The sequence below is a fragment of the Oryza brachyantha genome, chromosome 8, assembly GCF_000231095.2.
Source record: "Oryza brachyantha chromosome 8, ObraRS2, whole genome shotgun sequence".
Taxonomy (NCBI): Eukaryota; Viridiplantae; Streptophyta; class Magnoliopsida; order Poales; family Poaceae; genus Oryza; species Oryza brachyantha.
The window spans coordinates 12,270,850-12,342,283 of record NC_023170.2 but is presented as its reverse complement, the minus strand read 5'-3'; the positions used below and the strand labels follow the sequence as shown (position 1 = coordinate 12,342,283).

The 71,434-nt window shown below is 40.6% G+C and overlaps 6 protein-coding genes, 1 long non-coding RNA gene and 1 pseudogene across 8 annotated transcripts in view; 2 read left to right on the top strand and 6 right to left on the bottom strand.

The window, feature by feature from the left end:
- The window catches only part of LOC102709481 (chaperonin-like RBCX protein 1, chloroplastic), a 2,869-nt gene extending 1,482 nt beyond the window's left edge, over nt 1–1,387 (bottom strand). The window contains exons 1-3 of the mRNA XM_006659349.3: nt 1,134–1,387; nt 550–644; nt 329–446 (exon numbers count right to left, since the gene is read on the bottom strand). Coding sequence (XP_006659412.1) covers nt 329–446; nt 550–644; nt 1,134–1,317 — 397 coding nt within the window. The 5' untranslated portion in view covers nt 1,318–1,387. The remainder of the gene's footprint in view (nt 1–328; nt 447–549; nt 645–1,133) is intronic.
- A 584-nt stretch (nt 1,388–1,971) lies between these two features.
- Nucleotides 1,972–16,179, bottom strand: LOC102709195 (dynamin-2A-like). Of its 2 annotated transcripts, XM_015840663.1 has the most exons (22): nt 15,939–16,179; nt 15,786–15,836; nt 15,473–15,593; nt 15,236–15,334; nt 13,626–13,687; nt 13,257–13,371; nt 12,688–13,027; nt 12,449–12,596; nt 11,866–11,967; nt 11,632–11,751; nt 11,038–11,121; nt 10,832–10,959; nt 5,717–5,792; nt 4,953–5,028; nt 4,709–4,785; nt 4,540–4,596; nt 3,978–4,122; nt 3,726–3,898; nt 3,485–3,598; nt 3,338–3,405; nt 2,962–3,134; nt 1,972–2,433 (listed from the first exon to the last, which is right to left on the bottom strand). In XM_015840663.1, the coding sequence occupies exons 1-22, from the start codon at nt 16,083–16,085 to the stop codon at nt 2,279–2,281; spliced, it is 2,631 nt and encodes an 876-aa protein (XP_015696149.1). In that variant the 5' UTR covers nt 16,086–16,179; the 3' UTR covers nt 1,972–2,278. The 2 variants fall into 2 exon arrangements, with proteins under 2 accessions (XP_015696149.1, XP_015696150.1); XM_015840664.1 differs by lacking the exon at nt 11,632–11,751.
- Nucleotides 16,180–29,903: 13,724 nt separating this feature from the next.
- LOC102699709 (disease resistance protein RPM1-like) lies at nt 29,904–32,636 on the bottom strand. Its single transcript, XM_006660078.1, has one exon. It carries the CDS (start codon nt 32,634–32,636, stop codon nt 29,904–29,906), a length of 2,733 nt encoding a protein of 910 aa, XP_006660141.1.
- Nucleotides 32,637–45,395: 12,759 nt separating this feature from the next.
- LOC102699427 (disease resistance protein RPM1-like) lies at nt 45,396–48,398 on the top strand. Its single transcript, XM_040527162.1, has one exon. The coding sequence runs from the start codon at nt 45,396–45,398 to the stop codon at nt 48,075–48,077; it is 2,682 nt and encodes an 893-aa protein (XP_040383096.1). The 3' UTR covers nt 48,078–48,398.
- Nucleotides 48,399–50,012: 1,614 nt separating this feature from the next.
- LOC102708916 lies at nt 50,013–53,246 on the bottom strand. Its single transcript, XM_006659347.3, has 7 exons — nt 52,881–53,246; nt 52,102–52,242; nt 51,634–51,999; nt 51,260–51,502; nt 51,084–51,176; nt 50,650–50,850; nt 50,013–50,489 (listed from the first exon to the last, which is right to left on the bottom strand). Exons 1-7 carry the CDS (start codon nt 53,244–53,246, stop codon nt 50,277–50,279), a joined length of 1,623 nt encoding a protein of 540 aa, XP_006659410.3. The 3' UTR covers nt 50,013–50,276.
- Nucleotides 53,247–54,234: 988 nt separating this feature from the next.
- Nucleotides 54,235–55,710, top strand: LOC121055196. Its single transcript, XR_005812371.1, has 3 exons — nt 54,235–54,529; nt 54,967–55,054; nt 55,177–55,710. It is a non-coding gene; the product is annotated as an uncharacterized LOC121055196 (long non-coding RNA).
- A 2,105-nt stretch (nt 55,711–57,815) lies between these two features.
- On the bottom strand, nt 57,816–62,537 carry LOC121055205 (annotated as a pseudogene).
- A 3,062-nt stretch (nt 62,538–65,599) lies between these two features.
- On the bottom strand, nt 65,600–69,085 carry LOC102708358 (disease resistance protein RPM1-like). Its single transcript, XM_006659345.3, has one exon. The coding sequence runs from the start codon at nt 68,799–68,801 to the stop codon at nt 66,078–66,080; it is 2,724 nt and encodes a 907-aa protein (XP_006659408.1). The 5' UTR covers nt 68,802–69,085; the 3' UTR covers nt 65,600–66,077.
- Between the last annotated feature and the right edge of the window lie 2,349 nt (nt 69,086–71,434).

Genomic DNA, 71,434 nt, shown 5'->3' with positions numbered 1-71,434 from the left:
AGTGCAAAATTCTGGTACCTTAAGGTATACTATATTTTTACACTGAAAATATGTTATTTGAAGGTACTTTTTTCAAGAGTTTTACTCTCACCTTTCTTTTGTATCCCTTTTGTATCTCGAGGTACCGGTACCTCGCGGTATGAAATCGTTTGTGATCGTTGGATCCAACAGTGCACGTCTTACTTAGCTAGATTCAATGGTGAGAAACAATTTGATACCTCGAGATACCGGTACCTCGAGGAAAAAAAAAGGAAGAATGAGAGTAAAACTTATTTTTGAATGATAATAAAAAAGTTGTAAGAACAAAAGTTTGTAAAATCATCATTACCTAACTGCTTGTGCCTTGGAGACTCGCGAATCAACTTTTTGCAGAAAGTATCAGCATCGTTGAGGGAGTTGCGGTTCACAAACTCCATCAGCTCACCATATGCTTCCCGGTTGTAACTCTGTTATGATTTTTTTTTATATAGAAGGACAAGACAAACAATGAGCTATCAGATCACCAACAAGAAGATGAAATTGATGGCACAAGAACAGAACTGAAGATACCTCAAGCTGTGTGAGCACAACCCTGACAGCAATGTAGTTGAAGAAGTGCTGCAGGTTCATTGCCGCCTTCTTCTCCGGCGAGCCCTCTCCGAAGCCTGGACAGCCAAAAACCCAAATTAACCCAAGGAGATTTTTTTTTTTTTTGAAAACTTCCACCCAAGGAGATTTGTTTCGGTCCAACAAAAAAATATCTTGTGGTACTAAATTATTTCTAATCGTTGAATCTAACAGTAGTGTACATCCTAGTAGAAAACGATTTGGTATCTTAAGGTATCAGTATTTCGAGATTTTTTTTGTTGGATCAGAGTAAATCTTTGATCCAAAGAGGCCCAGCATGTCAAACGCTCGCCCAGTTTCCGTCCTTGCTTTCTCGTTTCACAAATCATACGGAAGAAAGGTAAAAAAAAAAAAACTAGATGAACAATAATGCATCTTTTACTGAAAAGTTTCAGCGAAAACAAAATATATAATTTTTTACACAATCAACGCGAAGCAGTAAATTCTACGCTGGTTTATGCACTGCGGCTGGATTTACCAGGTTAATTACGGGATAATTTAGAGTAACGAGGCAGTCAAGTAATTACCGGGTACATACATCTTGTGGCACCGGGGCGGCGCGGCGGTCTCGAGGCCGCTCATGAGACGCCGGCGGCGCTGGTGCCGGTGCCGGCGCGTCTCCGTCCCCCACAGCGGCTGCTCGTGGTCGAGGAGGAGACCCCGGCGAGCTCCGGCGGGGTGGAGGAGGGCGGCGCAGCGAGGAGACGCCATGGCAGTCGGGGAACGAAGCTCCGGCGCAGGCGGAGGTGGAGGCGATACTGGTTGATATTTCGACCGCGGCAAAACCTGAGCCATAAGTTGCGGCCGTCGGAGGATATTTTTACGACCAATCCAGCAGTGGGGCACACTCGGCACTTTAGACGATAGATATTTCATTTTTGTTCTTTTCCAGTCGATTTTCATTTTCTAAAAAAAAATAGTACTCTCTGTTTATATTACAAGGTTTTATGAGTTTATCTATATTTATCCATGTATCAATGTATATATTTTATATAATTATCTAGATTCATTAACACAAAAATCAATCTAGATCGTAAAGTCTTATAATATGACACAGAAATAATATCTTTTTTTAATAGTAAGGTAGTATTTCATTGATAAAATGGGATAGTGTTATATTTTTTAGATATTAGGGGTGAGAAGAAGAGAGCTGTAAAAAAGAAAGGAAGAGAATATCTACTTGAGTTTATACAGAACTTACATTTCATATTACTAATTGTTATCCAAGTTTTCAGTAAATCAGTAAAGAAATTTAGGTTCTCGAGACGAAATGGCAATGATTAATATTCGAGTTCTTTAGTTTTGACTTATCTTTTATTTTTCTCGGCAGATAGAAATCAATGGAGTAAGTGAAAAGCAACAGAGTAATCAGGAAAAGACAACATTTTACAGGAGTTCCATATGAAAAGGGATAAAATCGTACTGTGATAGCGTGCCTAACCCCGCTATATTCCAAGCAGAACAGCAAGAGAAATCCCTACGGACATTCTATCTTCAACAATCTGTTATTCACAGCCCTATGGACGCTTCACCAGTTGACTCCGTTTCACTGTTTTCTAGTCCTTGAAATCCAAATCAGCCATTGGTCACGAGCATCTGGAGCAATGGAATGGAATGTACTCCCTGCAGATGATAAAACAGAAGCCCCAGGACCAGAGTGACTACAGATTGATCAACCACCCTGTGGCGGCGGCGGCGGCATTCGGCTTGGAACGCGGCGGCCACCTGAGGTTGATCCAGGAGAAGAATCAGAATCTTGTGCTGGCTCAAATGCAGATCTCCATTCGTCTCCAGACTGGCCACTGCTCCTAGGGCTAGGGCTACTATCTGAAAGAATGTAAGTTGGGAATTCAGTATCTTCTTGTGCACAGAATAAGTTTTCTAGCAATGAAGGGGGAAAAACAAACAACATTGTGCAAACGAAAAATATTTTTTGAATAAAACGTTTATATATATATATATATATATATATATATATATATATATGTTCTTCGCGATCTAAAACCAAGAAAAAAATAAACTACGATGAAAGGACCCAAAATCAACTCAAATTTAAAGCTAGAAATTTAAATTGTGGCATATAAGCACAAGCATAAATGAAAAGATGACCGTGGAAGTGGTAAGAAAGCCAATCATGTAGTTCTGATTTTATACGTGGGGAAGAAATAAAGATGGAAGATGATAGTATTTTCTGAGGCAATAATCACATATCATTACTGTGGTATATACTAACTCTAAGAATTTTATTGATTTTTTATGAAGAGATGATCAAGGTTATTCCTTGGAGCAGTTTCCATGCATCTTGTAAGGGATGGTTCCGTAGTGTACATCAATCAATATAAAAATAAGAATTACCTGATCCAGAAGAATCATTCGACCAAGTAGCGGTGGCTGAGCGATTATCATGGATACGGAGCAGACGAGTAACCTTGGAAAGAATTGATGATTGCATTTTGAACTTTTCACGCCTGTTCTTCACATTATGGTCCTCCTGGATTAGCTCTTCAATCCTATCTATGCTCCTCATGCTAACCACAAATTAGACATTAGTTAACATGTTTTGAAACAGAATAAGATAGGTGCATTTAGCTATCAGATGCATAAATGCCACGTAATGATTACAAGATTAATAGCAAGAGATATGCACTGTGCCACTAAAAAAACAGACTGCTGTCGAGAGCTCAAGTACATAGATGTATCGAGTTTAATATGTTTATCAATTAGCACCAACCTTATCGAAGTATATAGCTGATTGAGCATGTCTTCCTTTGCCTTCTCAACTTGGCAAAGAACCACAGCCTGCTCAAAACGATCAATGAGACAACGGAAGAAGCGAAAGAGAACAGAAAAGCTTCAGCGACACTCAAGATATGCTTAACTTGGGGACATTTGCCGCAAGACTACTGAGAACAGCTTCCACATATCCACGGACTTCTTGGGATATCCATTTAAGCTCTTCCTCAGGATCCACTGGTTTCCTGAGCATCGTGTCCTGTGTAAGTAGGAAAATGATTACAAAAACCATGTACTAATTAATCCATTCTGTTCTAGAAGATGATTTTCAAAATCATGGCATCATGAAACTTTTGAAGAATAAAAAGAAAGAGATTCCAACTTACTAGAGAACCATCCTTTTTAGAAGTGGACAATAGAGAACCATCTGAATGGCTTTGCCTCATTGGTAAACCACTCTTTGCAGAAGTTCCTTTTTGCTCAGTAATGCTCTTAATCTTAGTGACCCATTCAGTTTTGTCAGTCATACTTTCAGCCTTCAGTATAATAGCCTTGTGAGCTGCCACGGTAATTAATGAACAAGTGAAGACTAAGCAATCAAGAAATATTTATCAATTAGAGAGCCGATGTAAATGTACCTTTTAAAACATTTTTATAAGCAACCTTGTGAGTAATCTTGAAAACGAGACCCGGGGTTCCAAAATCTGGCACATTTGCCCTTTTAGAATCTTTAGAGCTTCGCAGAGAATCTTCCTCATCTAAAATTTCCTCGAGATTACACTCCTGTAGTTTAAAAATAGTAAAAAATTTAACAAGAAAAGGCAAATGCAAACCTAATGTATCAATAACTTATCGTGGATTCACGCCAAAGGAAAATTAATCTATTAACGATCAGTTTGCTGTTTTTGTGCCATGGAGTTCAGTTAATACTAATTATTTTTCCGTTGAGCAATTTTACAGTTCTTAAGAAGATATCAGGACACATCACTTTTTTTATGTAAAATTTGGTATCTACCAGGAGGTAACAAATTTATATTAAAATTTTTGGTACCTCTCGATACTTACTCAAGAATTAGAACTGTAAAATTGCTCTTTTCCGTTAGGTCATCTCCAACGCAGCGTTTACAGAGGAGCTTAAAATAAAAACCTAGCTACTCAGGTGAAGAATCACAAGCAAAGAGCACTGAAGATGTGTGCTACCTCCAAATTGATGACGCCGCGAAAATGCCTCTCCTCTTGTTTCTTGGTGTATCCAAGCTGGATAAAACTATTTTTAGTGCCATGATCAAAGTACTAAAAACCCAATGAAGATTTGAAATGACGTTACAGAGTCTAAGATGCTTAAATAAAAAGATACTCTAGAACCAACCTTTCCACTTTTCTCATTTAGAACAAACCAGCGCTTACTCCAATCATTTGCTTTTGCACGTTTTTTTAAAAGGAAACCTTTGAGATAGGAAAAAAATCATTAAATAAGAAAATAAGCTTGCTGGGAACTTTAAAGAACATAAAGATAAACTAGAGTAAGTCATGCTTATAGGCAGACAATTTCATCTACTTATATGTCCAATAAATAAGCTTTGAACATACTGCTGCAGGTCCTAAGACTATACCAGCAGTAATTTCTCCTGCAGGTCCTACGACTTGTAAATTTGATCCTTCTTTTGTTTGGGCTTGCGGACTTGTGGCCTGAAAACATAGAACGTACGCCACATGATAACCGACGAAATAGCATGACGTAGTTCGCTCCTCCCTCCGTTTTGTAATATAAGATGTTTGATCATTTGTCTTATTCAAAAAATTATAGAAATATCATTTATTTTGCTTGTGACTTACCTTATTATCAAAAGAATTTTAAACACGACTTGTCATTTTTTATATTTGTACCAAATTTTTAAATAAGACGAATGGTCAAACGTTACAACCAAAAAATCAAACATCTTACGTTATAAAAAACGGAGGTAGTATTACACAAACAAAAATAAGGAGTCAAGAAACATAGTCAAGGAAAAAATGTGCCAAAAAAGTTTAATATAAGAGCATTTTTTTACCGTCGTTTAAAAAGCACCTCGAAAAACCACAATTTTTTAATGTAAAAATTTAGTACCTTGAGTTATAATGTATCTTAAGATACTAGAATTTTGCACTAAAATATTTAGCATCTCAAGTTACTTCTCATGAATAGTAAAAAACCCTGGCTTCTACAAATTTACCACTGATATTTGTTTTATTGCAAGGACACCACTCGAATGATTGTTCTAGTGATAATTTTATAATTTTCTAATGGCAGTTTTACAATACAATTTAAAATCAATGACAAATTTGTAATTGCCCATAATATAATGGTAGGCACAATATAGAGCGCATAGAAGCATACTTTGCTAGGGTCTGCATCTGAAGACTTCTTTGTGGAGCGATTTTTCAGCTCATCTTCTTGACGTTGCCTTTCCATTCTGCATGTAACTCACACGTATATATCAATATAGAAACAAAGTTTTCTCAGAAAAAATAGGAAGCAAAACTAGACGATGCAGGACAGGATAGATATGAAGTTCCATGCAGCCCATGTACAACTATTCTCTCCGTTCCATGTTATAAGACATTATAGTCTTAACTAAATTCATATGTGTGCTAATAAATCTAAACACATATGCAAAACATATACATTGATACATGGATAAATGATAAACTCGGAACGGAGTGCATCATATACTATTATATATCTATTGTACAATCTATACAATGTGCACGTGTTATTGTCTTATCAAGCGACTCTTCTGTAAGCTATCTGGTCGACTGACGACGCCTGATATTCGACAGCACAGGATGTGGTGCTATCCGAGAGACTAAAGATTATGTACTAGTCTATCTTTTTTTATTTACGATGGATTGTACCTTTTAAACCTCCCACTGTTTTTAAGATCCATTTTGAACCATCATGCTATAATCAAAGTATATGACAAAACGAGCACAATATTGAATATATTCAAATGTTTAAAATAAATTTAGTAAATTTAAAAGTAATTTACTTAATTATGGACGTAACTTAGCTCTGCAATAGAAGCAACTCTCCATGGCATTAGAAATAATTACATTGTCGATGGGTTGAAAGAGGAAACTATGTGAACTAAATTTACAAGTAAAATAGAGAAGAATTTCAACTAATCATATATTTTCATTATGTGAAGTAATCGCCATATTATCTTTTTCCAAAAAAAAAGTAATTTTGGTCATATAGGAAGTACTCTTTTCGATCAAAAATATTTGTCATTTGGAACAGAATTTGGTTAAACTTCTAAAATTCCGACAAACAATTATTTCTTAAATGTTTAGTTTAAATACAAGACAAATGATATACACAAATTCTCATTGAAAAGTACTATCATAATATCATAACCATATTTATAAGTTTAGGTTTTATAAATATATTTTAACACAAAATTGTTTTATCAGAATTTTATAAGTTTGACCAAATCTTATTAAAAATCAAATATTTTTTAACCAGGGGAAGTTTTTTTTATGGCATTAGAAGTAAAAACTGCTAGAGGGATGTAACTTTGAATAAGATATTCCCTCTGTCTATAAATATTTGACGCCGTTGGCTCTTTTATACACATTTGACTATTTATCTTATTCAAAAATTTTACATATTTATTAATTATTTTTATATCATTTCATTTATTGTTAAATATACTTTTATACATATATATAGCTTTACATATTTTACAAGAAAAATAAATAAAACGAACGTTTAAGCATGTGTCAAAAAGTCAACAGTATCAAATATTTAAGGACGGAGGGAGTATAATTAACTCGTCATGATATGAGAAGCTAATATACTGCTAGAAAAAATAACTCAAAAAGTTAGAAGTAACTCTTCATGATGTTAGATATAACTAAAGTACTGCTAGATGCTAGCGAAAGTAACCATGAAAAAGGGGCATTCTTTTTTTTTCCACTGCTACATTATCACGTTTACATATTTACGACTTCATGTGTCTATGACATGTAGATCCAAGACTCATATGTCATAGACACATCGATTAAATGTCAAATTTAAGAGTGGCAAATAGTTAAATATCCCACAAAAGAAGATAAAAGTAACTCTTTATGATATTAGAAGTAACTATATCGCTAGAGAGATGTAACTTCGCTAGTAACAAGAATGAAGTTTAAATAAATAGATATAGTAAATTTAAAGGTGATAAAAAAAATTGGAAGTAAAGGATAAGGGACTCATCAGTTGACCTGCCAAGATTTTAAAACTTAATTTTTGAAAATATTTTTAGGTTTTTTCATCACATTTTTTTTCAGAATTGGCGTTTTAGTCACTTAAAATACAAGTATAGAAGTTTGAACAACATTTTTTCCCTGCTAATACGTTGTTTGGTGCGTTTTTCGCATTTGCCCAACCGATGGGGCCCTCAATGTAGATGTGATAATTATATTGTGAGTTTGTTTTATTTTGTTGTTGGTGTCTTTTTCATGATGTGGAGGATAATTTGCAACAGAAAACATGAGGGCATAATGTTGGAATAATGTGGGTATGTAAAAATTTGCTCATACGGTACTGTTTTATAGAGATCCACATGTGAGAAGGTGTCATACAGCCTTTTTTAGAAGGGTTTTTAGAAAGTAAGGTGGGTAGTTTAAACAAAACTAGTCGCATCCTTATTCTACTATGTAAACAACAGGCACTTCGCATGCACATATGTAAGGAACTTCCATGTCATACTATTAGATATGATTCGAATTATTATCTGTAATGTATTTGGATTATATTACTAGTTTCCTACTAGGTTTCTCCTACTAGGTTTCTCCTAACCGTTTCCTACTTGGAGTAGGAGTAGGATTAGTTTCCTAATAGGATTTTGTCAGTCTTTTCCTATGAGGACTCCTTGATTTCCCCTTATATATATCTCTTGTAAGCTGCATGGGAAGGGTGTGACGGCCCGGTGTATTCCCCTGCTATTGTAATCATCACTTCATAGTGGTTATTGCCGGTTTGGCGCCCGTGGTTTTTTCCCGCAAGGGTTTCCACGTTAAATCTGCTTTCTCGGTTATCTGGCCAATTTCCCTAACAAGTGGTATCAGAGCTATCGGTTGGAAGATCTGATCTACCCGGCGGGGGTGTGATCCAATCTACCCCGGTTGTGGCTTTCATCGTCGCGTCTTTCGCCAGCGGTATATCTGTCGTTTCGTCCGGCCGCGTCGTCGTCATGCGTTTCCTGCTGCGGCACAGCAGCAGCGATCGTCGCTTCTCCTCACGCATAGCGCAGCAACAACTACATGCCTCTCATCCTGCATTGGCCGCACATGAGCAGCAGCCCGTCCTCTGCACGTCATAGCAACAGTGCTGAAGTCTTCCTCTCCAACTCACGCATGTTTCCCAAGGTGGTGATGATCAATATTCCATTGATTTTTCTACGTGCACACGACGGCTACACCACGAAGATTTTTTTCTCCATGGAACCTATCATATTTTGATTTGCAATTTTTTTCGAACGTGTCTATCAAAAATAGACATTGAGAAGTTTGACGGCAAGATCAGTTTCAGCATATGGCAGGTTCTGATGAGAATTTTCTTCTACAAGCTGGTGTTTGGAGGGGAAAAAACAATTCACCGAGAAGATTTTGGTTCCTGTTTATCACTTTGATCAAATTTCCCGGAAGATTTCAATACTTCGTTTCGTTGTTCTGTTGGGTTCCCCCAATTTATACCAACAATTTTAGGATTTGATCCTACGGCGAGTTTTGAAGTATTACTCAATGCTCTTGTTTTGATCGCGTGATTTCAAAGGAACTGATATGAGCACATGACCAATTTTTCATGAGGTTTATTAGGAGATTCAAGTACTTCGTTTTGGTTCGCATCTCTGTTGGGTTCCACCAATTTATACCAACAGGTTTAGGGTTTTATTCCCATTGTGAGTTTGAAGTATGGATCACTGCTCCTGTTCAAAACAAGCAAGATCCTCGTTGTCCTCAAGTTTGGTTCGTGCTTGCTATAGTCCAAAAGACTATTTACCGCAAAGTGATTTTATCTACATGAGGTTTCTGGTGATTTACAATTTCTATGCTACAAGGGAATTCGTCTCAAGGTGGAGATTGTTAGAGATATGATCCGAATTATTATCTGTAATATATTTGGATTATATTACTAGTTTTCTACTAGGTTTCTCCTAACCGTTTCCTACTTGGAGTAGGAGTAGGATTAGTTTCCTAATATAATTTTGTCAGTCTTTTCCTATTAGGACTCCTTGATTTCCCCTTATATATATCTCTTGTAAGCTGCACGGGAAGGGTGCGACGGCCCAGTGTATTCCGCTGCTATTGTAATCATCACCTCATAATGGTTATTGCCGATTGGCACCTGTGGTTTTTTCCCACAAGGTTTCCACGTTAAATCTGCTTTCTCGGTTATCTAGCCAATTTCCCTAACACATACATATACTCAGACATGGCAATGCTGCATTATTAGACTGTCCACGAGTACTGATTAAAGATATTTGGCTTATGGTGGTTAGGGGGAAAATGCTAAGAGACGAAAAAAGAGAAACCGTCGAACATGTCGACAGCCTTCTCTTAATGTTTGTGCTAACTAAGCCTAATAGTACAGAACATGTTTGTGGTTGTGTTTGAAACCTCATTCTTCATAAAAACAGAGATCTGCATTCTCTTCTTGCCATTCTCATTTTTCAATAGACCAAGCTGTTGACATGACCAGCTATTTGTTTACAAGTCTAATTAAGGTACTGTCTCCTATATGTTGATCATCTGACTATTTGCCATTGTTGGCCATTCTCATTGTTTGTTAAAGAAGCGTAATTTAAGAAATTCAAATTATACAGGCCATGCAATTTATTGCAATATAAGACCAAGTTTGGAGTACTAATTCTGTGAACACGTAAAGATTGAAAAACAGAACAAATAAAATAGAGATGCAGCAAACTTAAGAGAGAAAGATAATGCCGGCACTGAATCTATAGCTGGTGAAAAAAGAGATATGGTGAGAGGCATGCTATACCATAAATGCTTGATGCTAGTTCCATCAGTGCTCGGCAAATGGGAGAAGGATTCTAATCCCTCGAGAGGATGTCCCCTTATTTTGGATGTCATCTAAATAGTTATAAAAAATTTGTACAAGATAGATTTATATGTGATAAATAACTTCATAAACATGCATATCCAAATATGATCTCTACAAGTTGTAACAAAAAAACAAATTAAACTCTGATTACTACATGCATGTTCTTTTCTCAAAATTGTAGCAGTCAAATTTGATCTTGCATGTTTTTTTAGTGATATTTCACACATTAATTTATCTTGTAAAATTTTCTTATTTTTTTCATAACCATTTAGATATGCAAGAAAAAGGGGATATCCCCTCAAGGGTTTAAAAGAGTTCGTAAATGTTTTGTCAAGTAACACCAGTGTTTCGTGAAGTCACATTGAAATTTGGCCAAGTTTATTAGGTTGCAATAGGACGAACCTTCTTTGTAATAAGCGGATAAAATGCTGGGGAGGCACAAATGCTCGTTCCATGTCCACTAGTGCAATTACCATCTTTTTAGCCTCATCTTTAAAACTGTCTAAAGCAGTAGATGCAATTGCAATTACCTTGCAGAAATGGATACAAAAGTGTTACTAATGGTGAACCATAAATGCTTCCCTCTTCATGATTCCTAAGAAGTATACCTCACGCTTGAATGGAGGGTATCTGCCAAGTCCCGGGGTGGCATTTGCCGTGGCTGATACTATATCTAGCAATACACGGTGAACCTGGCAATAATAAAGCAAACAGAAAGTACATGAGCAGTGATGATAGTTTAAAGTTGAGAGTTGGGGTCTTGGGGAGAATGTTGTGAGAGTACAGTATTGAGATAAAGTTGGCTATTACTGCATTTGAATTGGCATATCTATCATTAGTTATTTCAGCAATAGTATGATTAAAGTTGCAAACATGCCTGTACAAGAAGGCACAAAACATAAATGACTTGAGCAGGATACGAATTCTAGTTGCAGGTTGATGTAATGGCGTGAATTAAGTATGCATTATGGACGTTACATGGATATCAACAGAACATAAGGATATAAAGCATGCAGCTCAACGTTTTTAGGATCATAGTGCCAGATAAGAGTATTAACATAAGTAATTGGATTGTAAGTCAAGGGTCTTTTGAAATGCTTCGTGTAGAAGAGAGTTTGGAGAGTAATAAGAAAATACTACAATATATTTCATCTGAAATCTATCTAGATCAGACTAAGGAAACAGGTCCTCAACTCTACTACCTCATCCACAAGGAGAATTGATGGCTCCTTGGCTAATTCTAGAAGTCCTCTTATAAGATATCTTAAGCCTTTTTCAGGCGATATCAGGTATGGTTGGTAACCATCAGCCTCAAGAACAATCTAGCACAAAGAAAAAGGCAAAAAGGAATACCTATTAATTATAACCATGCAATGGATGAGTTCAAGTAAAATATGCTTCAAAAGATTCATGAATAACCAAAGTTACCAAATTACCCTTTTCACATTTTTCATATCAAAATGCTTGTCCAGAGGGAGTTGTCTGATCCTGGTTGGGAACTTTCCCTCAAAGCTTGCGACAACTTTCCAACCTGCACCCTGTATATTGATGATAGAAAAGAATATCATATATGATCTAACTTACACAATGTCTTAAAAAATTGATAGCTTTGAGAGGTCAGAAGGTGACAAAAAAAAGACTTTCAAGGTGTGTTATTAACTTAATATTGCAACTACGGGTTTCTAGTTTCTAGATGGACTCAATTTCATACAAACACGCTTAGTGAAAGGAACAATGGAGTTTATACCCTGATATATGAAAAAGAATTGATGGAATGCCAAACATTTGGTCCTGTATTGACAAGTGGAGAAACCAAGATAACAATAATCAGAACTAGCAGTCAAATTCTATGATGACAGATATACTGATGTTCAAAGTATTTTGTTCTTTTTTGAAGACTAGATAATCAAAGGTTTCAAAGTTCCTCGATGATGAGAAGCACAATAATTCAAGGTATATGAGATCATGAATTAATCAGAGGGCAGAAAGACAAAAAGGTTGTGCAGTACAATTACTGACCTCAACACCAGTAATATGTTGAAGAAATTTGTCCTCAAACTCCCGGCAAAGTCCTAAAGCAATGACCCGAGTTCCTTCTGAACTTTGGACCATCTGTTCTCCAAGCTTTGCTAATTCCTCCTGGATTATTTGGGACTTGCCTTGAAGACTGCAATTTTATGAAAATACAATAGCGCGTCGCTGTAGATTCTGGCACACAATTACCGAAGTCAATGGCATGAGGTAGGAGGAATGCATACCCATTCAGGATATTTGGGAGTCTAACTTTTATCCGTTCTCTTATCTGCTTAGCAAGTGAATCAACTAAAGCCTCCCTACCAAGTTTACTTTGCGGAGATCCAACAAGTATAGATATAAGGCTTTCAACTTCAGCTTGCCAAGAAGTTTCTGGTGAAGTTTCAGAACCTACTCCAGGTTGAACAGAGGCAACAGGAACAGAATTCCCTATCGTAGCTATCCACTGGATGTCAGCTGCAGTTCTTGGGCCTTGGTTTACAAGTAGGGCCTGAACAGCACCAAGAGCTTTCTGGTCTCCAGCTACTTGATCAACTTTGCTTAAGACACCAATAGTTCTACTACCTATAAACCATCAAATAGATCAGTAAATACCTTCATCCAACAATTTTTTAAAGAAAATCACCATCCAACATTCAGTAAATAATTGGAATTTAGTTTCTGGACTGAGGGACATGGACTGTAACCAATGCTACTTCTCTATTAAAGATTCAGGGCGATTATCTATAAAAGATCACATTAAATTGAATCTGAAAATTTGTTAGAGATTGAAACTTCACCCTATCAATCATACCTTCTGAATCTAATTCTCTGGCAATCCTTAGAGCTCGAGAAGATGCTACATCAGGTGCTTGTAGAGCTGGAACAATAACTAGCAAAATCGCATCATTGCGTGCATAATTCCCAACCTGGAGATGTGATGGATTGTTGAAGGCAGACCACATACATAGAGAATCACACAATATTTGTTGAACATAAAATTTTATCATTCTTGAGAAAATACCTCCAAATACTAAAATTTGCACTCAAAATTTTATCACACAAGGTACTAAACTTTTAATCATGTTTATGTAATTAGCAGACAAAAGGATTTTAATATGACTGCAACATGAATGTGGGTAACTGATAGATCAATCAGAAAAGGGACTTGAGTAATACTGACCGTTGACTCATCCATGCTCCGATGATCAATCCCCGGTAAATCGATTAGTTTTAATTGAGGAGCTGAAACAAAATTAAAGTATTAGACTAAGTGGATACACAATTGGATGCACACAGGATGGTTGTTCTTGAACCATGAGATTACTTTGTTTTGTGGGTACTAGTAAATTGTCCGTGTGTGTTGCAACAGGATTTTTTATATTTTAAATATATCATTAGTATATTATTACCAATATAAGCATATTAATTTCAAGCTTTTGGTGTATACACCATGCACATCAATTAAAAGAGGAGGCCCACTTTCAGGATTTTTAATTTTCTTCAGCAGGGGGGTCTAATTTAGACTTTTTCTGGTCCAACTTTCAGCCCATTCGGCCTTTTTCCCGCGAGCACGAACATCCTCACGCACCCAGGCCACAACTTGGGCTCGAGCCACAAAATCCTCTACCGCTGGACACCCACTTGGACCATATTTGGCCCAATTAATCCCGACCGTCCGATCTAGGGTCGAGCGATTGGATGGCTGGCCAGCGAGACAGGGGGACAAAACCCCCCGACCCAGCCGCCGCCTCAAACCCTAACCCTAGCCGGCACCATCCATCTCCCTCTCCTCCGGCGATCTTCGACCGTCGCGGCTTGGCTCGCCGGCGCACGTACTCCGGGCGGCCTCGCCTGCGCCCCCTTCCCTTCCTCCCTCTCGCCTCCTCGGCTTCCAGCAGCGCCGTCATGCGGCCCCTCGCCGTCACGCGCACTCGCCCGCAAGTGAGCGCGCCGTCTCGAGCGGCCTCGCGGCGGCACAGCGACGGCGGCCCGCGCGGCAGCTCAGCGAGCCGGCATCGCGTTGGCCAGCGTCCTCGCCGCCCCCCTCTCCAACGGCTCAGTAATCCCTCCTCCCTTTGCAACCTTTTTTAGGGCCCACACGTGATTGACTCTAGTGGTGGTGACAGATTCCACCACTAGAGTCTTTTTAGTATGGTATAGATTTATTATAAGCTACTTTATGTTGGCCTCATCCTCATATACATGTGGGTCTAGGCAGACATTGTCGGTGCAATAACAAGTTCGTAATTACACATATATCCAGTATCATATAATCATGTAAGGAATTATTTTTTTGATTTGCCAAAACATGCACTGCACCTAGGTATATATTTCATCATTTAATGTAGAAAACATCTACCATTTGATCAACAACAACTCACTCATTTAGTGCGGATGGGAATAATCGATAATGAGGCAACACAAAATGTTGTGGTGCAGGATGCAAAGAAGCTTATAAATCAACTGCATTCAAAGTGTAGTCTAGCAATACTCTATTGAGTCTATATGTGATATTGTGGTTCTGCTTAGCAGTAACAAGATATCCAAAATGCATGAAAGGTTGAATGTGATTATCCTTTTACTTTTAAACAGTTGGAGAGAACTTTTACAATGAAAATAAACTACCTGGAAAAATCAAAGCAAATTGAGAAGTTGTAGTTCGATCAGCCTATTCAGGACACACGGTACGTACATGTAATTCTACTTGCATCTCTAAGAAAATAAAGGCTATTCTGAACGAAAGATTATCGACACCACTCCGGAAGAACCAGGAGGGGGGGCCAAACCAACCATTGCTCGTGCATAATTTCATATTTATCTCATCTGATCGCCCCTTCCCAGAACTACCAGCCTTGCTCAACCGGTCCTGCAACGAGTGTCTGAGGGAACCTGCATTGTAACAGTTAACGAAGTAAGAGTCACATGCACATGCAGAGGTCGACATCCATCCCAAATTCTCTCAGAATCTCAGAATTAATGTACTATTTGTTTTATAAAAAAAAAAGCAATAGGTGGAAGAGAACTCACTCGCAGAAACCTGCTGCGACTTGCTGTCAATTTGCAGCATGATGGATTTGGTGCTGAGCGATGCGTCCCGCTGAAGATCTACGCATATTGGGGCCCTCGTCGCGCCATTCTCCCCAGTAGGCTACATTCGTATATAAATACAGACAGCATTTGCATCAATCACCAAGCCTTGCATCGACGATATTGCCTAAGAAAACCTCAAACGAAGAGGGAGGAACTAGCAGGAGAGATAAGTTGCGATTTATAAGGTTTGAGGACACCTAATCTGGGTATCAAACGAAGGAAAGAAAAATGAAAAGGAAAATGCACTGACGAGAACGGGATGGCCGATCAAGCCATTGAGCACCGCCGATTTCCCCGCCCCCTGCACAAACAGGGATCGCAATCCCCGTCAGATCAAAAAAGAAAAAAACCAGCACAATCGAGGGTCTCGGGGCCGATCGAGGAGGGGTTATACAACACGTACGGTGTTGCCGAGCGCGACGACGGTGAGGAACGAGGACCCCCCGCGCCGCTGCGCGCTTGGGTCGGACGGGTCGTCGTCGGCGAGCACCGCGGTGGCCTGCCGCGTGGCGTTGGCGAGCTCCGAGAGCTCCTCGATCGCCTCCATCATGGGATCGCGCCGGCCGCGATCGACACGGAACGGCCCCCGATCGATGGCGGCGGCGGGCGAAGCGGTTGTGTGTCGAGCGAGGCCGTTCGAAGTGGGGAAGGAATGGTTGGATGCGAGTGGGGAGAGCGGGAGCCGAGGGAGCTTTTGTGTGAGTGCGCGCGCGCGGTGGCTTCGCGTTTTTACATGCACGACCGCCCTAGATGGTCATCAGGCCCGCCCGGCCCGGCAGGCTCGTGCCTACTCAAGTCAGGCCGCCACGGCCCAATAGTCACACCGGGCTGTGCCGTGTTAGCCCACGTGCTACATTCACTGCCCAAGCACGGCCCAATAAGCCTCTGGTCGTGTCAGGCCGGCCCGAAAACAAGACGGACCGAAGTATAAATAAGTTTATATTGTGTCCCTTACCTCTTTGGGCTGTCTGAACAAGTTTATTTTTTGTCCATTTGCTTTGGGCTGTGACTTTTATGATTAAAATAAGTCTATTTTACATACTTCTTATTTTGGGCTAAGCTTTATATAACTAAATTAAGTCTATTTTAGGTCATTTATTTTCTTTTCAATCCACCGGGCCAGGCTGGCACGGGCCCGATCCCCGTCGTGCCAAGCCGTGCTCGAGTCGGGCCAAATGACCATGCTATGGGCCGGGCCATATGGCCATCTATACCCGGGGGAGTCGGAAGAGTGGGCGACATGGGCAGGCAGAGCGAAGAACACGTGTTGACGCTGAAAATGACAATCAACAGTCACACACGTAGGTCTGGGAATCAATCTTAGATCATTCCAGTGCAGGACCTAATTCTTAGAAATGCTGGGCGTGCTGATCCTGTAACTCACAAGATATAGCATGGACAACAGTTAACCCCAAAACCGCTATCGGTCGGATAGCCGATACTGTCCCAGGATCCTAGCCGATGAACTAGACGATCGGCTTACAGGAATTTTGTGATAGCAAATGTAAATATGTCCAATCGGCTAAGTAAGAAGCAGGATAAATATTAAACAAACCAACCAGCTAGTTAATCTTAAAAGATCGGACCTAACCGAGACAGTTTTAAGATTAATCAACCGATCAGACCACTTTAGAACTTATCACACGTAAACCGGGATGCCACACTAATTACTAACATAAAACAATAACAACCAATAGCATGCATTCTCATACCAGATCTAGAAGATCGAACCTAATCGAGACAGTACAGATCTAGGCATAACCACACATGAGATCAATCAATCATTATAACATGCGAATAATATGACAGCAAACCAGCGTAATCTACCAACTTATCTATTAAGCCCAGCCGATCAGACAGACTTCTATGAGCAGACTGTACCAGACATACATAGATCAGACCTAACCGAGACAGTATGCAATCTAGCGCGACATACGCGTAAAAATATGAAGATCGACGAACTTAATAAATAAACCAACAGATTACACAAGGTAATGCTGGCTAGAACTCCAGCTATAAACCCCCACGAGCCCCTGACCTAATCTGACAACACAAATCCAATCAACTAGATTGATCGGACCAAACCGAGACAGAACCAAGTTGATCGAAACCATGCTATCAGACCAAACAGAAGAACTCGCGAGGACTTGATCGAGAATTATCACTACTTTAAACTAGAATGGATCAAAGTAATAATAGAACTCAGCCCACCGATCAACTATGCAAGAGATCGGACTTAACCGAGACAGTCTTTCTCTAGTTGATCGATGGGTTTTGACGAGCAGGAACTTATATTGTGAAGCTGACAAACCCCGCACCGAAAGCTCAAACAAGTCGAAGATTTGAGGCGATGCGCCAAGTTGGATTGATCTGAAGATAATTTACTAAGACCCCGGGCACTTATATTTATAGCCCTGAGTATTAACTAACCTAACCGGATAATAATACGTTACTAACTAACTTGTAGGGTTCGAACTCTAATTAAATATAAAAATCTTAACCAAACTCTAAGATAAAGCCTAATTAATCTACACGTACTCACAACTAACACCGATCTATCTCTAAGCTTTAGGCCTAATCCGACTCCAATTCCTGTCCGATTCGGACTTTATCGGCTACAGCCACATCGCATCCAGTTTTCTGTCCCCAGTCGATTCGCCCTTTCTTGTTCGATTCGGTCAATAGCTGTGTTTCAATCCATAACGATGACTTGCCAAAATTTGACGATAACAACATGTGTGGTAACAAATAAAAGAGAACAACTGCCGTATGGTATACTGTCCGACGGGATAAGTAAAACATAATGGGAAAATCGACCGTGTCCACACACTTCCGCGTGTCCGCGCACGTTTGCCCGCTTCCGCATGTCCACCTACATCCAACCCCCTCGGCACGCCTCTCAATGCAGCATCTCCGCATGCCGCTCGCTGCCACGCTTCCTCACTCTGCTCTACCTCGCGCCGCCCTACCCCGTCTTGCGCCGCCGTGCACCAATACCTCACCGCGCGAAGCTGGTATGATACCAGTTGGTATAATCTGGTATACTAGATTATAACGATGAATACCAATTGGTATCATCTGGTACCAGACGATACCGACTGGTATTGTCTGGTATCATAGACACCACACGCACGAGGGTAGCACGGAGCCTCCTCACTCCACTACGCCTCGCGCCGCCCCATCCCGCCTTGCGCCGCCGTGCACCAATACCTCACCTCGCGAAGCTGGTATGATACCAATTGATATAATCTAGTATCAGATGATACCAATTGATGAAACCGACGAATATCAATTGCTATCATCTGGTACCAGAAGATATCGACTGGTGTTATATGCGCCACACGCACGAGGGTAGCACGGAGTTTGGCATCCAAACATGTGGGGTAGCATGGAGGAGCGGCGTCACGCGTGTGGGTAGCATGGATGAGTGGTGCCGGAGCGTGCAGGAGACGACACCAGCGAGAAGTGCAGAGGAGACGATGTCGGCAAGCGGGGCGTCATGGAGAAGTGGCGTGTGAGTACGGAGAAGCGGCGCCAGCACATGAGCACGGAGAAGACAGACCATCATTGAGGAGCAGTGCCAGAGCGGTGCTGAGAAGCGGTGTTGGTGCGCACACGCGGAGAAGACAATGACGGGTGAGCCAGAAGACGGATGCGCCATTAAGTGACTCCCGTTCTTACCAGAGTCCGTTAGCTAGACTTTCTGTAAATAAAAATGTGTTTATATGTACCATTCAGGGTTCACGTCTATGCCGAGGAACGGCTTCGGTATATCGTGTTAGGGCCACTGAAATTTAAAGAGAATTTAAAAAATTTGAGAAAATTTGGTAGAAAAAATATATGTGTTAGAGATTAATTTGTAGTGAAGTTTGGTGCAAGAAATAGATGAAAAGAATAAATTTATGAATGATTAAAAATTTATTAGTGAAAAAAGAGGGAAAAAGTAAATTTATAATAGTTTATTAAAAACTGGATATGAGGACGGTATGGATTTGTTTGTACGTTGTCTGGTTAGGTTATTTTGAAAAATTAAAATTGTAGCTATCACTCGTTAATTCATACTAGATAGCTTCCGATATCAATTAATTTATGTAACTGTTAACGTTAAAAGTGGACCCGATGACGTATCACACACGAAGGCCTGGGAGTCACTTCTTATAACGCTCCAGTGCAGGACCTAAATTCTTATAATGCACGGGTGTGCCAGTTAGTTTGATCCTGCAACTGACAAGATAAACAGTGAAACAAGTCGATTAGCTATCGAGCCGATGGGTAACCAAGAATCTAGCCGATGTAGCCCCACGTCAGGTGTCAAGTTCCGCCGGTGATAAACCTCAGTGAAGAGGGTGGCGATGCGTCGAGAGTAATTGATCTATGTATTGAGATGTGCATTGAGATGTAGATGATTTACAATGACCCCAGGTGTACATATTTATACCCATAGGTAAATATGAGTCCATGTCGAACACAACACACATTTTCTAATAGATGAAAGAAAATAACACAAGTCCTATTTGGACTCTATCTCTAATTTCTATTCAATACGACACTGTTTCCTAATAGATAAAAAGAAATAACAAGTCTCAATCAAACTCTGTCTCTCTTTGAGATAAAGGAAAAAAATCCTAAACTAACTCTAACTAATAGATAAAATTACGCCGCCATGCCTTGGTCTTCATGATTCCCTGTTGTATTCGAACTCTTCCAGATAAAATTTCCATTGGTGATTGTGTCTTTCCTTATCCGAATCCACTAAGGAATTTTACTAAATTTGGCGTTAACAGTAACATTTGTAGCTTTTATGGATATGTATGCAGGATAAATACACATGATTCTTGTACAAAATACATCATTTATTTGTTAGTTAAATGAATGTCGGTGTGTTATGGTAGATAGAATCTCTGATTTTGTGTGGGAACGTGGAGAACCTCTGATCATGTTTTTCCAAAAACATGTCCTAACTATCAAAATTGCGCAATTTTCCTATCCTTGAGGAGGTACCATGAGGTACCACTGTTTTCTATGTGAGAATTTCACATAGAAAACAGTGGTACCTCATGGTACCTCCTCAAGGATAGGAAAAACGCTCATCAAAATTATAGTTAACTACTAATTTTCTATTTTTCTTATAATTTTATAGTTTTTAGATTTCTTTATAATTTTTACCTTGGTTTATATTGTCCACGGTTTTTGCTCGAAACCATGCAGTTTTGACCGCTTACCGCACAGTTTTTACTGTCCAAATTATTTTGCATTTTATGTCTCGGATTGTACAAGCCGTGGTTACCGCGAGAAACCGCGCAATTACCATGGTTACCGCACGGATTTGAATTCAATTTTTTTGGATTCAAATTTATCGCGGTTTTGGTGGTGTCCGTGGTAACCGCATGAAAACCGCGCATCGGCCATCCCGCGGCACGGACGACTTGCACGGTAAAGGAAACCCTAGTATCCTTCATACGAGATAAGTTAAGGGCATGTACAACAGTGTAGAAAGTTGTTGTCTATTGATATATACAGACAACTAAATAGACAAGTCATAAAATAGTTTGTCTACATAGTTATCTCTACAATATTTAATACATCATCTTTTATGTTTTGTATTTATTGCATGCAACCAATGCATAAAGTTTTTCTCTAAAAGGGATTGCATGCAGCTTGGAAGCATGTGCCCAAGCAATAAACGAACGAAGAGACAACATCTAAGTTTTTTCTTAAGTTAATGATGAAAGTGCATCTAGGCCCCGAATTTGTTTTAGTGATTAATGACAATCAAATGATGAGGACTAATGATATGTGTGAGAATGTGAAGGTATAGATAGTCCTCATGAAAAAGTTGTTTTGCCGCCCACGTGGAAAGAGAAGAAAGATCGGTATATTCGTGTTGGCGTGTGTGTTTATTTTTTGAATTTGAGTCAAGTAGGAATGTCGTACTATAAAGAGGGGTGCGCAAATGAAATCTATGAATGAATCCGATGCTCGGAAATATTTTTGAAGTGCATCTTTTGCTATCTTTTTGAAATTGTGCTGGAATTTACGGAAGTTCCAAAGGTACCCACGGAACTTCCGAAGAGGTCAAATTCGGTTCTGTAAGAACCACGGAAATTCCGAAGAAGAGCTTCGGAAGTTCCGAAGAAATTGATTTCGGTACTGTAAGATTCACAGAAGTTCCGAAGGATTTGACCGGAACTTCCAAAGACTTGACTTTTCACATTTGACTTTGAATTTTCTAAGTGTTGGGGGCTGCTATTTTGAACTGACCGGAAGTTCCGATGGGGATCTTCGGAAGTTCCAAGAGAGCACCTTTTGCCCCCAACGGACAGAAAATGAGAGGGGGGTATAAATACCCCCTCCCACCACCAAGCTAGGGTTGCTGCTCCCATTGTTCATCCATTTGCCTTAGGCTTGCATTTCTTGAGATTCACTTTGAGTCTTGCTTTCTCATTTCCTCCTCTCCATGGATCTAAGTAATTTGGATTTTGTGTGTGAGAGAGTTGGTTATTTTGCGTTGGTTTGAGTGCTTGGTGTTGACTTCATGAGAAATTTCTTGAGCACTAGATTCATCCCCAAGATCTCTGTGCTAGCTTGTTACTCTTGGCGTTTGAGGACACCTAGACGGCTAGGCATCGTTCCTAGAGCCGCCAAAGTTCTTGTGGTGCGCCGGGAAAGGTTTGTGAAGGTTGGGTCTCACCTCCGAAAGGGAAGAGACACCTCAGTGAGGGGGAGTGCACGAGTGTAACCCCGAGGAAAGGGTTGTAGAACCCGGCTCAAGTTCGAGTTCCTCAACGGAGAGTACAATCCCCTCAAGGATTGGAACTTCGGTAAAAAAATCTCCGTCTCTAACTTGTGATTTGAGCTTTGCTTTTGGTTGCCGCGCATACTCTAGTTGCTAATTGTGCAAACTTGGAGGTGGTTTGCTTATTTAAGTTTTGGTTGGCTAGATCTACTCTTTTCTCGTTCTAGATCTGGTGCTGTCGGAAGTTCCGAAGATCAACGGAACTTCCGAAGGCCGGAAGTTTTGAAGGACTAATCGAAAGTTTCGAAAGTTTCAGCTTCCGCTTTTTAGGTTTAATTTTTTAATTGTCTATTCACCCCCCTCTAGGCCTTGATATACTCTTTCAAATGATGCCACGTAGAATGATTAATCTGACGTAGATGCATATAGACGGCCATTGTCTCATTGTTGTACATGCCCTAATGAAACTTTTGGACATATTAGACAGAGATGTCTTGGTCGTTGCGCTCTTGCTACCATGGTCCTACCAGCGCTCATTGGGAGGATCCGCCTCATTTTCACCTATCTCTGTGCATTCAACCTTCCCGACAAGCTCTCCCCTCCGCCATCAAAAGATATCTCGCTGGTGCAGCTGTCGTCGACGCTGCATGCCAGGAGGACACGACTCAGTTTCGCATGCCTCCTCATGCGATACCTTGCCACCACAGCTATCATCGAAATCGCATGCCAGGGGAATTCGACTTCATTTCATGCACCACCCCATGCACTCAACCTCGCTGATGTAGTTGTGATCGACATGTGAGTGGAGTATTATCTGCTACCTTGTAATAACAACTGGTATCATTGACACTGAAAGTGAGCACCGGTGACGAAGCAAGTGAAATGGGCTAAGTGGAGCTTACGAGGTAAAGAAAACAAAGGGCAGGAAGGTAGAGGGCTAAGTCAGGCGGTGGAGAGCAAAGTAGCATGGTGGGATTCAGTTGATTAACCGATCCCATCCGAGACGAGACGTTGTTCTATGGAGTTTTTGTTACTCCCTCTGGTCAAAAGTATTTATTGTTTAGGATTAAACTTGGTCAAACTTCTAAATTTCCGACGATCCATAATTTCTTAAATCTTAGTTTAAATACAAGACAAATAATATACATAGATTCTCCTTGAAATGTACTATCATAATTAATATCATAAACTTAATAGGTTTTATAAATTTATTTTAACACAAAATTGCTAGCCAAAATTTTAGAATTTTGATCAAATCTTGTCGTAAATGATAAATATTTTTGACCGAAGATAGTATAATAATAAGCATTTGATTGCAACACAAGAAAAACATATGCTAGAGAAGACAAATAATTAAAAATATGAATTGTTTTTCTCTAAAATCTTTTGTGGGATTGTTCATTTCATAACCGTTTCTAAATAAAAAAAAATTCTCTAGCAATTCTTAAAAGATTTAAGAGAGGCTGTTCTATAGAGTTTTTGTTACTCCCTCCTGTCAAAAAAAAACTTATTGTTTAGGATCAAACTTGGTCAAACTTCTAAATTTCTAACGATCCTTAATTTCTTGAATCTTAGTTTAAATACAAGACAAATGATATACATATATTCTCCTCGAATAATACTATCACAATATCATAAACTTAATAGGTTTTATAAATTTATTTACACAAACTTACTAGTCAGAATTTTAGAAGTTTGACCAAATCTTATCGTAAACAATTAATATTTTTGACCGGATATAGTATAATAATAAGAGTTTAGTTGCAATACAAGAAAATCATACGACTAGAGAAGACACTTCTTCACTGGCACCTCAACTTCTCCACCTCCACCTTCTCCTCGGTCTCGATGAATTACCATAGCGCTCTAGTTGATCCCAATTGGCATGTTGCAATGGTGGAGGAATATAAGGCTCTCATCGACAACCATACATGGCAGTTGGTGCCTTGCCCTCCTATGCCAATGTTGTCACAGGCAAGTAGATCTTTAAGCATAAGTTCCACTAAGACAGCTTCCTCGTTCATCATAAGGCTTGTTCGATCATTCATGGCTACTCCTAACAACATAGCAATGATTATGATGAGACATTTAATATTGTCGTCAAGACTTCCACCATCCGGGACGTCCTCGGGATTGATGTATGTCGTTCCTGGCTAATTCTTCAACTAGACATCAAGAACGACTTAGTTCATAACACTCTAGACAAGGCGATCTACTATCAACAACCATATGGCTTGTTTGGCTCTAGACATTGTTTGCCTGCTAGAACACTTTCTCTACAGATTGAAGCAAGTGCCTCATGCTTGGTACCAACGCTTTGCCTCGTACCTTTGCCATTGGGCTTCCTCCCATCTACCTCCGGCACCTGTTCATGTAGATGGATGGAGATCATATCACCTACCTACTTCTCTATGGTGACAACATCATCCTCACTGCTTGTACACCGGATCTTCTTGGTACATCACGGATCGACTACATTCGGAGTTCGCCATGACGGATCTTGGCGATCTGCGCTTCTTCCTCAGCATCTCCATTAGTCACTACCTTGATGGACTCTTTCTGGTCTATCGACAATACAGATGCAAGTTTCTTCAATGGGCCAGCATGTCCGAGTGTCATCCCATGATCACCGTCGTCAACGCTCGTGACAACCTATCCACTTCTGCTAGTGCTCCGATGGTTGACCACACTAAGTATAGGAGCCTCGTGGGTGCTCTTTAGTATCTCACCCCCATGTGTCTTGAGCTTTCTTATGTTGTTCAACATGTGTGTCTCTTCATGCATGATCCTTACGAACCCCACCTCACCTTGATCAAGCATATACCGCACTATATCAAAGGCTCCCTCTCCGCGGGACCTCACATTAGCATCAATCCTATTCAGTCCTTGACTGCATACTCCAACACACACTAGGCTGGTTGTGTTGACTCCTAGTGTTCTACCTCTAGCTACTATGTCTTCCTTGACGATAACTTGTTCTATTGATCTTCCAAGAGCCAGGATACGGTCTCCCACTCTAGTGTTGAGGTGGAGTACCATGTCGTAATCCATGTCATTGCATGTGCAGTTGGCTTCACCAACTTCTTCAGGAGCTTCATGTCCATATTTCTTTCATGATGGCTATGTACTGTGACAGTGTTAGTGATGTCTATATAAAGGCTAATCTGTTGCATCATTGTCATGTGAAGCATATCGAGATCGACATCCACTTTGTCCATGAGAAGGTGGCGTTGGAATTGGTTTGGATCCTTCATGTCCCATCATCTTACCAGTTCACGGATATCATGACTAAAGGCTTGCCCGTGTACTGTTCACAGACTTTCAGTCTAATCTTTGAGTTCATGATCCATCCACTGCGACTATGAGCGGTATTAAGAATATAGGAAGGTCACATCTTGTATTTCCTTTTATAATCCTCTAATTGAGGATCTTGTATATGTACACTTACCTATATAATATGTGGTCAACCACCTCATCAGGTGTAAGGTGTTCCCCCATGGTTTACATTACCACTCTGCAATCCAAAACCGCCACCCGACGAAGCGCGATTATTGCAGTTTCTCACTGTGATAATCGCGATAACCATGGCAGTTTGTCCATTGGTTTCTTCTACCCTAGTTCCCCCTAATCCTTTCTATGATATGGGGCATCACTAATCATATGTTATGACATATGGATAAAAACATCTCTATTTTCTAATAACAAACATTTCCTAAATGGATGGCAGGAGCCTGCCTGATGAGGACATCTCCACCGATGATATAACTACTCCAACTCTGTGAACTAATCCAATGTTACAAGGACCAATCACACGTGCTCGTGGTCACCAACTTAATTATCAAATGAATGCATTCTTGGGATTGCATAAACATGATTTATTGATTGGGTTACTACTAAGTGCTTGTGATGATGTTATTGTGCTTAGGAACAAATGACAAGATGAACAAAGATCATCTTTGCCTTGACCTCCTGCACGGTGTCAGATTCAAACGAGCATAGCTATTGATCCAGATGTCTATTTGGGTCTATAAGTACCGGATGGAAAGGTCTCAAAGTCTACTTTTGAACGTGTCGATGATTGAGATCGACGGTAATACTACGGGGTGGAAAGGGATAAGGAAATAATCAATGATTATGTAGTAGACGGGGGATTACCTAGGTTCGGGTTCTCAAGATGACATAATAACATATTCATGCTAAGATTGTTTTTTTTTGTGTAGAGTAGATCGCAACAATTAGTTTGACAATCTAACAAGTCGTGACCCCTTAGGGACCCTCTGTCCCCCTTATATACCAGGGGCAGGATCCTAGAGATAGAGACATAATCTAACAAGACTAAGCTTATCTGATCCCGATACGATCAGATACGGTAATCTGGACCTTACCATATGCTAACCGATCCGACCTGATATTCTATCTTTGCATCTTTATTCCCAACTCGGGACCCTCTTTCCTATACAGATAGGTACAATACAAGGTATACCCCATATTCGGGTATCTCACATAACGGATACGACCTTATCTCCAAATGGCTGCAAATTCCAAAACAATACCGGAACATCATAACCTACCGATGTTATGCTACTAGTTTTGGGCTGTAGGCCCATGTATCAAGTTGAATCCGTTAGGGAAGTGTCCTAGGGTTTGAGGACGACCCTAGATTGTCCTTCCACCTATATATTTCCCTTAGCCGTCATAGAACGACTTGGGTTTTGTTTAGATCAAAGTTTAGCTTTGCTAGTTTGTCGTGTAATCCTATGATCGGTTAGATTGTTGCCTTGCTGGTTTGCTCATTTCAGAACCCCTCCTTTTGATACTTTTGCCGATTTAATCCTACATCTTTATTTCACAATTTTAGTTGCTTGTTCATCTTATTCTTTCTAGTTCTCGATTGCTTGCAGAAATAAATACCCTCGTGGTTGGGATAATCGTGCATCCATCGAATTCACAATTGTCTCTGGAGTTGGTGCAACTATTGTTAAGACAGAACATTCTTGGACAGTTGTAGTCGGATCACGAATATCGCTCCATTCAATCGACTTATCATCTCATCAAAAGATCGAACACCCTATGGCACATCATTGCCTATTTGTTATCGAGAATAAAAGTGAGATACAAACACCTCACCTTTGCAAAGAAAAACTTTTCTTTTAGATTTGTTGGGTTTTACTTTTCTACGCCTAAAGGGAGTAAAATTTACTTCTTTTTCCCACGTAGTCACCATAGTACAGTACACTAGTACAGCAGCTCCCACCTTTTTTGTTGAGTTTTGTAGGGACTCTCTATAAATGAATTCGAAGAGTTTTGAAGGGACTCTCTATAAATGAATTCCAAAAACTTATTTGAAGGAAGGCAAGCATGAGATCCAACCTCATGTCTATATTCAAGACATCTTCTGTAAGTTTGATTGGCTTTTCTGAAAAGCATGCAGAAGGCATGTTTTCAACAATTCCTGCAATCACCGAATTACTAGTTCTTTTGCTTAAAAGTATGGTGATACTAGGAGGTGTTTGTACTAGATATACTTTAATTTGGAGCTTAGCAGTTTGGATGCAATCACATGTTGATGTTCTATAAAAGTTTGACTTCTGCGCTGAAGTTGTGGAAAATTAAAGCGAATGGGGGAACCACAAAAGAAGGCTTGCAGGAATGCAACTAGATTGGTCCTTCTACTATATGGCTTGTTTGATTTCACCATACAAGGCTGATGGCTGCATGTTGTCACCGAAAATCTCACATAATTAAGTATGTTTGGATCTTATCAGATATGATAGCCACCAACAAAGTTTAGCCATCTTCTCCATGTGTGAACTCTTCGCCTCCATCTTGCGGTAAATCTGGCATTAGAAACCAGAAAAATAAATTAGACTAAAACCGAGACCTGATTTGTTTTGAAACAGTAAAGTAGGAAATACTATATCAGTAACCAATTTATATAGAGAAGGAAAAATATATCATTTGCCATTGCTAAAAGTGGCACTTTACTATTTTTCACTCAATATGTAATTGTCCATTGAACACTCTTCTCGCTGCATTCTTTATAATTCGCTATTTCACCGCGAATTGATCCGTTTACCCCCAATAATGGATTTTTTTTTCTTTGTGAATAAAGATCGATTGAAGACCTAGGGCATAATTGTATGCTTTTATGGCATTCTGGTGTCCACGTTTTACGTTGGGGTCTGCCGTTGTTTTAGCTTTCATGGGAAAAAGCATAGAAGAAATATACAATGCTTAATTCATGTCGTGAAGAATTTGCTAGGTTCTGATACTTCATTATCATGTTTTTCGGCAGTTAAGTAACTAGATAATTAAATGTGAACTCATATATACTTATTTAAAAGAAGATACCTGTTGTAGCAATTAATCAGCTAGCCCAGCTACTCCCGTGGTAAACTTTACAAATTGCTTCTTGAACTCTTAGTACTAAGACACAATCAAATCAAATCTAAATGGATACCCACATCTAAATCAAATTAAGTTGAATATTTCCTATAGGGAAAATGGATAATATATTTCATGGAATATATATATATAATAGGAAATATTATAAAAATATCATGTATCAATACAAAAGCATGTGCATTTAGCTAGTATGTATAAATCCCCCAATTTTACTAACTGCATGCAATTTATAAGGATGTGTTTGGTTCAGGGATAGGCTCTGATCCTATTTGGTTGGTGAATGGGTGGGATGGGTTGGACCCAGAAGAGAAATATTCCTCTCAGATCCAGGTCCAACCCATCCTACTAAAACGGTGGGACGGATCCGTCCTATGACGACCACGACGCACAGAGGGGGTGTCCATTATTAAATTTATTTAAAATATATTACTTGTATAAATATACATCCAATTACTTTAGGTTATACATATATTAATTCTAGTATTTAATATTTTATTTTGGATATGAGAGGGTAATCTTTATCCCATCTCATCTCTCCCACCAAACAAAAAGAGATTTTTTACCATCTTTGAAAAGTACCTCAAGGTACCAAGAATTTTAGTATAAGAGTTTTTTTATCATCCTTGAAAAGTACCTCAAGGTACCAAGAATTTTAGTACAAATTTTTGATACCTCAAGGTACCACATATTTTACACTAAATAATAAAAAATATGGTACCTTGAGATACTTTCTCAAGGATGATAAAAAAACTCTTAGCATAATTTTTTGGTACCTCAAGGTAAAGTGTACCTTAAGACTTAAGGTACCACACTTTTTACACAAAAAAAGGTGTTACGTTGAGGTATTTTTTTAACGATAGTAAAAAATCTCAAACAAAAAACAGGGTCCAATCCATTCATCCAACCAAACAGAAAAATAGAACTAACCCATCCTACAATCTAGCCCATCTCGTACATGAACAAAACTTATCCTAAAAGTATATTGCCTCTGGTCACAAATACATGCCATTTTGGGCATATGCATTCAAACTTTTAAACATAATACCAATTGTTAAAAAAATGAACACATGAAAAATCAGATTTGTAGATTTCTGGGATGTAATCTCACAGACATCATTATAATCTTAATATATTACAATAAAGTTAGTTGTTAAAGTTGCATATAGAAGGTCACATCGATGTCCGAAACGATTTGTATTACTATTTCTAATCGATGGAATAATAAAATTACCTTGTTGAATCTGTATTACTATTTGTGCGCACTTGTGGGCATCCTTCTCTGTAATAGCGTATGACCCCAATGTGCTGTATACTTTTGTAGTGCTCATTCCCTTTTTCTAGCTTCTGAAGAAAACATTCTGGCATATCAAATAGATGGAGCTCTTTGAGTTTTTTTAGACACTCAATTCCCAGAGGGACCGATTCAAGTCTATTGCAGTTCCTTATAATCAGTTTGCATAGATTTTTCAGAGATCCATGTACCGTCATATTAACCAAGTTATTTAGTTGATCCAGATCTAAGATCTTCAGATTGGGAAACCCATCCTGTAGGAGGTTTATCTCTTCTGTCTCAAGTGCTTGGATCAAGGCAAGTTCAGCGAGATTTGGCAGCTGTTGGAGCTGATGGAATGAATTGCTCTCCAAGCCTGACCCTATTAAGCGTAATCTTACAAGGGACTCAAGAGATGGGAAGAAATTCTGACTCACATTTAGCCTTCCCCTCAAGTACAATCTCTCAAGATTCGGCAAGGTCAAGTTCTGAAGGTTAATAGGCTCATTATCTGATGATCCCAATGAAATGGAGGAAAGCTGATTCATCCCTGCAACTGCTGTGCATAAATCTGGTCCATCATTTCCTTTGAGATTGACAATCCCCAATCGTTTCAAATTCGTTAATTTTTGGAGTTCCTTTATTGTGCTTCTGTCTTTATCCACATTAATGACTGAGAGAGTTTTCAGCTCTTTCAGTTTTCCAATTCCGTTTTGCACTTCCACACCATGGATAATATACGGCTTCCGATCAGGTCTTTTCTCTACATCATATCGGTATGCTACAAGATGCTGAAGTTGTCTTAATTTTGATATTGCTTTCGGCAATCGTGACACTAGGGTGCCTTTCAGGATCAGGCTTTGTAGGTTTATCAGAACCCCGATAGATTTTGGGAGCTTGCTTATCCTGGTATTGTTGCCCAAGTTGAGGTACCTCAAATGAGTCAGCTTGCTGATTTCTTTTGGGAATGCTTGAACCGATTCTTCTGTCAGACTCAGTACTTTCAGTGATTTAGCGTTGTGCAAGAGCTTGCATACATGAGATGTTCTGTCTGAGATGAACAGGGATAGAAGGTTGGGTAAACGCACATTCTCTGGAAGTTCTCTTACCGTGACCTGACCTGACAGACCTCTAATCTTGTCTGGTGAGTTGCTCAGGGTTTGCAATGTTGCACAGAAGTTTACTTCCTCTGCCATCCTCTTTATCTCGTCATGTATGGGCCCATTAAGGTTGTAACTCTTTGGCATGCCATTGTGATAATGCTCTGCAACTTGAACGATGTTGCGTTCAATCAGAGCACTGAGGTAACTTGTTGCAGTAGCCTCTTGTGTCATTCCTCCCCGAACATGTATGAAACCTTCAGCTATCCAAAGTCGGACCAATGTATTGTGCGTAATTTCAGAACCTTTTGGGAAGATGCTAAAGTACATTAAGCACCTCTCCACATTAATATCTATCTGAGGCATAGCAGACACGTCATTGATGCTCTCCCCTAACATTATTTGGTAGCCATGTTGTTGCAACTCACTAATAACAAGGTTCCATTGGTTACACGCAATTTTGGATAGTAGGCCTCCAAGTAAAACTGTTGCCAAAGGTAAGCCAGCACATAGGGTGATGATTCTTCTGCGAGTTACAAGAGGGATATCCATTGATGGAGATGCCTTCTTGCAGAAGAGCTCCCAAACTTCCGTTTCAGAGAGTTGTTCAACATCAATCTTGTGTGCATGGGTACAGGCTTCAGCAACATCTACATTTCTTGATGTGACTATGATTCTTCCAAAGTTGTTGCAGTTTTCATCTGGGATCGCAAGGTCTAAAATGGTTTGGAGTTGCGGTCTCGTGGATATGTCATCCAAAACAATAACATACCTCTGGTGTGCCTTCTCCAGAAATCGCCTTATACGAGATCCAAGCATATCAACATCCAATTCGTCGAGTGCTGTTGTACTTTTGTTAGCCTCTTCGTACAATCTTCTGATGATGCATCGCAATATGTCCTTTGCGTTGAATGAAGCATCTATGGGAACCCATGCATGGCAGTTGAAATGTTCCTTCACCCTGATGTCTTCATAGACATGACGAACGAGTGTACTTTTTCCTGCTCCATTCTCCCCAACCACAATGACTACTTCTCTCCTATTCACTCCGTTCATCAAATATTTGAATAGATACTTTAACGGCCTCGCCATGCCAACAAAATCAGCTTTATGGTGGACAGATGCAACATTGTTGCCTAATATACCATCCCTCGCTGCAGGGCCTCCATCAATAGTCATTGCAATCCTGAGTTCATTCAGTAACGGAGTAATCTGTCCACGGAGCTTGACAATCTTGTTAGCTGTTTTCCATAGAGAACGAGTGTGCCATATGTTGTGGCCATACCTAAGGATAAATCTGAGTGGGTTACTTGAATGATCATACCTTGAAAGCCTCTGTGCATCATCGAGAATTGCACTGATTCTGTCATGCAAGTCTTCTGCCTGACCTTTTGCCTCCCTGACCCTGCGCAAGCGAATGCCATTCCAGTTGTATGTATCCCAAATTGCTCCTTCCAGGATGGCTGCCTCTTTTTTTATGTCTTCGGTAGTTGTATGCTTGCCTCTCACCAGTTGAATCCAATACAGAAATGTGTTGAGCACGGGCTTTATTAATCCTGACACCGCTCCTCTCGCGACTGCATCTTCCATGTTGCTGTCTTCCAAACTACTGAAATGGTGTAGCTAGTGAAAGAATCTGTTGCAGAGCACTCTACTTCAGATGTCTTTTGATTGTGATAAGTATCAAACAAAGTACAATTCTTGTCTTTGTGACAGATTGGCTGGTTGATCAATTCATGGTATCAGAATTTGTTGCTCAAGTAAAGAACAGGTGCAACACTGCTACCTTCTTCGGTTCTTCCCTCTGTAAACAATGATTTGAACGAGAATAACATCCCCTCCTTGTTTCTGAGGTTTAGAACAAAGTATCAGCAAACCATTGGTTAATTTCTTTATCAGTATGAGCAAATTGTTGGTTGATTTATTTTAATCTTCAGCCAAACAGCTACAATGAAAACAACAAAATGCAGGTTACTGTCAACGTTTCAGAAGTAATTTCGTTTTCAAGGCAATAAATTACGTAATTGAATGCTTCAAACATGATCAATTGACGCAACCTAATATATTGACGTGCAAACCTTTTGCGCGTCAGAGAAAAAATAATCAATTGAGGCAACTCCATGAAAGTTTCTTGCCTTTTCAAGCTCCTCAATGTGCATGTCTTGTTTAGTTGTTTACAGGATGTCAACGAGGTTACTTGCTTTTCTATCCTTCCCAACAAATATTAATGTCGTTCATTTACCCTCACAAAGTTGACCAGCTATCACATGATTGTGAAATTACTATATCTGCAATTAATTTAGGGCTGACGGTTTTAGTAGAGATTCTAGAGAATGTTAGTTTGTTTGGTTAACTAAATTTTGTAAGCCTTTTATCACCATTATTTCCACGGAGGTGAATAGATGCAGTATTATAACGAATGATGATGATGCAGCTCATGACAATCATATGAAGTATTTAAGAGAGAACAAAATGTCGGTATTCTTGTCACATCTATGATACTAGTACTTTGGTTGTGTTCTTCTACGTAGGTTTTCTTTGGCATTTTTCTCGATTTTTGTGTGAATATTTTCCTAACTACTAAACCATATATTTTTATAAAAAGTTTTTATATAGAAGTCATCGTCTCACATTTCTAAGATATATTTTCAACTTTATAATAGTTAAGTTCATCATTCACACCATTAAATAACTATCATAAAAATCAGATAATCTTTCATCTTTGGTCCTTCATCTATAAAACAACACAACCTTTGATGTATAACCAGTATTCATGCTCCATTCTGTACCTGAAAGAAACTTCAAAGATCTTATAGGACATCACAGCACAATTTCTATGGCAGCTGTTTAAGAGGAAATAATTAAAGGAAGACCATGATCTTTTCTTCGGTCTAAATTTTAAACTGAACAATATTGTTTTACTTAGTCAACTCAAGTGACCATTGTTTCGTCTTGCTTAACCTGCATGTAATTATACTCTTGTGCAGATGTGGGTGTGGAGTCATGTGTTCTTGGGAACTCATTTTCCAAGTCAGTCATGTAAAGCTGTGAGCTGCCATTGCCTTATTGGTGGATTTCTTATCTGTCTAAATTGAAAGTTGCCAGAAATCAAGAATAGCTTGTAGTGCATCCAAACGTTGCCTATGGAGTCCAAATTAAAATGCCTGAGGCAATGTTTTATGTTGAATCATGGTGATTTTTCGACTCTCTTTAGTAAGCATACCACTACTCTCTGCGTAAAAAGAAAACCTTTTTTCCATGTGACTTTAGTCGCTTTTGTGCGTTGCTTACCGGTTAAAGAATGAATTTGAAATGATATTCTTTAGGCCTTGTTCGGTTGGAGGGGGATTGAGCCACAAACCCCGTGGATTTCTCCTCTGCGGAATAAATCTTAGCTCACAGAAAAATTGTTGTTTGGTTAAGCTCAGTTGGGGTTCTAGCCCAAGCCATCATGAGATTTTTCTATTATCTTGACCGAGGAATTAATCCTCTCCATTGGTGGTGTGGAAAAAATTTCGTCATCTTGTGTGATAATGTGTAAAACCCCAACCTGCTACTTTTTGTAAATCCCTGTCAAAACGAACGGATATTTTTATGAAAGGGATTATGGAAAAGTTAGAGATTCAAACCCCACAGGGATTAGTTGTCATGGGAGGGCTTCACCTAATCCCTCTCGGGATAGATTCCTCTTAGGAATTAAATCACAACTAACCGAAAATGCCTTAGGAGGGAAATCCAGATTACATCCCTGAATTTTCACAACTATTTAATTCACATTCTGTTGACGTCAAACTGTGATCGTGATAACGTGTCACATACGAAGGCCTGAGAGTTGTTTCTTAGAATGCTCCAGTGCAGGACTTAACTTCTTAGAATGTGCGGGCGTGCCAGTCAATTTGATCCTGCAACTAACAAGATGAAGAATAAAACAATCCAATCGGCTATCGAGCCGATAGGTAACTAATAATTCAACCGATCAGATGTTGTTGATGTTGCAACGGTTAGCCGATAGGATAAACGATCGGCTATAAAAAGCTTGGGTCGGCTAGAAACTTGATAGAAATAGACTTGTACTAAATATTAGACCAACATAATCCGCCAAGTTACGTATTAATCTTTGTCAGTCGGACAAGCCTCTATAACCAGATCAAACCAAACATACATAGATCGGACTTAACCCAGACAATTTGTAGTCGAGCATGATATAATTATAGCAAACATGAAGATCGATAAGGCTAATAAATAAGCCGACAAATTATTTGGAATAAATAATAAATCATGTGTTACGTTCGGCTAAACCCAACTTGAATGTAATTCTCATAAGCCGATGCAACATAAATAACTACCGATCTAACTAAATCAAGCCGATTGGTATAAAAGTAATGCGCTAAGTCAATCGGCTACTTTATTAATGTAAATATGATAAACATGTAGATCGGTAAAGATCATCGGCTATAAACGGCGGACAATCAATCGAGATCTATAAAATATATAACTTAGCTTACTGGGAATAATCATAGAAGATCGGACCCAACCAAGACAGTTTAAGATTACGCCTAGCAATGTCAAGCTAGATACTAAACAGATCTAGATCGCTATCAAGCCAACGAGCCGATGACTGATAACTTACCAGCTAGTACTCCGATAAAACGATGAGCAAAATACATCAATCTGATACAAACTATCTGACAAATGTAATCTACTAGATCGGACTGAACCGAGACAATATTAGATTGAATATGTCAAATAGAAAATATCAAACCAACGTAGATCACCCAAAGTGGTCGACCAGATCAACTCAAGGTACCGAAGTAACTCAAGCCAAAATTGATACGATAACTAGCAATCGCACAACCAGATTAGAAGATCGAACCGAACCAAGACAGTTCTAATCAAGCCAATACGATTACCTTGGCCGGCGAAACGTAGGGCATACCCCTCCGCCGGAAATCGAGACGATGCAGCCCTGCGTCAGGTGCCAAAATCCGCCGGAGTTGAAACCTCGGTTAGGAGGGTGGTGATGCGCCGAGAGTAACTGATCTATTGATTGAGAAGTAGATCTTTTACAATGACCCCGGGAATACATATTTATACCCTCGGGTGGAGGCTAGGCCGTGTTCGACACGACATACAACTCCTAATAGATAAAAAAAATAACAAACTCCTATTTAGATTCTATCTCTAACACACAAGTCCCGATTAGACTCTAACTCTCTTAGAGATAAAGGAAAAATCTAAACTAACTCTAACTAATAGATAAAATTAAATTACACGGACTCTGATTATTCCCGAATCTATCTATAACATTCTAGACCCAATCGGACTCTATTTTTTATCCAATCCATACTTCATCGGCTGAATCCGACTCGTATTCTGCCTGGTCTTCTATCCGATTGCTCTATTTTCTGTTCGATTCGATCTTTAATCACAGTTTAATCTCCAACGATAATTATCCAAATTATGGCATTAACACATTCCGAACCACAACACTGTCTAGAATACCCCCTAGCCTGAAAAGTGAAAACCATCCCTTCTTTTCCTTAAACATATATAGCAGTGGTCTACCACCAAGAAAATATTTAGAATGAGTATATTAACTAGGATTAGAGAGGGAGGGATGGCACAGTGGAGTACTGAAACCATTATCAGGTCAGCAAGGAAATGATGATGCCAGGATGCCAAGGAGATATTTAAAAAGGTACATGCATTTAAGTAGACAATTTGTATAGCGTATATGTAAAGCGTTCCATTTCAATATGTACCATGTTATATTTTTTTTATGCAATGTATGAATGGTTTTAACAATCAAGAAATGGTTGTTTAGCACCTCATTTTTTCGCTTTTGCTTATGATTATAAGCCAAAAAATTTAAATTTTTAACCTTAAATTTGGAGTTGATTTTGAGAGTTTTTCATCACAGTTATTTTTCAGTCTTGGCCTTTAGATCGCTAAGAACACACATATAAAAGTTTTATTCAGAAATTATTTTATGTTTGCAAATATTTTGTTTGGCCTTTTCCTTCAACAAGCAAAAAGATGACCCCATGGGGATATATCCCCAAGTGAATTTTTTTATGTGTAGTTCAAACTTGCAGTGAAATGTAAGAAATCGTATCCAAATCCCACTATCCAAACGCACTTCAAGTAAATTCAACGTTGCAGTGACATGTTATAGCAGTATGAGAAGAAATAGCCTTCTTTTTCCTTCAATTGGTAAACGCCACAAAACAAAATCTGATGGGAACATTGATAATTCAGGAAGTGATTGTTTGGGTGTTTGATGAAAAAAAAGTCAAATGCCCTTTTTGCAAATGAAAAATAATTTAGTGATTTAAAAGACAAAACTGGAAAATAAACTTTGGTGAAAAACCTCATAATCAACTCTAAATTGAAGTTTGAAAATTCAAGTTTTGGCTTATATACATAAGCGAAAAGATAGGGATGCAGAATTAGATTTGGAGAGTCAAATTTTCGCTTTGAATTTTTAGCCAAATTTTGGATATTTACAATCTTATATTAGAATTTGATGTTTTGGATTTTTTGTCCAAATTTTGGATGTTTTTTCCTAGAGGTAATTTGCTCATCATGACATAATTGTATAGTGTAGTGGAGACTAATCGGACAATGATGATATCTTGTGGAAGTTAAGCAAAAGGCAATGATAAATTATAGACTTTGGTGAAAAATCGTCAAAATCAACTCTAAATTTAAGATTAAAAATTTAAATTTTTGGCTTATAAGCATATATAAGCAGAAAAGAAAAGATGAGTTGTTTTACTCTTGTATGTGAAGCAACATGAGGTACATGTTCAACTGAATTTGTTAACATAATATTTAGGCAAAATTTGCTACAGGGCATCCAAAAAACACGTAATTAGCTGGTGGGCACCGTAAGATCGCGAATTTGTTGCAGGGCACCGCAAAAAAGTGGTAATTAGCTAGTAGACACTCCGATCATTATTTTATTATTTTCAAAGTAAAACACGTGAGAAAATTATCAAAATGCCGAGAATGCCCTCGGTGGTCGTCATTTTTTCTTCATAAATTATTTTTTATTTGTAAATATGTCATTTTATTTATCTCTTAATAAGTCAAAAAAGGCTCATTAGTTTTAGCTTTGAAACTGTTAAGAATTCTCGGGATAACATGATGGCCATCGAGCACATTCTTGGTATTTTGATAGTTTTCTCACGTGTTTTACTCCTAAAGTAATAAAATATGGTCAGGTATTTTGATAGTTTTCTCACGTGTTTTACTCCTAAAGTAATAAAATATGGTCAGAGTGTCTATCAGCTAATTACCATTTTTTATGGTGCCTTGCAACAAGTTCGTGATCTTAAGATGCCCACCGGCTAATTACATGTTTTTTGATGACCTGTACCAAATTTTGCCTAATATTTACTCTCTCTGTCCTAAAACCTAAAATAACTCAATTTTCCCCTCATCTCACGGGTACCAATACAAAAGCAGAAAATAGTAGGACACCACCACACAGAGACGCACGCTTTATGGGTTGTTTAGATGGGGCTAAAAAGTTTAGCTTCACATCAAATGTTTAGACACTAATTTGAAGTATTAAATATAGACTAATAAAAAAACTAATTTCATAAATGAGAGCTAATCGACGAGACGAATTTTTAAGCCTAATTAATCCATAATTAACAAAAGTTTACTGTAGCATCACATAGGCTAATCATGGATTAATTAGACTCATTAGATTTGTCTCGTGAATTAATCCAAGATTATGGATGGGTCTTATTAAAAGTGTATATTTACCATTTATAATAAGTGCTCAAACATCCGATGTGACTAGGGGTTAAAGTTTAGCCCCTGAAAACAAATACCTCCTTAGCTATTTGCAAAGCATATGTTCGCTACTCTCATACACTCCAATGTAATATCACTTAAAAATAAAGTTATTTTGGAGGAAATAAGATGTGACAAAAATGATATTATTTTGGAAATGCAGTTGTTATCAGGTTGCAAATGGTAAATGTATGGCAAATCAATTAGTGTTTATAGCCCTATCTGGAATGTTTCGAGCACAAGCCTTGGTGCGCTAGTTCCTAAACTGAACTTGGTCAGTGTCAAGTAGGTTACGTTTGTTTCCACCTAATATTATTGTAATCTGAATTATTAAGCTTAATTATTATAGACTAGAACAAATAATTTCTGAGTCGTTTGATTCTTTGCATTATTCGACCTAGACTACTAGGTGACTACTAGGTTTAGAAGTTTAGAAGGCTAAAGTATAAAATGGCCTTAACTTTTTTAAGTAATAGATGGCAAGGAGGGTAATTAATATGAAGTACCCAATAATAATGGATATTTGGCCATATAATAATCTAAATAAAAACACTCACCGAGGAGCTTATCATATTATCATATTATAGTAATATGGGCTCTAAGTATAATAAGTTGTCAGAAAAATCTATTTGTTTGTTTCACCTAATAATCCATATTACAATAATTCTAATTCTAAGTGAATTCAAATATAGCCTAGGTAGTACTGTTGGTGTCATATTTGAAAGTATTATGATATAATGCTAAATTCATAATTGTTGATGATATAGCATGGAATAGATTCATAACTGAAGTTCAATATTGGAGATCCAATACCAAAAGCTAATATGCCTTCTGAACAGAGGGAATGGTTCCTTTGTCCGCCTCCCATGCTCCAGCTTCTCATATCCTCAGTCTCGTTTGGAATGCAAGAAAATTTGCATGATTTTAAAAGGAATTAGTTTGATTCCCGTAGAAATCCTCTATTTCAAAGTAGGCATATAAAATTTTATTGATCAATTGTTTGGGGTTCCTCGTTTTTCCTACTGCGTTCTTTCGAAATGTTCCAGCCAATTAATTAAGGATATATTTGGCTGCTGCGTTTTTTTCAAATGTTCCAGCCGATTAATTAAAGATGTATTTGGTTGCAAGGATTTACTGGATTAAGTTAAAGTCATCTAATTTTTATGGATGTATGGTTTGTCGATTAGATGAGATTAGATGGACTAGTAGAGAATATTTTATTCACACTAGATTAAGTTGATCCACCAAGATTGATGGGCTCCGTGCCAACTCGGCTGCAACTCACATGTGACACACATGAGCAGGTGAGGGTATCGCATAGCGAGAAATTTATTATTTTGTCATTATTAACTATGAGTTTTGTCTCTTATGTTATTTTAGATTTGGATTTCTCTAAAATGTTATTATCAAACGACATGCTCTTTTTTTTTCCATTTCCTCCATATGCTCCAACTTTAAAATGGTTTTCTCTTTTTTTTTATTTTATTTGTGACGGTTTTGCCCCTATGGCTGGCTGTATAGTATAGGTTGACTCGAGCCTGGATGCGCCGTGACCAGGGGATTTCATGCGAGCGGGGTGATCGGCAAAGACGCATTCGCGACGGTGTACAAGACCCGTCGGCTCGCGCCTATCTGGCGGGTTTGACCGTGATGAGATGCTTCGTTTGCTGCTCATTGGGTTGAGCTGCGCGAACGCCAACTACGACGAGCGGCCAGCGATGTGGTGCGAGGTGCAGATACGGTGGCTGCGTTCGTTTCAGCCCAGCCACCTAATTTTTTTCTCGGGTTTCTGTTAGCACACTTTTTAAGCTATATTTCATGTGAAAATTTTTTATATAGGAACTATTTTAGAACATCAAATAAATCTATTTTTCAAATTTTAATAAGTAATACTTAATTAATTATATACTAATTATATTTAGTGTTTTCCGCATTACTAATTAGCTTTTGCAACGGTATGATTTGAACACACCAAACCGTGAGGTCGAGCCAGTGCCCATGCTGAGGAAAAAGCCCGAGTCAACCTATACAACTAGCCAAGTGGCAAAACGGTCATGAATCAAATTAAAAAGGAGAAAAGAATTTTAAATTTGTAGCAAAAGAAGAAAATAGAAAAAAAAAGTTTGATAATAGCATTTTAGAGAAATACATGCCCATCCTTGACAATGGCAAAATGCAAAATAACAAATTTCTCTCTCCCAGCTGGACTGCAATTTTGGCATTTTAGTCTTTTTTTTAACTTATTTTATAAATATACCCCTATAAAAATTTATTATACAAATGATCTTTTTGATCACGCCAATGTCATTGACGCCGTCGTTGTATAGGACGGCACCAATATCATTAGCGCCGTCCTCCGGCCACGTAACTATGGCATGATGACTTTCAGACTTTCAGGATATACGACGACGGCGCAATAACGTTAGCGCGGTCAAAAAGATCCATTTTTTAATGTCTATTTATAAAATAAGTTTCTTAAAAAAAACCAAAATGTCAAAATTCCAGCCCAGCTGGACACCCTTTCTCATTTTTTACTACCAAAAACGGATCGAGATCAATGGAGGGCTCCAGGCGACGGCGACGACGGTGGGCACACCATCCACGGCTTGGCGGCGGTCGCATCAGGTTCCCCTCTGCTCCGTCCTTCTCTCTTTTTTTGCTGCCCTGGCGACTGCGGCAAACCACGGCTTCGGAGGCAGCGGCGCCGCCGTGCTTCAGCAGCTGCAGCGCCAAGCTTCGGAGGCTGCTCGCCGTACGATGGCTGGAGGCGGCGGCGGCGTGCGGTTCCTCTCTGCTCCCTCCTATTCTCTGCTCAGTGCCGGGGAGATGGCGGTGCTTCGAAGGCAACGGCGGCGTGGTTCGCACGATCTGTCGTTGGTTCATAGCATCACTTCATTATTTTTCTGGCTCTTTTTACCATACCGGACCTGTATGATTACGAAACTCAGAGATGGTTGTGTCGATCATGACTTGGATTGCATGATATATGCACTGTTGCTTCTTTATATTATTGCTGTCAACAATTCAGTGCGAGAGTGTGTTTCTGAAGTCTGCTTTCAGTTTTAGTTCATAAAAGAAAATTTGTAAGTATCAAATTGGACGTTTGATGAATGTTAGAAAAAGTTTTTGGATACGAATGAAAAAACAAATTTCACAGCTCGTATAGAAACCACAAAACAAATCTTTTAAGTCTAATTAATCTATCATTAGCACATATAGGTTACCGTAGCACTTACGGCTAATCATTAACTAATTAGGCTTAAAAATTCGTCTTACGATTTCTCCTTTAACTATGTAATTAATTTCTTTTATCTATATTTAGTACTCTCTTCGGAGAGGAGGCACTCTCCGAAAACAGTGTTTCACTTATGGCTTCTTCGAATCACAGAAATTTAAGAGGAAACAGTTCAATTCCTCCCAAATTCCTCTAGAATTCCTCCGAACCAAAGAAACCCTTACATTAATGGGGAGTGAATTTTAAACCCTCGAGGGAATATCTCCTCGTTTATTGCATGCTATCCAAATAGTTATCAAAAAATTTGAAAAAAACTGTGAAGATAGATTAATATAAAATATATCACTACACACATAAACATGCAACTTCAAATATGACTTCTATAATCCATGATCCATAGCAAAAATAACAAATATGACTGTGATTATACGTATACTATTCAGAAGTTTAATTTGTTATTTTTGGTATGGATTGTAGAAGTTATATATGAACTTGCATGTTTGTGTAGTGATATATCTTATATTAATTTATCTTTATAATTTTTTTTAAATTTTTTGATGATTTGGATAGCAAGCCAGAGACGAGTGAATATCCCCTAAGGTTCAGGATCCTTTCCCACGTTAATGCACCCATCGCTTTGCAATTTACATGCCTGCTCCCACATCGTTATCGCAAACCTCTGACTTCTCCATTTTTAAAGTTAACTATGGAAGTCCTGACTTGGGAGGACAATATATATTTTTTGTGATATCGGCATTCGTAGCTGATGATATCTTCTGTGATATTTTTTCAGCTGAACCATGTACTGTACAGTTTACATTAGCACTTGGATTACGAAATTATTCGTGTCAGCATTGGCCACCGGTGGAAGCTTTCGGTTGGCCAGAGTGACGCATGCAGCAAGGACACTTCTGCTATATATATTTATTAGCACCCGGGCCACCCGGCTAGCCGGTTCACTCCCTCATCTCAAGGTGCCCAGCTGGAGGTAGCCTAGCTACTTCTCTTCGCGGCTTTGAACTTGGTGGTGTCCACTGCTGCTAGATTCTCCTCGTTTCTGTATCTCGTCATCAAGGAAGAGGATAGGGAGCACGGTATCACCTGCATCAGGTACTACTCTTTAAAAGGATGGCGGCGGTTGTCGCAGCAAATCTGTCATCTCCGCCTTCTCTCACTGTGAATTTACTCGTTAAAAATCTTAATACTAAGAAACGAACAATTTTATCATCCTAGAGATACAAAGGTATCACTATTTTCTATGTAAAATAGAAGGTACTAAATTTTACATGTACCCCATGATACCTCCTTAAGAATGGAAAAAATGCTCTTAAGAAATAATTAAATCCAAAAGAATAGCTGCATATAAAATCATGTTAAGTTGAATATTCTCTAAAGAAAAAAAATATAGTTAACACATTTTATGGAAATTACATTTTTATTTATTTCAGATAATATTATAATATATTTTGTTTTATCCGTAGCAAAGCACGGATGTTAAGCTATTATATATATAGTAGTATTACTGTATAATGGCAAACCCGACTTCTACATTTATTGACAATTTTTTTCCCACGCGTCGTTAATTTTTGGATCCCTTTCGTATCATTGGGCGGCTCTCAAACACCCCCACCAAAATAATGATGAGAGATACAACAAAATGCTTTAATTAGATGAAACAAGCAAACCATTTTCTTTCTTATGCTTACGCTTCTTCTTATAAGCTAAAACTTAATTTTTAAGTTGATTTTATATATTTTTTGTAGTTAATAAGCCATAAAAAAACATAAATAATGTGGGTGCAAGTCTGTGTTTTGTATAGTGAAAAGTATTCTGTCCATTATGCAATATAGGAGTGAGTGTGGGAGGGTTAGATATCCGACGCGGAAAACGTAGTATTAGATTAGTATATGATTAATTAATTATTTAAAAAAATATAAAATATATTAATATGATTTTTTAAAACAACTTTTCTTCAAAAAATTTTTGTAAAAAATAAACCATTTAGCAGTTTAGGAAGCATGCGCGTGGAAAATAAAAAGGATTAGATAAGTTATCCTAGGAGCCGAACGCGACCGTATAAACTTTACATGGTCTAGACTAACATTGTAGCATGATTATTGATTTCTTTTATGATATAGTATTAACAACTACGAAATTAACTTCATATAAATATATTTTTATAAATGAATCTAATGATGTTGCACACAGCACTAAACACGTATTTTTGTTTAATTGATAGTGAAAAGTTTAAATTTTGAGTTTGTTGAAAGGACATCTTATATAATTGAGAGTAAATTGTACTTTGGACCACCTTTTGTTAACTAAGTTTCACTCTTAAACATATTTCTCCACTTTGGACTTATTATGGTTTGGACCACACTTAATATCCCTTTTGACAAATATATGGACTACACGTAGTTAATAGTTTGCCGGTGCACCGAAGCTAATGCATTTGAAGTCATTGAAGTGTATTAGAAAAATCGTTCGATGGCGATAACAATAATAAATTTACCTGATATAAAATGAAAAATATAAGTTTAAGTATGGTATGAACTAGAACTTAGGTAATAAAATGTGGGTCAAAAGTGTAATTTATTTTTATATATGGTTTAAAAAGGTTGGGTGTAAATGTAAACGTCTTTAATGAGGAGAGGTGACGATACCGCCACATTTCGTGAGTCTGTCTTGTTGTTGAGATAGTACAATAATTCTACCTATCAGTAATTAGTGAGTAATAGAAATAAAGCATCTACTTGCCTTACTCGATGCACATGCAAGGATAATTTTACTTCATAAGTACCGTTTTGTTGAAGTAATTTTACATACTACCTACCCCAAAGTATCAATTTTGGGTTCTTTTTACCATACTTAAAAAGTATCTCAGAGTAAAAAAAAGTTTTAATACAAATTTTTGGTAAAATTTTAAAGGTTATTTTCAGTAGACAAAGGCACTTTAAACGACAGAAAAATTCGTATATAAAGAAACAGAAAAATGCCAAGTTTTTTTAAAATTTTTTGAAACTGTAAGAAAAAACAACTATTAGGAGTAAATAGTATAATGAATTCTCTTACGTACATTGCTGATCGAACTGCAGCTTGCTTGCACGTCGCGTCCCACCTTAGCGCCTTCGTCGTCGCCGCGATGTAATTTCTCCAATTGACAGCGACCAATCATCCAGACCCAGTGGTACAAATTAAAGCTTCCTCCTTTCTTAATTGTCGATTTATGGCACGTAATCCTATGGAAGCTTGTTCAACCGGCGTTACCGGCGTGCTGTGCAGGTGGGGGGAAAGGAGGAGGAGGAAGCATGGCGGAGCTGGCCGTGCAGCAGCCCCACAAGAAGAAGAGGCTGATCGCCTTGCTCGCCAACGAGCAGGACATCCTCCGCCGCATGTCATGGAAGAGCATGGACAGTGCCTTGGAGCCGCTCAAGTCGATGAGCACGGTGCTGAGCGACGACCCGGACATGGCGAACGCCAAGACGTGGGCGCAGCAGGTGGCAGAGATCAGGCACGACGTGGAGGACATGTTTGACAGGTCCAGTTCCGGCGGCGGCTCGCCGATAAGGCTCTTCTTGGATCGCCGCCGGATGGTCAAGCGCCTCAACTCGCGCATCGACGCCATCAAGCTGCGGCTATCGCTGCTTGCCAACCTGGACGACAGGGAGTCGCCGGCGAACGCGACGAGGTACAGGATGGACGACCGGCAGCTGGATCCTCTCTCCGTCGAGGAGGTGGAGGCGCTGGGCATCGAACGGCGACGGGCGGAGATTTCCAAGTGGCTGCTGGGCGTGGGCGGAGCCCCTGGCGAGGGGAAGCTCAAGGTCATGTCCGTCGTCGGCGAGGCCGGCGTCGGAAAGACCACCCTCGTGCGGAGCGTGTACAACGAGCCCCAGGTGAGAGGCCGGTTCCGCTGCCACGCCTGGGTGACCGTCGGCGCGACCGCCACGGCGGCCGACCTCCTCCGCAGGATCATGCTGCAGGTCTTCCTGGAGAGCCCGGAGGCGATGCCGGCCAACGTGGACTCCATGGACGAGATGCAGCTGGCCGACACGGTGGGGCGCTACCTCGGCGACAAGGCGTACCTCGTCGTCCTCGACGACGTGTGGAGCTCCGAGGTGTGGGACTACCTGGGCGTCGCGTTGCCGGACAGCGGCATGGGCAGCCGGATCATCGTGTCCACAAGGGTCATCGACATAGGCCGGCAGTGCCGGTGGGCGTCAAGAGTGGAGACGCTCGTCCACACCCCGCTCGACAAGGGCAGCTCGCTGCAGCTCTTCCTCCGCAAGGCGTCCCGGTGGGTCGGGTGCACCCCGGACCCAGAGCTGAAGGAGATCGCCGCAGAGATCGTCCGGGAGTGCCGCGGCCTGCCCCTCCTGCTCGTCGCCATGGGTGGGCTCATGTCAACCAGGCCGCAGACCGCGGAGGCCTGGCAGGACGTGCTCGACAAGCTCCGGCGGACAAGGGACCTCGAGCTGGCGCTCCCCGCCGTCCTGTGGTTGGCCTACAACGACTTGCCGAGCCGCCTCAAGGCGTGCTTCCTCTACTTTATCCTCTTCCCGAGGACGTACTGCGCCAAGCGCACGGCGCTGGTCCGGCTGTGGGTGGCGGAGGGCTTCGTCCAGAAGGAGTACGGCCGGACGCTGGAGGACACCGCGGAGGCGTACCTCCACGAGCTGATCCGCCGGAACCTGGTCCAGGTGACGGACTACTACGACTACGGCAAGGTGCGGAGCTGTGGCGTCCACGACATGCTCCGCGAGATCATCATCCACAAGTGCGAGGAGGACAACTTCGGCGCCTCCGTCACCAGGGACGCCGGCAAGGTGCGCGCCGACGTCCGCCGCCTCTCCACCGTCGACACCAAGAGAGACGACTTCCTCCGCGACGTCAGCGCCGGCCACGTCCGTACGCTCTTCATGCTGGGCGCGAGCGCCGCCAGCACGTCGTCCCTGCTCGCCATCATCCCCGAGTACAAGCTGCTGAGGGTGCTCGACCTCGAGGGCGCGCCGGTCGACCGGCTGCCGGAGGAGCTCCCCGACGGCTCCTGCCTCCGGTACCTCAGCCTGAGGAACACCAGGATCAGCAAGCTGCCCAAGTCGCTCAGGAAGCTCACCCACCTGCAAACCCTCGACCTCAAGGGCACCTACGTCTCGCACCTCCCCGCCGGGATCACCAGGATGGACAGCATCCGCCACCTCCTCGCCTACCGCTACTACTCCGGCCAGCACCCGCCCTACTACTACGCGCTCGGCGTCACGCTGCCGCGGGGGATCGGCCAGCTGAGGGATCTCCAGAAGCTGACCTACGTCGAGGCCACACGAGACAAGGGCACGCTGGTCGAGCTCGCCCGGCTGACGCAGCTCAAGCGGCTGGGCATCGTCAAGCTGAGGTCCGGCGACGGCGGGACCCTCTGCGCCTCCGTCGCCAAGATGACGGAGCTCCTCTCCCTCTCGGCCTCGTCCTCCGACATCACCGAGCCCCTCAACCTCGCCTCGCTGGACCCGGCGCCCCGCAAGCTGGAGCGCCTCTACCTCCGAGGCCCGCTGCCGGAGCTGCCACGCTGGGTGCTCTCCCTCCGCAACCTCCAACGCATACGCCTCAGGTGGTCGAGCCTCAAAGGCGACGCCATCGTCCACCTCCAGTGCCTCCCCGTGATCGAGCTCGCCCTTATCCAGGCCTACGACGGCGTCACGCTCCACTTCACCGAGGGATTCTCGAACCTTCAGATACTAGAGATCGACCACCTCACCAACCTCGAGCTCATCCGCGTGGAGGGATCGGCCATGCCCATGATCCACAAGATGTCCCTCAGGTCCTGCCGGAGCCTCACCACCGTTCCAGAAGGCATCCAACGGCTCAAGCATCTCAAGGAGATCCACTTGTTCGCCATGCCCGACGCCATGGTGGCCAGCTTGAAGGAGGGAGGCATGGCCAGCCACGTACCGGTCATTCGGGTCTACAATCAGCATCGGGACATTTCCCAGTAAAAATCACGTCCCTCTTGAGCTCTAGCTCCTCCACCTCGTCAACCTCCGCCTACGCACAACCTTATTATTACTTCATCTTTTAATGAACATAATAATCAACCTATAGGATTTAGATATCATCCTTTTGCTTTTTTTTTTTTGTAAATGGTTGCGTTGTCTGCTCATGTATATACAAGCATGCATGTAGCTTGTTAATATCTTGTGTATGGCGAATGTAATTTGTAAATAACTTTATTGTATTGTATTGTATTATTAAAATTTTATTGTAACAACAAGGTAAAAAAGAAGAATCAACTTTGCTCTTAAGGCCTAAGAGCAGGTGCGGAGCTACAGTATATTCGTTGGGGTCAGCCGACCTTGATGACCTCTGACAAAATTCATTATTATATTGTTTAGGCAGCTAAGATGATACTAAAAATTAAGTAACATTAGTGTGTTCTGACCCCGGTGACTCCGACGAACTGATTTTCTAGCTCCGCCCCTACCTAAGAGCACGTAAAAACTATAAGAATGTTACATGAGTTGCCACCACAGATTTATGGTGACTTGGAGGAGAGAGATTGAAGAAAAGGGAGAAGAGGACTGTGTGGGTTGCATATTTGCAACTAACTATAACACTAAGGCCGCGTTCGTGGGTGGGCACAAGTTAACTAACCTCCCTCGTTTTTCGCATGCACGCTTTCCAAACTGCTAGACGGTGTATTTTTTGTAAAAATTTACTATAGGAAAATTATTTTAGAAAATCATATTAATCTATTTTATATTTTTTAATAATTAATAATTAATTAATCATGTACTAATCTATTACTATGTTTTCCGCACCGGATAAGTTAACTTATCAGCTCTCTAGCCGAACGCGGCCTAACTACTAGGAGCTTTGTGAAAGAATGAGGTGGACCAAGATATTAATGTTTTAAATGTATTCATGCCTAACTATTATATGATAAGATATTAGATTGGTGGTAAATGATGTAAAAATTTAAAATCCAAAAACAGAATAAAGAAATGCACAAACAATCCTTTATATCCTATTGTTGTTTTACATTAAACTTTGAGCAACTGTATTTTCAGCTTTGAAAATTAAACCTGTATGATCTTATCCATTTAGTTTAATCAAGTTTTTGGTTTTTGATTCTACTCCTAAATTATCATGAGTGAACTTCTGGTTTGATATGTACAGAGAAAATTCCTTATGTGTCCATGGGTTTTTCTCAATCCTTCGTGCCCTTAAATTTTATCTCATCCCTTCACATTCTTGAGTTTCTGTTTGGTACTATGTATCTGATTCCATTAGTTGACCGTGTTTTTTTTCTAAAATAACTATATTGCCCCTCTTACAAGTACGTGCAACCTACTTCAAAAATATGAATACCAATGTGAAAAATGTTTTACAATATAATAAAATTGAACTCACAAAATTGTTTGATGCAAAATTTGAAAACAAAGTTTAAATTGTGAAGCAATTTTAAAAATAATTAAATCCAAACAAGATTTTCACTGAGAAATTGAATTCCAAAATTATCTTTTATTTGGTTTTAAATCGTGGTGAATATATTGTCCGACATTCATCAAATTTGGTTTGAAATTTATTTAAAATTTTAAAATTTAAGTTCTCAAATTTCTAGTCAAATAATTTTATCCACTTTATGCTTTATCAGTGAAATTATTATTCATATTTAGAATTATGTTTTCCTTAGTAAGCTAGAAAACAAGTATTGAAGAGGGGTAATATGGTCATTTTGATGAAAAAATTATTATAATCCATATTCATATTTGTCGACAGAGTATACTGAAGATTATACACTCCAAATTGTTTTTTTATTTGAAGTGGACGGAAACTATTCATGTCATTTTCATCCCTAGTTCCCTACCCCAAAACACACACCACATTCACCTGAGTGTTCAAGACTCGTGGCTTGACATATTAGTGGTAAATACTTTGCTTACTCAGATGTCAAGGTTATAGCTTAGGTGACAATTAACCGACATCCTGTTCATATTTCATCGAAGTCCATAGCACATACCTGTAGTTTACCACAGGAAAATCAGCATTCACATCAGCACTTCAGCAGTAGCATCTCTGAGCACGACAGATCAGTTTATTTACACTGACACTCTGGCCTAGATATTGTTCATCAGCTAGCACAGCACAGCTCCATCTGAAAATATTTCCTAAAAGGTCTGAACTGATATTTGCGGTCAGCATCCCAGCGGCCTCGTGTAGGTGGGCGGCGAGGAGGGGCAGTTCTCGTTCATGTTGGCGTAGGGCTCGATCGTGTTGTACTCCGGCAGATCCATCTTGTATTCACCGAGGATCTGGCAGAAGGGCAGCCTGTCTGCCTCGTGGTTGCACCAGCTTGGCAGCCTCGTATGGTTGTCCTCGAAGATCTTGAGCATGTACGCGTCTCGAATCTAATGCCACAACAAATGGCAGAACAGGTAACTCATGAGTCAGACAACCTTTTCAATTCTTTTCTTCAGAAAATTGCAGACACCATCTCATTAAGAAAGACTAAAGTTTTCAGGTTATGCATCGGAGGAAGAGCATGGAATGAGGTGGAAAAGAACTTACAGTGAATTCCGTGACCTGGATTGATTCTGTGAAAGGAGCAAAGACCCCGGCCTTCTTGTACATTGAGAGAATGAAGGCGACGCAGGTGGTTGATTTGCCGTCGCTGTATTCCCAGTCATCCTGCTCGGGTATGGTGAGCAACTGATTGAAAGACATGCCCCGTTTTCCTGTCTCAGTGATGATCCCATGAAGGTCCAATTTCTGCATGGAAACAGTAACTGTTATTTTTTAATGTAAGCAGACGTTCTGACAATTGAATACTTGAATAACTGCAAATTAGTAACAGGTAGAGAATGGAAGAAAAATTAACTGAACTACCAACTTCCAGTATGAAAATATGAATTGAAACAAACTGTAGTTTTTTATTAGCTCTGCATAAACTTGGATCAATAACAAGTGTAACAGACTAGTACAGTACAAGAATATATACATACCTCGGTCCCAAGTCGTTTATTAAGGGCTTCATTCCACATGTTAGAGGCATAAAGTGGTTGTAATCTGGTCCACATTGACATAACTGCCATTACCTGGAAACAGAATAATTTGGACTGAACAAAGAGACTTAAAGTCTGACATATCAACCAAAGTGCAAAAGACAATGGAGTAATACCAGGTTAGCATCCAGTGGTGGTGGAAAATTGTCTGACATCGTATCAATCCAACTAAATATCATATTATGATATCCATAGGGTTTGCCATACATGCTTCGGGCAAATTCCCATGCAGCACTTTCATTAAACCTAGCCCGCACATCAGGGTGCAATGGCAGAAATGCTACCTGAGGATTTGAGTCATCTTTAAGTGCCATTCCCCACCATTCATCCCATGGAACTATAGCAATGACCTCTTCACCCTATCATCATCAGCAGATATTAACCCCAAGATGCAACAGTTATTGGGATAGAAAAGAACTTATAAATTTTGTTTGCTACCCATGTAGGTTAGGAATTATGTTATCCACTGAAATAAGAAACACAAATCTACCTTTTTATTTTCATAGCCTGACTCTGCAACCCAGAGAGTGCCATTCTCATCTTTCAAACAAACAGCAGTGTGGCCAGCAAATGCACCAGTCACCCATTTCTCTAATGTCTGAAATCCACCCCATCGTCCTCGGATCTTTGAAAGAGCAAGAAAGTCACCAGAGTGTACGTCCTCTTTTCTAATGTTAGAAGACCAAGGCTGGGTACGTTTCTCAAACGAAGCTCCCATGTGCTTTTGAAGAAAGGCCAAGTTGGCATCCTGCCCCCATTTAGTGTTTGAGAACAGAGGTATGACATCAATCAGAGACAACAATGTCCCCAGCATTCCAGATGGCATGAGAAATATGGCAATGCCATGCTGCTTTACCTGACCACATATATGGAGTATTAATATCATTGTGAGAACAAAACCAAGAGCCAATTGCAAAATAAAAAACAAACAAGAAAATAACCTTCAGAAGGGACGTACATATTCCATTTCTCCTTCTTCCTCCCATGCCTTGATCTCAAAGGCGTGCTCCTGTGCTGTAAGATAGTAATCCCATCCTATCCTGTATGGCGTCGCAAACACATACAGGTCCATGCATGTCCAGCTCTGAGCTGAAGCAGTCTACATAACCCCACAAGAAACATTTGCTGCTAAGATGAAACTAGTTATCAAGGACTATGATTCATCACAAAGAATGCATTTTTCATACTAGTAGCGTTATTAACGCATGGCTTTTAAACAAATTGCAGAAATTTCTGGCCAAGCCCAACACAAATGAGAACAAACCTAGGGATCATGCCCACTACAGGACAGATTTACTAGTCATATGAGTAATAATATACCCACCGGCAATTTGGCATTGTTGTCGCTTGCCACTAGGTAGGAGAATAGTTTTTATTGGTTGCTTGGAATGAATGATGAGGTGAGGTGAGTATTCTATTTTGCATTCAGAAAAATATGTTCTTCTGTCCCCATATAATAAGCTAGTTTTCCAGTAATTTTTGCTCTAGTCCCGGTCACATGCCATTTGGATTACACGGAGCCAAAAATGTAACTAATGTGCTTGATAACGAGTGAAAAATAATCCAGTCAAAATTAGGAGCTGTAAATACAGGTTAATCCAGAGACCATAATACTGTGAATTTAGGTAAAAATAGGTATTATCTCAGAGAAGAAAAAAAGATCAACTACTCTACAAGGTGAACAGCAGTGAGTGCGATAAGCTTGCGATTTTCGCGGGGGTTCATGCGGGGGCGCACCTTGAGGCGGAGGACGGCGCCGCCGAGGCCAGTGGAGGTGCCGTTGCGGCCGCCTGCGGTAGTGGAGGTAGGGGTGAGGCTGAGGACGGCCTCGTTCTCCGCAAAGCACGTGCCGCGCCAGGCGACCGCGGACCCCTCCGGCGCGACGTGGGCGACGAACCGCGGGAGGAGGTCGAGGGCGCTGTGGACGGCGCTGCTGCCGCCGCCGCTCATCACGGCCGCCGGCCACGACGCGAGCCCGCGCGGCAGCAGGTCCCTCGCCCGGAGCCCCTGCCCAGCCGCCCTCGCCGGCAGCGCGACGGGCACCACCACCACGAGGAGAAGGAGAGCGACAGGCAAGAACCGCGGCGGCGCAGGCGGCGGCATTGGGCGAGGCGAGGGTGCTGCCTGCGTGGTCGTTGCTGTCGGCGCCCGCCCCCGCGCTCGCGCCCGCCCGTGAGTCGAAGAGGGTGGTGGCTCCTCTGGCTGGCTGCGACCTGCGGTGTTTGGCTTTGCAGCGGGGTTTTTGTCTGGTTGCATGGGGTGGTGGGGCGGTGGGTGGTGGAAGAAGGGCGGGGCTGGGTGGCTCGGGAGGCCGCGGGGGCCGCGTCGCGTCGAGACGAACCCCGCGCGGGCAGCGCCACCCGCGAGCGAGCGCTTGCTTGTGCGGCAGGGCAGGCGAGGTGCAGCGGTCCCGCCGTGGGATCGAGGAGAAAATTTCATAACAGATAGTTTCACAAAAATATTATCGTACTTTAAGATGCCATAGCTAAGCGATGACAATACGTTGGAATGCCAATTTAGCGTATTATGAAATCTAAGAATTCTTTTTTTACTTGTTAGGTTTTTTTGGGACAAATTTCTCCATGACATCAATTGCAGAAAAGAAACAAGAGAACGAACAGAGAGACTCGACGGTAGCTAGGTTTTGAAGGAGAACAGATGCCGGCAGCCCCCACCCCACGCCTTCCCCGTCGGCGGCTGCCACGCCCATCGCCGCCGGCAGTCGCTCTCCCTCTCCACGCCTCCCCCGCCCGTCCGCCGCTGCCTCGTGTGCCCCTCTGCTACTGAAATTTTTTAGATGATGCAGTCTTCTGCTGGAATTTTTTAGGGGCTGTTTGGTTGCCTGTATTAGGTTTGGCTCGCATCTGTCATGTAGGGAGACGCATGTTTGGTAGACCAGATGAGAACGAGAGCTAGGCCCAACAGATGCAAAGCAGGTTCTGTGGCCAGGCTCTCCAGAAACGGTGGAATATCTGCTTGGCCTAGCCGAAGGAATGCATGCGGGCTGCACCCGCCTGTGCAGGCGCATACCCATGCGTGCAGGACTCGGTGACGCCTCCTCCACCTTCTCATTTTCCTCCCCACAGCCAAAAACTAGGGTTTGGGGAGCCCATTCACCGCCGGTCCGACGCCATTCCGCCGCCAGTGCCCGCGCCGGTCAACGTCCTCCCCTGCGCTCGTTCTCCACCCACTTTTGGTCGCCAGTCCGGTGGTCGCCATCCTCCTCCTCCGCCGTCCTTCGCCCCTATCGTCCTCAGCCGAGCTCGTGGTCGCCGTCCTCGTCCTCCGCCCAAATCCTCCTCCGCCAAGCTCCTCCTCCATGGTCGCCTCCTTCACCGGGGTCGTCAGCTGTCGGGCGGCCTCTGTCTCTCATAGCGAGCGTGGAGGTCAGGGGGTGTTTAGCCTTAAGTAAAACTTGCTCATCTGATTCAATTTGACGGTGGAACTAAAAGTTTGGATTATTTTTGTTCTTTTGTAAATTCAGTGCCCTGTCTTTGCATAAAAATGCTTACTGCTTTGGTTAAAAGATTTGAGTTTTGAGGCTCAAAAGATAGCACAATCTCAGTGGTTCTCATGATTAATTTATTCAAACGAACAGAGCAGGGATCTGGAGTGGCTGCGAGGGGACGAGTTTAGGCGAGTGTGAGTGGTTCATTTGAGATAGATCGCACTGGTGGAGATGACAATGTGTTAGCTTTGCCGCATGTGCCATTCTGATGTTGTTTTTTAGGCTCTATTAAGTGAGCTTTGTAGTTGTTAACTACTTGTATTCACTTCGACAGTTCGATGGTGTTTGATTTATAGCTTGGAGTAACTTTTACAGATAGTGGAGGAGAGCAACGTCGATTTGCTGAAGATTCTGAAGAGTGCAAACACCATATTGTAGTGAACATGGTCATATGTTGGCTAAGGTGAAAATGGATGCCATACTATTCAGATTATGCTTATTTGATTTCAGCCTTGTTTTATTATTTGAGATATGATCCCAGCCTTGTTTTATTCTTCTAACCATTTACTGCCCTCCTTATGGCAGCTCCCAGTATGATCAGATGAACTGATGATGATGCTTCATTTTGACCCCTCATCTATGCTTTGTTGCGCAATCTGACATGGTTTCTGCTATTTGAAAGTCTCAAAGAAACTGCTGTTTTCTTGATGTTCCTTGGTTTCTTGAGCTCCCAGTTGGTGTTGTGAAGAATAAAAGACGTACAGGAAGTTCCTGGAGCAACACCCCTGATATGATCTAACTATCATGGAGAGGTGGTAGTGGGAGTGCGGGACACAATATTAGATAGTCTTATAGCACTACTGGTTATTGGTTAAGGTGGTAGTGACACCAAATTGTTTTTTTAGGAATACATGTCTAAACTTCATGGGTAGCAGTGGACACCAGGAATTTTTTTTTTTAAGAAACATGGCCACACGCTGGCTAAGATGGTAATGGATGCCATACTTTTTGGACTATGCGTATTTGAACCAATGGTGGTTAATGACGTTGCTTGCATTTACTACTGTTGTTTTACTGGTGGTTAATGATATCACTTGTATTTATTTCCGTTATATGATTTTGCACTCATCCTTCAACGTGCAAAAATAGTGGTTCATCTTTGATTAATAAATTAGTGCTGCTTGTTGTGAAACAACACGTAATTAGTTCATCCAGATGTCACACAAGTCACAATCAGATTTAATTCAAGCCAAAATCTGTGTCAGGCTGTGTCAAGCCAGAATCAAATTTAATTCATGCACGTTCTCACGTTGCTGATGAACGTTCATAAAAAAAACAATTTCAATTTAGATATGTACACATGATTTTTATTGTACTGCATAGGATAAATCTCAATATGTAAGAAAAGATATTTATACTCAGAAACATGTCTAATCCAACTAAATAGCATCTCCTCCATGCAACCTTTTACTGCAGGCAACCAAACACCATCTAACCATATCCGAGCTAATTCAATACAGACAACCAAACAAGTGCATCTATATGTTCAGAAACAGGCCAAACTCAGTCTGGATTACAGAGATGGGCCAGACTAAATGGTTCAAGCAACCAAATACACCCTTAGCTGATGCAGTATGCTGTTGGAATTTGTTAGATATGCATGCTGAAGCTGGCGTTTTTTGAATGATGCGGGGTGCTGCTGCCATTTTTTTTGGATGATGCGCACTGCTGCTGCCAATTTTTTATGATGCAGGCTGCTATTTTTTAGCTGATTTAGCCTGATGCTGAAATTTGTAGATAATGCAGGCTTCGGCTGCCATTTCTTGGATGATGCAGCCGACCATTTTTTAGCTGATTCAGGCTCTTGGAATTTTGTTGATGTTGTAGGCAGCTGCTGCCATGTTATGGATGAAATCCGGACAGAAGCATACCTGACTTTTTTAGCATTTGGTGCATGGGGAGGGGCGCACGAGGCAGCGACGGGCGGGGGAGGCGCGGAGAGGGAGAGCGACCGCCGGCGACGATGGGCGTGGTGGCCGCCAGCGGGGAGGGCGCAGGGTGGGGGCTGTCGGCATCTGCTCTCCTTCAAAACCTAGCTTTTTTCGTCCAAACCGAGCCAGCCACTTTCGTGTCTCTCTGTTCTTTCTCTTTTTTCTCTCTTGCATATGTCAGGAGAAAATTTGTCCCAAAAACCTGATAAATAAAAAAAGAATTCTAAGATTTTATAATAGATTAAATTAGCATTCTAGCATGTTACCATCACTATGGCATTTTAAAGTAGTCTATCTAAACGATGGTATTTATGCGAAACAATCATTTACATGTGATAGATATGCATGACTATAAACTTTTGCTTTCTCTAGTTTTGACCAACTTTATGGTGTCTCCCTTGTACGTCTCGTTCCAACTATAAACACCGGTATCCAAACAAACAATGTACATATCTAATTTGATAATATAAAAGTCCTCTTGGCAAATGCAAGCAATCAAGAGACAGATATATGGACAAGACATATGTCAATGAAGTATTAAGGTACATATTTTAAGTGTGTGTATACAAGTATGTCAATCTTGTTTGTCTGCTATCCCTATGGATCTAGCGGGTGTACTCACACTACTTTATCAGAAACCTTTGCTCAAATTTGTTTATAGAGATGAAGAGCTTGGAGGTGTCGTTGATGCAAAAGCCACACATAGTCACCATATATGGGTCATCATACCCTCTAGTTTTTTTTAATCTTAAAACTGTTATGCATTATTAGAGATGCAGCGGGTCAGGTAAGGTGCTGGTAAAGGGTTTACCTGTCCACGTGCATACCGACGATCCTGACTTTTACCCGCTCGCGATTATACCCGCAGGTATATTTTTGTACCCACGCCCGCGTCCACCAGGTATCCATCGGGTCTCGGGTACCCACCGAGTCTCGATAAATATCAAATCATAGTGATCACAACAGCAAGAATAATTCAAATCTAGCACATATTTCTACCATCTATACCAACCAGGAATGATATATATACATATATATATATATATATAATCAACTAATTAAATCAAATAACGGTGTCACATCTCACATGCATATTATTGTTCACCATGTTTTTTCACCATGCACATACATATTATTGGAAGTCTAGAATTTTTGAGAGAGAACACAGTACAACGCAGACGCTCACAACGTACGCACACAAACCCTACCCCTATGAGCGTCTCCGAAGCCTGATCAGTGGAGACGACGTCTACCCTTGAAAGTACAAAGCCGTTAGAAAATCCTGTAATATGGTGCTACTAAAACCCTTGTAACCACTAAGCTACATGCCCTTTCGCAGAAGTCTAGAATTCAGAAGCCACAATAATATTATTATTATTCATAGTTCATACTAAAGCTGAACAACACATGCAGACTCAACATATGCTTTAAGATTTTCTATGTGACAGACTACTTTACATGTTTCATGAAAGTAAAATATTTATATTTCTATAGGACTGTGGGTACCTGTGGACAAAGACATGTACCACACCCGACCAACATATTTGTGGGTACCCGACCCACATGTACCCTTGGACGAGATTTCTTATCCATGCTTATGCCTATCGTGTACGAGACCCACAGGTCCAACACAATCCTATGCATTATCGAAAACGTGTCCTCAGCCTAAAGAGATTAGGCTTATTCATGTATCAATGTATATGTGTCTAGATTAATTAGCACATATATAAAACGTCTTATAATATAGGACGAAGAGAACCCATCACAAAACTGCTTCATATTAAAACCATCCATTTTGTTACGCTCTAAATTCTTACCCGAGTCAGCAGAAAACTGGCGGGCCCCGTGCGCGTGAGCGATCTGGGCCTTCAGCACGGCCATATTCTCCCGAGTTGTACCTTTCCGGATCGAGCCCATTTTGAGGCCCATTTACCAACACCGACCAAAAAGGCCTTCGATTGGAAGGAGACGACGAGGTAACAAAACAAAATGGGCTTGATGAGGCCCAACAAACAAGAGCCGGAAAACTTCCAGAGCTCCCTCCGCCCGCCGCCGCCGGCGGTGGCTGCCACCATTCCGGCTCTCCTCTCTCGGCCGCCTCATCCGGCCTCTCCCTGTATCCTCCCCCGATCAAAGAAACCCCTCTCACGCGCAGAGGTCGCCGCCGCGAAGCTTCGGCGCCGGAAAGCGGACGCGGTAAGTTCTTCTTCTCCGGCTTCTCCTGCAACGCAGTTCTTTTTCCCCGCGCTCGAAATGGCGGCGCTTCCAGGCCCCCGCATTTGTGGAGCACCTGTTTAGCCATGATGGTAAGGTCTGGGGGCGATTTTTGTAGTAGGATCGTGGTAGTTATCTGGTAGATTAGCTTTTAGGGCTTTGATTGTTCAGTAATTAACCCAGCATGGAGCATCACTGAGGACTGTGGATTCAATATAGGGTTGTGTAGTACTCTTGATTAAATCTCCTGTATCGTTGTGTTGTTTTAACCAGTCAGCTCACAGAGAGATTCGGGGCGCTGATGAGTTACCGTAAGTTGTTTTGGGGTCATACCCAGCTTGAACCAAGTAAAACTAGGTTGCACGAGTGCACGGCCTATCTTGCAGATGTTCCTAATGCAGATAAACTAACAAACGCACACACAGGTAGATAATGATAAAAGACTACCGAAACACCAAAACTTGGTGGACTCGATACCGACAGTATAACATATTTTTTCTTTTAGTTCCGAAGAATGTGCGTTCGGTGACCACAAATGACATCAGGTTCATAGATTGAAATTTTGACTAGGCTGTACCAAAGTTTTTAACAACTTACCGCACAAAAAAATATAACATGGAAAACATGGTCCTATACCACTAAATATCATGCCAATCACCATGATGTGGTAGCCGGTAGAAGTTGAAGAAATATGTTTTGCCTTTCCCTCCGCACACATGTCACACTATGCAATTTCCATGGTATGGTTTTGAGCTGGATTTTTAATTGCAGTGTAGTACTTCAGAAACAATCACGTTGGACATTTCTGTGATGGTCTCAGGCCCCACCTCTGTGAACCAAAAACAGAAAAGAGAAACACAAAAAGTTACAAGTCAAAATTGTGCCATACTTCATCGAATGCTTTAGTTCAATTTCATCTCACAATAAAGATTTGTTTTGTGGAAATCACCATGTTTGTAATCAATATGGGAGCACTGAAAGCTAGATTGTGTTTCAGTATTACCTCATCGCTGCTTCTATTGATCTGTGCGGAAACCCTTTACTGTAGTATAATATGTTTCTAATCTTCTGCACCCTTGCATGATCTTCGTTTCCATTTCTCAATCTCTCAAGAAATTTTTTTGGCATGTCAAAAAAGTGGAGCTCTTCGAGCCGGATCAACTGTTCAGTGCCCAATGGCACCATTTGAAGGCTCCTACAATTCCTTATGATCATTTTACGTAAGTTTACCATTGATCCATGTAGTGTTACATTGACTAAGCCGTTAAGATGATCCAGGTCCAATATCTTTAGATTTCTAAACCCATCAGTCTGGCACTCTATCCGGTCCACATTAAGTGCATTGATCAATGAAAGCTCAGCAAGCTGTGGCAGGCTTTGAAGTATATTTATTGAATCTTCATTCAAACTTGATCCACTTAACAGTAGTCTCACAAGGCAGTGAAGAGATGTAAACCATTGTGGTACCACCTGCAACTGCCCTCGCAAATATAAACGCTGAAGCTGAGGTGGCACAACTGGCAGATTGTGTATATCAAGGTATTCATCATCCATTGCAGTTATTGAAATGGAGGAAAGTTGGTCCATTCTTGCAATGGCCTCACATAGATCAGAGCCTTCTTCTCTTCTGAGGTTCAGAATTCCCAATCTCCTCAACTTCTTAAGATTGATAAGCTCCTTAACTATCTTGCTTTCTTGATCTGCCATTACAACCGAGAAAGTCCTCAACTCTTTCAATTGACCAATCCCTTTTGGCACTCTGACTCCAAATATAGCCTCTGGTTGTCGTTCAGGTTTTTTTGGTGCATCATATCGGTATGCCAAAAGGTGGTGGAGACTTAGGATCTTCAGGATTGTTTTAGGTAGTTCTGATACTAAAGTGCCTTTGAGATTTAAGGTCTCTAGGTTAGTTAGATTGCCCAAGGACATTGGCAGGTAATATATTTTGGTGTTGCGTAAATTAAGGTACCTTAGATGAGTTAGGTTGCCAATTTCTTTTGGAAACTCTTCTATTAGTGACCCTTCCATGCTCAGGACTTTCAGTGCTGTAGTGCTAGATAAGAGCTTTGGAGCATGTGGTATCTTGTTAGAAATAAACAGGGTCTGTAGCTTGGATATACTTACATTTTGTCTGAAATCATCATCCTCGATCTGAATTGACATGCGCCGAACCCTTTCTGGAGCTTGTTGGTTGCCACCAGAAGAACTTGTACAGAAGTCCTCATTCTCTGCCTTCTTCTGTATCACTTGATGCATCAAATCATGAACCTTATAATTTTTGGGTCTCCCATACTTATAACTGTCTTCCACCATTAGAATATGAAGATCAACAAGATCACTGAGATATTTCTCAGCTACTGCTTGCCGTGTCTGTCTTGGCTGACGTTTTATGAATCCTTCAGCAATCCATAACCTGACCAATGTATTGTGACTAACTGTTGAGCTCTTTGGAAACATGCTAAAATACAACAAACAATTTTTGTGGCCCATGTTATTTGGCAGCTCATTTATGCTTGTTTCTAATATTTCGGTGGCTGCTCCAAGGTCACCATGGCTTTCTAATTCGGAAATGATGCCGCTCCACTGACTATGGTCTTTTTTTGCCAGTAGTGCACTAAGGACATCGATTGCAAGAGGTAAGCCAGCACAGAGCTTGGAGATTCGTTCACGGTGTTGGCAAATCTCCTCTCTAGGGGAAAATCTTGAAGATCCAAAAGCTTTGTAGCAAAAGAGATTCCAATCATCTGGGGAAGTCAACTGTGTTACCGTAATGGTATGATCACAGGCTTCAATTACATCCTTGTTTCTCGATGTGACTATGACTCTTCCATAGTTTGGATGATTCTTGTCAGGGAGGGCAAGATCTAAAAGTAATTTGAGCTGCCCTCTTCTCGATATATCATCAAAAACAATAACATACCTTCTTTCTTCCTGCTTCAGGAACCGCTGTACCATACCACTGAGTTCATCTTCATCCATTATATTGATTGCATCGGGAAGCCTGACATTCGCCTCTTCATACAGTCTGCTAATTATTCCCAGCAAAAGTTGTTTTGGTGCACAAGACTCTTCCACTGTCATCCAAGCATGGCAGCTAAAATGCCCCTTTACTTTGTTGTCCTCATAAACATATCGAGCAAGTGAAGTCTTTCCTACGCCTGGCATCCCTACCAGTGCAACCACTTGTCTATGACTCTCCCCACCCAACACATACTGGAACAAAGATGTTTTTGGCTCTTCCATGCCCTCCCAATGACCCTCGGCATGTGCAACATGGCGATGTTGCAGCCTTCCTGCTTGTGCACTAGAAGGTACCATACCTTGGCCTACAAATGGTGTTAGTATCTCTTGGAGCCGCCTTACTTGGCTACGGAGCTTCACTATCCTCTCAGCAGTCTCACAAATAGAAGGCTTACCCACTATGTTATGGGTATATTTCCGGATGCATCTGAGTGGAACATGTTGGTGATTATACCTTGCAAATCTCTTGGCATCATCAATAACATCTCTAATACTTGCACATAAGTCTTCTGCTTGGCCTCTGGCTGCCTTTAGTGTGTGGATAGCGCTGCTGCTATCTGTGTCTTCAATCAGGCCTTCCAAGATATCCAATTCGTTCGCCATTTCTTCAGTACTGGTATGTTTTCCTTGCAGCAGCTCAACCCAGTACTGCACTTTGTCAAATGCAGGCTTCACAACAGTTGCTGCTGCACCTCTTCCCAGTGTAAGGCCTATCTCCATGCTGAATAAATTCTCGCAAGTCTGCACTTATGAGGAAATTGCAGCTCTCAAGTATGCTATTGCATTTAGCAGAACAATCTATATCTTCTGTATGTGATCAGTACGCCCAAAAGAAATGGATGCTTAATTAAAGTTGACTGAGTGATGAGTGGTTTGGTGCTTCAATTAAAGGGTGAGGTGATCAGTGGTAGCTAGTTTCTCTTTTCCGTTCTTTTTTATCATCTAATAAATATGTGATAAAAACTCCCAAGCAAACTTACATAATTGGACCATCCTTTTATATTCACGAAATAGTTGGCCTCCTAGCTGCTGAGTTTTCTTTAGTTACAACTCCTGTTGTCATCTGTCAGAATGCTATTTAAAAAACTGTTACATTCACCAAGTTGGCCATGATTATTCTTTGATGAGTACATGTCAGCTGACAATTATTCTAGCTGTCTCTGTTAACAAAGCCTTTTTTTACTTTCGTCTCTTATGTGCCATCAGTTTTTGTTCACTTCATTTTCAACTATTTAGACAATTATGTTGTAAGAATTATATTTTACATGATTGGCATCTACTCACATATCTAATTTCTTCACCTAACTCACCATTTCCATATACTTGCCAAAGAAAAAAGATGTTTTGTATGAATACAAACTACAAAGCTCTTTATTTCTTGCTTCAAATAGCATGCGGAATTGCTTTAGTGATAGGCATTTGTGGACGACCTCCTAGATATATACCTTGTTGTATTTGAGCTTTTTAATATCTTTTCTGTGCAAATTAACAGGATTTAGCAGCCTCAAAATTGAAGGTAGTAATTGGTTTTGTTATCTTCCAGAACAAAAGTTTTGTATGGTGGTATTTGACAGTTTGACACAATAGTCCGCTTCTATGAGCAACTTTCTTTAAATTTGATGCCATAGGTTACATAAAGAAATGATCATTTAAGCAGAAAAGACTTGTATAGAACTTTTCAGGATTTAACATAACAGTGTCAATACTAAAGAGGATTATCATCGATCTGACAGGATTGCCGTAATTAAAACTTAAAAGCAGGTTTTATACTTAAAACTTGGTTGAAACTCAGAGAAGACTATGTTGAAACTTGCTTGAAAGTTGAAACAATATGAAACTTGTTTTGATATTTGAGTGCAACCTTGCTTGATGCTCTGCCAGAAGCTGTCCCAAACGGTCCACAGCTTCTGAGAATCTGTAATTACAGATTCTGGAAAATAACTAAGAATCCAGAAGCTGGAGAAGCTGGATTTATGAGTTTTTTCAGATTCTCAGAAGCTGGCTACCAAGCAGCTGCTTTTCAGAATCTAAAGCTCCCCCAAGCAGGCCCTATATCCCCTTCCAAGTCTGGAACTACCAACTTTAAACTATGGCTTGTCAATGAGTATTGGTGGCTCCAATCTAGAGTCTTCCCAAAGAATCAAAACTACTGCTTAACTTGTTTGGACTGCTAATCTGTGTTTTTGTTATATCCATAATAATGACAGCAACATAATAAGTGATTTCTTTTCAGGTTAGGTATACACAAAGGTTGTTGACTTAAGAAATACTCTGAAGAAGCATAATATCCAGTATGAAATGGAGCTCAACCCGAGCAACTTCTTTTGCATAGTAAATGATTATGCTAGAAAGCAAGATGTTTTCCCACAAACAGCAGTGAACTTCAGATTGTATCATGAATTTCAAGTTTCCCATGTTTACTCAATAAATATGATTTCTATGAGAAAAACGTTATAGTCCTGACAAAAAAGAGCAGCTGTTGCTGATATGAAGAACAAAGGAGGTAGTCAACATTTGATGGCTAGTTCAAGCAGATACAGCTGCTCCCTTAGTTTTAACAAAACTAACTGGCCACTCTGTTCATTTTTATTTGATATTATTAACTTTTTTGAAGCCTTTGAGATGTAACCTTGAACATTTCTTTTATAATTTACTTTATTATTCTAGTAAAATGAAAATAATGTGAAAATATTTCCAGTGACAAATCTACTCTATTTAGAACAGTTTTCTTATCCAGTCGGTTTTTAAAAACCATTGATGGTCACACTCTATTTAGGATGCCATGTATTCTGGAACACCAAATAAGAAAGAATGGAGGGAATATTGCATTATGGTCTATATATTGGAAGCAATCATTAACATATTCATGAAGGTACAAGTGAGAAGCATCATCATGCCATAAATTATCACTATCTGGTGAAAGTTTCTAGCACAATTTTAAATGTCATGTTGATGATTCTTGGTAATGTCTAATAGCTAAACTTCCTGTTTCAGACTTGTTTGAATTTCCCATCTTCTGTCCCCCACCCCCTCGAGCTCTCATCTTTTATTTTATTCCCCATATTGGTTGTTAGTTCTACCTGCAACGATACTCAAATATTCTTTGGACACAGATATTTAAACTGGTCATCATTGTTTTCTGTATTGATAAATTGATCAGCAGTTACATAGTTGTTTTATTTTGACCGTTCATATTCATGGAAGCAGATTTATGGTAAATTTGTAGGCACTGATAGTGTCAACTATATCTTGCAGGAATAAGTTTTTAGAACTCAATTAGGGAGATGAGTAAAAAAGTAGTCCAATCTATTAAATTGCTGCTGAATTTAAAATCTTATTGTGCTAATTACTATCTTATGCAGATACACTATTATTTAATCAGGTTCCATTGTGATCTCTACAAAGAGGTACAGTCTGCCAGACATAAGTTTATCTTTCATCAATGATGTTTCCACGGAGCAATTGAAGTAAGCACTCACAGCACAGCTGTAATTTCATAACTTTGCTTTATTTCAGTAGAAGTGTTCAACAGCCTTGTCTTTGTGTATCAGTCATGTTATAGGAACATACTCTGACTAATTTTCACATGGTACAGAACTACAGATTCATGACTACTATATATATTTACTAATGCATACGTAATTTTATACTACCTTCGTTTCACAATGTAAGACTTTCTAGCATTACTTAGATTTATATGGATACTGATGAGTCTAGACATATATACAAATAATATACATTGATCAATTGATTAATATAATCATAGCTAAAAAGTCTTACAATACAAAATGGATGGAGTAGCTAGTTATGAATTGAGTCAATTGACTGACTCACATTTGTCAGACAGTGCACTAACTTCTAACTTCAGACAGTATGCAAAATAGAACAAGCGCTTGGCTACTTTGCTGATAATTAGCTGCCACTTTTTTTTGGCATGTTACCACAGCCTTTTTAATTTGGGTGTGCTGTACTTAATTGAGAAGAATGTTTTATCTTGGCAATTTTGGAATAATCTTCCCAATCAATACAAAAACCAGCATGTTCTATAGCAAGCCACATGCTAGATGAGCAACAGTATCTCTGCATATTTCTTCCAAAAAACAATCACCGTAAAGCTTTTCTGTCCCTCTGGAAGATGATGGCTCTGTTCTTCTTAAAATATCCACACATCTCTGAGATGCATGTACACAGATTAGACATGACAAAATATGTGTGTGGATCAAAAGTATGCACCAAGCCATAATATTGTAACTTCAACCTTCAAAGATTTGTCAAAGAAATGTCGCGATGTTCATTAAAGTGGCGAATAACTGGAATGTGTTCAACTCTCCAATGATTAACACCTCCCTTCATCAAGCTGTCCACAAAGGTCCTGGGCATGGCAAATAAGTAAAGCTCTTTCAGATTCTCTAACCCTTCTATACCATCAGGTATGGTAAGCAATTTGTCGCATGACCTGATGGATATCTTCTGAAGGCCAGGCATTGATTTCTCAATGTTGATATGCTCAAGGTTAGTCAAATGGTCCAACTCTAGTATCTCAAGCTTGGCAAATCCTTGGGTGAATTCTAGCTTTGCCCCATCATAAGCTTGAATGAGTGCAAGTTCAACAAGAGGGAGACCTTGGAGCTCTTTAAGTGACTCCTCATTCAGACGCGACCACCTAAGCCGTATCCTTACAAGATTCTTCAGGGAGTGTAGCCAAGAAGGTATTCCTGGCAAAGGCCCCCTCAAATAGAGGCGCTTGAGACACCGAGGAGCAGGATTCAGGGATCGAAGATCAAGAATTTCATCATCAAGCGATGATGCTGAAAGGGAAAGAAGTTCTGTCATCTTGGCAACTGATGAGCAGAGATGCATGCAATCATTTTCTCGCAGCTTGACAATACCCAACCTTCTCAGCTGTGTCAAGCTACCTAGCTCCTTAATGGTTCCATTTCCTTGGTTGGCTTCAACATAAGTCAGTTTTTGCAGCTCTTTTAAATTCCCTATTCCCTGGGGAAGTATGACTCCAAGAGTATAGTAATATGGTGGATGCCGGCCAGAGTAATAGCGGTAAGCAAGTAGGTGCCGAAGGCTTTCAAGCTTGGTGATTCCTGAAGGTAGCTGAGAGACATATGTACCTTTCAGGTCCAATGTCTGTAGGTTCATCATCTTCTTCAAGGACTTTGGAAGCTTGTCAATCCTTGTATTCCTCAGACTCATATACCGTAGGTAGAAAAGATCAGGCAGTTCATCTGGTAAGCTCTCGACTGGTGCACCCTCCAAATCCAGGATCCTCAACAACCGAAATCCAACTAGAAAAGCATGCAGTGATCTGGTGCTTATTGAGCTAGCACCGAAGACAAACAAAGTGCGGAGGTTGGTGCAGCTGTTATCTTCTAGGAAATCATCATTCGTATTGATGATGGACAGACGTCGCACATTTCCTCTGACCTTATTAACACCCCGGGTCACAGGAATGCCAAAATTGTCCTCGGAAGACTTTAAGATGATGATCTCTCGCAGCATGTCATGGACACTGCAGCTCTTCACCCTCCCATAATCATAAAAATCCGTCACTTGAACCATGCTCCTGTCTATGAGCTCTGTCAGGTAACGGCCCGCAGTGTCCTCAAGTGTTCCTTCCTGATCATTCTTGATGAACCCTTCAGCCATCCATAGCCGGATGAGCGTCATGCGTTTTATCGAGTATTTCCTTGGGATCATGATGAAGTACAAAAAGCAACATTTGAGGTGATGTGGTAAGTCACTGTAAGCAAACCACAGGATACTAGGGAGAGTGAACTCAGGGAGGTATTTCTTGTGCAGGTTGTCAAGAACATTCTTCCATACCTGGACTGTTCGTTCCTTCATTGACATTAGTCCACCAATGGTGACAACAAGCAGTGGAACACCATGGCACTCCCTGACAATCTTCCTTCCTGTATCCTTCAGTTCAGTTGGACACCTTGCCTGAATTGCTGGGAAAGCCTTGTTGCAGAAAAGCAACCAGGCATCATCTTCATTGAGTGGTTTCTGCTCAAAGATCTGAATATCAGAAGCTAAGCGACAGTCTCTCCCAATCTCTTGGGCTCGTGTGGACACTATGATGCGGCTCCCTTGGCCATTGTTGGGTAGAGCAAGTTTCAGGTAGTCCCACATGTCAGAATTCCATATGTCATCTAGGACAACCAAAAATTTTTTGTCAGCAAGATACCGTCCAATAACCTCAGCAATCTGAATCTCATCCATGAAGTCAAGGCTTGTTGGTATTTCCTCCAACTTCTCAACAAATATTTGCACCATGATACTCTTCAGTAGATCCACCATCGAGATTGGGGCACCAATTGTGACCCATGCATGGCATCGGAATCTCCCTTGCACTTTTTTGTCGTTGTAAACACTCCTTGCAAGAGTTGTCTTGCCAACACCAGCACCTCCAATTATGGAGATCACCCTCAGCTGCTTTTCTTCGTCCAGCAACAGCTGAGTTACCTTTGCCTTTGGAAAATCAATGCCTATCACCTTAGCCTCATCTAGAGAGAGCATGTCAAGCTGCCGGTCATCCAACTGGTACCGTGTTGGATTCGCTGGTGCCTCCTTGTCATCAAAATTTGTCAGCAGTGACAACCTCAACTTGATGGTGTCTATGCGAGCACTGAGAGATTGGACTTGCTTGTAGATTCTCTGCCGGGCAACAAAGTTGATTGGCTGAGCGATGCATGATAGGATGTTGGATCCTTTCGAGTTGCAGGTCTTCGAGGGGGACTTCTCAAGGATGTCTTCAATGTCGTGGTTGATCTGCCTTGCCTGCTGCAACCATATCTTGGCTGTCTTTGGCATGCTCTCAATCTCAGGGCCTCGCAGGTCAGCGCTGGTGGAATCAGTAAGCTCTTTCACCTTATCGATGTTCTCCCACAGGATCCTCCAGAGGATGTCCTGCTCCTTCTGGAGCACTTCTATGATCTTCTTCTGAGGTGAGGGAGCAGCAGGGGCAGCCATGTCTCTGCACTACTCTAGTTCTTTTTCTCAAGACAAGGAATTGGGAAGAACTCTCAGAAATTGCTCTTGCTACCTTCAGTGATTTGGTGTGTAAGGAGTTCTCTAAGAAGTTGGAGGTGGTAGTTCATACGCTTAGTATGCTTTGAAGTGAGAATCAAAGGGTGCAAGCCAAGGTCATTACCAACATCAGCGATGCTAGGGGACCTGGTGTGCAAGGAAGAGAGGAAGAAGCCAGCTGTTAGCTTGGAGTAAAATGTTGGGAGCTATGGTCTTGGCAGCTAGCTGATAGTGAAACATTACTTGTAAGATCAATTGAAGCATTTAACAGGAAAGCTGGTGTGTTTTTGATGAAATAGTCAATTAACTGTTTTTGTGAATGCATTATTGCTTACCTGATATGTGAAATGCTTAGTTGACTTTTGGCAACACATAGAAAAATGCATAGGTATGCTCCTGCTTCCATTAAGGCTTATACGTTGCAGATTTTCATAAAATGCAGTATTCAAGTTTAGGTTCTCCATTCCAAATAATTTTCATATAATAAGAATGTTTATTTGTTTCTGCTGTTACTCTTTCCAATAATTTCTACTGGGGTTAATTGTTTTATTTTCTGAAACTTCATTTACATGCTAAACAGATTTATCAGCACAAAGCATGGTGGTAGGTAGTTGCCATTTGGGAGTTCTGTATGGATTACATCAAGTCATTGTGTCATACATGATTATTTCAAGTGACACCAGTAGATCGGGTACACATGTGGGCACGCAGCAGGTAAATCAGTGGTCACAAAGCCAGGAACAAGAACATTTCAAGAAAGGCATGCATTCATATTTCTTAGATTTTATTTTCTGTTTCCTAGACATCATAACCTTTGACATAGCCTACTCCATTGAATGGTAATCTTGTGTTAATAAGTATATAAGCACTGTAACGCTAGTTCGTATTGCACTAGAATATAGAAATATTGACTTATACATGTTCTAGAACCATGTACGCTGTCGCTAGTCCTGCCCATTTACCAGCAGCTGCAGTCTAAGCATGTTATATCAAGGTAACGAGAGAAAAAAAACTCAATTTGTTTTACTTAACATCCTTTTCTACATCACAAGTTGCGTGACGATACCATGTATGCTACTTGCCTACTCCAATACTGCTGATACTTTAAAGATGATTTCATATTGAAAAAATAACAGAACAATATTGTATTGCATATGGCTGGATCTTCCTGTTGTTTTTTCCCCCATTTGTAAGAAGAAAAGGGCTGCTGTATATTCAATAAGTAAGCAGCTCAACTACTCCAAATAATAATATTTTATTTTCTTTGCCGACACTTATTTTTATTGTGTAATGGTTATTTTACTTTTTTCTTTTTATTGCATGATACATATTTTGTTCCTCCGACAACTAGTTAGCATTTGCTATTTGCTAAAACTATGTGCAGTTGCTATTTTCCTGTTTAGTACTAAGAGTTCTTTAAAAACTGCATCCAAAAAGGAAAAAGAAAAAAGAGCGCCCACCACTTTCAGCCTGAAGCTGAATGTTCTAACTTGTTGCCAGATTCCCTATATTCCATGACAACTACAGTAGGTAAGCTGCCTTAGAATCTTCTTGATTCATGCCAATGCTGAAAGGCCTCAAAGATAGATGTATTCTCCAGATTTTCTTGCTGAGCACAGCTCACCAAATTTGGTCCTATGATCAACGGTTGAATTCTCCAACCAATTAAGAACTGGTAATTAAATTAAATACCTCATCAAGGCCCATGACTAGTGCTCAATTCATTCATTGACAGAGGCAGGCATTTAGTAGTAGTATTGCTGTGGATGTCTGGTATATTAGCCTTTCCTAGCTACAAGATACTAATGATCCATCAATAGATTAACCACTGGGTCAGTGGGTCTCCATCAGACGAACCAACGAGGTAACTTCCGTGGTCTCTTTCTTGTAATACATATTCCTTATGTCTCATGCCTAATACAAGTTCGTTTACTGTCTGATTACCGGCATTCAGTGCAGACGCTGCCATCAAGTCACTATCGCTGATGCAAGCAAAGCTACTTGCGCCAGATTAATGGAATATCAACTGTGATATCGCCGCCTGTCTGGTAACCTGTCTTTTCTTTAGAAATTAGAATTTGTTGATCTCAACGGTTGTCTCAATTGCTATACATGGTCTCTTGCTACCCTTGTCGCTGTTATAATTTTTTTTTTCGCCGGCCTCTTTGGAACGCCGGCCAAATTATTGAAGTGTACAAAATTTTCCAACAACCATGGTTGCTGATATAGCCAAGCACAGGTTCTGACCTCTGTTGGACTTGGAATTATCAGGAATCTCCTTCCAAACCATCCAAGTTACTAGGATCACCACAGCATCAAGGTTTCACGGCTCCTTGGTGAGAATCTTGCTACCACTACATCACCAGCTTCCATTTCGCCCACTATGGCTGGCTGGGAGCGCCTGGGAATGCAGGCTGATTCTTGCTGGGAAAGGCCCCAGTATCTCAAAGTGTCGAGATGTTGGAAGAGAAGACGATGGAAACCACTCCGTGGAAGTCCCCACAAATTCTCAAAAAAAAAAATTGTAATACGTAGGGAAGGTGCTATCATGCAATTATGTAAAATATGAAGCGTGG

What these genes read in the sequence shown, in the direction of transcription:
- LOC102709195 (XM_015840663.1), bottom strand. Translation starts at nt 16,085, where the DNA reads ATGATGGAGGCGATCGAGGAGCTCTCGGAGCTCGCCAACGCCACGCGG. An exon ending in GAAATTATGCACGAGCAATG is followed by an intron (nt 13,688 to 15,235) that starts GTTGGTTTGGCC and finishes ATTTTGTTTCAG; the next exon opens with CTCCTCAATTAAAACTAATC. An exon ending in ACCCTCCATTCAAGCGTGAG is followed by an intron (nt 10,960 to 11,037) that starts GTATACTTCTTA and finishes CATTTCTGCAAG; the next exon opens with GTAATTGCAATTGCATCTAC.
- LOC102699709 (XM_006660078.1), bottom strand. Translation starts at nt 32,636, where the DNA reads ATGGAAGATGCAGTCGCGAGAGGAGCGGTGTCAGGATTAATAAAGCCC.
- LOC102699427 (XM_040527162.1), top strand. Translation starts at nt 45,396, where the DNA reads ATGGCGGAGCTGGCCGTGCAGCAGCCCCACAAGAAGAAGAGGCTGATC.
- LOC102708916 (XM_006659347.3), bottom strand. Translation starts at nt 53,246, where the DNA reads ATGCCGCCGCCTGCGCCGCCGCGGTTCTTGCCTGTCGCTCTCCTTCTC. An exon ending in CAGGCTATGAAAATAAAAAG is followed by an intron (nt 51,503 to 51,633) that starts GTAGATTTGTGT and finishes TGATGATGATAG; the next exon opens with GGTGAAGAGGTCATTGCTAT. An exon ending in ATAAACGACTTGGGACCGAG is followed by an intron (nt 50,851 to 51,083) that starts GTATGTATATAT and finishes GTTTCCATGCAG; the next exon opens with AAATTGGACCTTCATGGGAT.
- LOC102708358 (XM_006659345.3), bottom strand. Translation starts at nt 68,801, where the DNA reads ATGGCTGCCCCTGCTGCTCCCTCACCTCAGAAGAAGATCATAGAAGTG.